At 43.2% G+C, this 72089-nt stretch overlaps 1 pseudogene; it reads right to left on the bottom strand.

Moving 5' to 3' along the window:
- Positions 1–50635: 50635 nt before the first annotated feature.
- On the bottom strand, positions 50636–69709 carry LOC129017575 (T-complex protein 1 subunit zeta-2-like; annotated as a pseudogene).
- Positions 69710–72089: the final 2380 nt, after the last annotated feature.

Raw genomic sequence — 72089 nt, 5'->3', positions numbered from 1 at the left:
TATTCTGGGGTGTTCAGATGGTCAAGGTCCTTTCAGAATTTATTTCTACAGAATGCAAGAGAGTTAACACAACCCCAGGGCAAGACTGTAAATCTACACTGTTGTCCATCCCACATGAATGTGAACTTCTTCCAGTTAGAAATGGATAAGAATGTGGCCGGGTGAGGTGGCTCATGCCTGTAATCCTAGCACTTTGCGAGGCTGAGGTGGGTGGATCGCCTGAGGTCAGGAGTTCAAGACCAGCCTGGCCAACATGACAAAACCCCATCTCTAGTAAAAATACAAAAATTAGTGGGGCATGGTAGCAGGCACTACAATCCTACTTACTCAGGAGGCTGAGGCAGGAGAATCACTTGAACCCGAGGGGTGGAGGTTGCAGTCAGCCGAGATCACACCACTTCACTCCAGCCTGGGCAAAAGAGCAAGAGCAAGACTCCATCTCAAAAAAAAAAAAAAAAAAAAGAATGCATTGGCCAGATTAATGGCTAATACCACACACCTAAAGCCATGTTAATCTGCTCTAACAAAAATACCATTTGTAACCCAGCAAGCACAACTGGGGATACTCCTTGGGTGAGTTTGTCACATGCTTCAGGAACTGAAGTTCCTACATTTCTAGCATTTCTACTTCACTTACAATGGACCATTGCATTCTGGTTAAGGTCAGAATTAAGTGGAGAAAACATTACTCCTGCATTCATGAAGTCTTCAAAGGTGGTTTTAATCTCTGCTGTTCCCTGGACTGTAATATTGTTTTTTATTTACTCTCTTGCATGGAACAGGAGGGAGTAGTTTCAGAGGTTTCTACTTGGCCTTCTCCACTATGATAGCCCTAACTTTACAGTCTAAAAAAGAACTTTTGGGAGAAGCAATCTGATCTGGATTCTGAGTATCCCTGAACATTCCTGCTAATATGCTGGGAAGACAAGATCTTGACTTCTCTCTACTTAGCAGATTTCTCAGGGTTGAACACACAGCAATGAACCTTGAGAGATGAGCTAACATCTCCTTCTAGGACAAAGAGTAGACTTGCATACTGCTTATAAAAATAGTGGATTCCTGGCCAGGCACGGTAGCTCACGCCTGTAATCTCAGCACTTTGGGAGGCCGAGGCAGGCAGATCACGAGGTTAGGAGTTTGAGACCAGCCTGACCAACATGGTGAAACTCCGTCTCTACTAAAAATACAAAAATTAGCTGGGCGTGGTGGTGGGTGCCTGTAATCCCAGCTACTCAGGAGGCTGAGGCAGGAGAATTGCTTGAACCTGGGAGGCGGAGGTTGCAGTGAGCCAAGACTGAGCCACTGCACTCCAGCCTGGGTGACAGAGGGAGACTCTGTCTCAAAAAAAAAAAAAAAAAGTGGATTCCCATAAAAAGGAATGCGATCATTTCCTTTGCAGGAACATGGATGGAGCTGGAAACCGTTATCTCAGCAAACTAACGCGGGAACAGAAAACCAAACATCGCATGCTCTCATTTCTAAGTGGGAGCTGAATAATGAGAACACATGGAAACATGGTGGGGAACAACACACACTGGGGCCTGTTGGAGGGGGTTTCAGGGAGGGAGAGCATCAGGAAAAACAGCTAATTAATGCTGGGCTTAATACCTGGGTGATAGGTTGATCTGGGCAACAAACCACCATGGCACACGTTTCCCTTTGTAACAAACCTGCACATCCTGTGCATGTACCCTGGAACTTAAAACAAAAGTTGGAGGAAAAAAATGGTGGATTCCCTAAACTCAGTGATTGTTCTCCTGTAACACAACCCACTTTATGTATAGGCATCAATCTGGATCCTCTGCATCACCTCTATGGGAACTGGGGGCAAGAGGAACGGATGCAGACATGATGCTGATACTGCTTGCTGTGGTCTGATAAAGTCCTTTGTCTCTGACCCAAGAGTCTCATATTCAACCAGCAAACATGAAACAATAACAGGCTAATGGCTTATATGGAGGGTAAAATCCTAGTCCCTGACAGCAATGATGGGGAGCAGAGGTGGTTCTTCCAACTCCCAAGTATTTCCATGTCATATTACATTGGCATTATACATCTGGAGACAGAAAATCAGGTGGGTCTTTGGACCCACTGTGAACTAGACCTGGGGCAAAGGCTCCATTTATTACCTAGCCCCAATATACTCCCACTTTAACAGGGAGACCACAGTAAAGCTTTGGGTCTCCAGGCATCAGTGTTAACTCAGGCCTTATATCCAACAGCCCTCAACATGGTTGGGAATTACCATTTCCTAAGGAAATGTTCATTGGTTTCCTTGGAGAAGGATTGGGGGAATCACGATCATATACATTTGCTGTGGCACTTCTTCCTGGAAACCTGCTCTCTCCTTCAGTCAAGTTCTGGGTTATGGGTTATTGGGGTGACTGCCCTCAAACTCCTACTTACCCATCTTTGATTTCTTCTGGTTGTACATATTAAACAATTGGCTTTTGGGCTGCTCCATCGATCTAGCCCCTGGGAATATAATGTTCTTTTTTGTTTCCATCTGGCACTTTTATTGTTTCACTTTTTCTGTTTGATTCATTTGAGTGATTTGGGGGTGTGATATGAACCATGGCTCCAGTTTATTCCTGATGGCTTTCCAATTGCTCCACCATCACCTGATTCCATCACTGGATTTATTCTTTTATTGAATAGTACATCCTTTCCCCACTGATTTGAAATGGCATTTTGGTTAAATGCTAAAATTTTTTTTTTTTTTGAGATGGAGTCTCACTCTATCACCAGGCTGGAGTGCAGTGACGTGATCTTGACTCACTGCAGCCTCCGCCTCCCGGGTTCAAGTGATTCTCCTACCTCAGCCTCCTGAGTAGCTGGGATTACAGGCATGTGCCACCACACCCAGCTAATTTTTGTATTTTTAATAGAGACAGGGTTTCACCACATTGGCCAGGATGGTCTTGATCTCTTGACCTCATGATCTGCCTGCCTTGGCCTCCCAAAGTGTTGGGATTACAGGTGTGAGCCACCACATCCGGCCAAAACTTCATATTCTTATTAATTTTCTCCATAGCTCTCCTTGGATCAGGTCCTCCCTGGTGTCACTCATTATGCTAATTGTGCCCAGCTTGCATCTGAGGGTTAAATGCTATCTCCTGGGATCCTACCCGTTACTCTCAGGGATCCCAGTTCTGTGGCAGCATTTGCTACCATGAACACCGACCCATATGTAACAGCCACAGTGAGTTTCCCAACATGCCAGTGCCCCTCAGTCAGCGCATTCCTTATTGCTTTGTAAATACAGTGCCCTTAGACCCTCACATGGTCCATGATAGTTCTAGCATTTCTACTTCACTTACAATGGACCATTGATTTTTCCAAACTTTGAGAGGCAACCAAGCAGCTTAATAGCACCATCTCCTGGGATCTTCAATAGTTGTTAAATCTTGTATCATGGGATATTGGCCCCACATCGATAGACTCTGTTATCCAACTTTATTCAGTGCTCCTTGATCCACCACCCTCAAGATATAGTGCCGGATGTACTTTCCTGGCTCTTGCTGAAATCTATGATCTAGGTCTTGCAGTTCCTTTGGCATACACTGGAGCTGAACGTGATAGAGAACCCAACCTTCTTTGGAACTTTGCTGCTCTTATAATGAAGGCCCGCTCCTGTTCCTCAGCCTTTTCTGCTCTCCCATTGCAGGTGATGAGTCTCTATATGCTGCCAAGGAGGGCCTCTGGTTTTCACACTTCAACTTACAGGCGATTAATGACCCTCAGCCTTTCATGTCTTTCTCCAATGCAGCAAGAGCCAGAAGAAACAGCCATCCAATTCTCAAGTCCTTATATTAATATAATTACTATTGCCCTTGAAACTCTCAAATTCCTCTCCGGTCTGTTCTCTTCCATCAGTTTCCCATTCCAGTTCCCTGCTGTTGGAGGTTTTTTGTTGTTGTTTTGGTTTGGTTTGGTTTTCTTGTCTCTTTGAGAGAGTCTTGTTCTGTTGTCCAGGCTGGAGTACAGTGGCAGCGTCTCAGCTCAATGTAACCTCTGCTTCCCAAGCTCAAGTGATCCACCTCAGCCTCCCGAGTAGCTGGGATTACAGGTACCCACCGCCATGCCGGGCTAATTTTTTGTGTTTTTACTAGAGACAGGGTTTCGCCATGTTGCCCAGGCTGGTCTCAAACTCCTGACCTTAGGCAATCCACTTGCCTCGGCCTCCCAAAGTGCTGGGATTACAGGCATGATCCACCATGCCCGGCTAACTTTTTGTGTTAAAAACACAAAAACTAGTAAAAGTAGAGACGGGGTTTCACCATGTTGGCCAGGCTGGTCTCTAACTCCTGACCTCAAATGAACCACCCGCCTTGGCCTCCCAAAGTGCTAGCATTACAGGCGTGAGCCACCATGCCTGGCCCACAATCTCTATTCTTGAGGGGTGATGGGAAAGACAGTAGGAAATACAGACGAATGTAACAAATGCCATGTTACAGAAGCACAAGGAAAGTTCTGTGGAAGGGTAGAGTTTTTGGTGGGGGGCCAGCTGGGAAGATTTCATAAGGAAGTGGTCTTTGAGTTCAGTCTTGCAGGATACATGGAATTTCGATAGGAGGAAAGGGCATTTTTCAGACTACTGAAATCTAGAGCCTGAAAATGCTCGGCACATTTGGTAAGTGGCCAAAAGTCTTCAGGAAGCAAACTCCTGCTACCATAGCATCTGCTTCCTGTACCTCCAATTCAATGCTAACATTATGCTGCCTTGATTTGCTCATTATATTTATTTTCCCATGTATAAGTCTTCATTCTCCATTCTTGAGAACAGGCATATTACACTTCTTTTTTATCTCTAATAGTTCCCAGATCATAGAAAATACTTAAAATTGTATCTAACTAAAGTATGTGGCTGAGGTGAACTTGCCTGTCCACAGTCCTGTCTTCTGATATAACTTTTCTTTGCACACTGCTGTTCTTCTGGATAAGTCTGTGTAGTTTAAGTCTACTTGAGCCCTATCATGGGATCAAGAGTGGGCACATGATACAGCTTTATCCAGTCGCTCTTAGAAATAGGGGCAGGCTCTGCTATACAGTCTAGGCTCCTTCTGTGGCAAACAGTAGCAACCAATTCACACAGACTTAAGAAATAAAGGGGATTACTGCACAAAGAAATCAGAAATGACACAAACAAATGGAAAAACACTCCATGCTTATGGATAAGAATAATCAATTTCGTGAAAATGGCCATACTGCCTAAAGCAATTTATAGATTCAATGCTATTCCCATTAAACTACCATTGATGTTCCTCACAGAATTAGAAAAAACTATTTTAAAATTCATATGGGGTCGGGCACGGTGGCTCACGCCTGTAATCCCAGCACTTCGAGAGGCCGAGGCAGGTGGATCATGAGGTTAGGAGATCGAGACCATCCTGGCTAACACGGTGAAACCCTGTCTCTACGAAAAATACAAAAAAATTAGTCTGGCGTGGTGGAGGGCATCTGTAGTCCCAGCTACTCGGGAGGCTGAGGCAGGAGAATGGTGTGAGCCCAGGAGGTGGAGCTTGCAGTGAGCCGAGATTGCGCCAGTGCACTCCAGCCTGGGCGACAGAGTGAGACTCCGTTTCAAAAAATAAAATAAAATAAAATGAAATAAAATAAAATAAAATAAAATTCATATGGAACCAAAACAGAGCCTGAATAGCCAAGACAATCCTAAGCAAAAAGAACAAAGCTGGAGGCATTACACTATCTGAGTTCAAATTATATTACAAGGCCACAGTAACCAAAACAGCCTGCTACTGGTACAAGAACAGACACATAGACTAATGGACTAGAACAGAGAACCCAGAAATAAGACCACATACCTACAATCATCTGATCTTTTTTTTTTTTTTTTTTTTTGAGATGGAGTGTCAGTCACCTGGGCTGGAGTGCAATGGCGCGATCTTGGCTCACTGCAACCTCTGCATCCCGGGTTCAAGTTATTCTCCTGTCTCAGCCTCCCAAATACCTGAGACTACAGGCACGTGCCACTATGCAGGGCTAATTTTTTGTATTTTTAGTAGAGATGGGCTTTCACCATGTTAGCTGGGAGGGTCTCTATCTCCTGATCTCGTGATCCACCCGCCTTGGCCTCCCAAAGTGCTGGGATTACAGGCATGAGCCACCATGCCTGGCCAACCATCTGATTTTTGACAAACCTGACCAAAACAAGCAATGAGGAAAGGATTCTCTATTTAATAAGTGGTGCTGGGAGAACTGGCTAGCCATATACAGAAAATTGAAACTGGAACCCTTCCTTACACCATATACAAAAATCAACTCAAGATATATTAGGTGGGGCATGGTGGCTGTAATCCCAGAAATTTGGGAGGCTGAGGCAGGTGGATCATTTGAGGTCAGGAGTTCGAGACCAGCCTGGCCAACATGGTAAAACCCTGTCTCTACTGAGAATATAGAAATTAGCTGGGTGTGGTGGCAGGTACCTGTAATCTCAGCTACTCAGGAGGCTAAGGCCGGAGAATCGCTTGAGCCTGTGAGGTAGAGGTTGTGGTAAACAGAGATTGCGCCACTGCACTCCAATCTGGGTGACAGAGTAAGACCCTGTCTCAAAAAAAAAAAAAAAAAAATATATATATATATATATATATATATATAGAGAGAGAGAGAGAGAGAGAGAGAGAGAGAGAGAGATTAAAGACTTAAATGTTAAACCCCAAACTATAAATACCCTACAAAAGGGCTGGGCACGATGGCTCACACCTGTAATCTCAGAAGCGGGCAGATCACCTGAGGTTGGGACTTCTAGACCACCCTGGCCAACATGGTGAAACCCCATCCCTACTAAAAATACAAAATGAGCTGGGCATAGTGGCGTGTGCCTGTAATCTCAGCTACTCAGGGGGCTGAGGCAGGAAAATTGCTTGAAACCGGGACGTGGAGGTTGCAGTAAGCCAAGATGGCACCATTGCACTCAAGGCTGGGTGACAAGAGTGAAACTCCGTCTCAAAAACAAACAGAAAAACCCTAGAAGAAAATCTAGACAATACTGCTCAGGACATAGGCACAAGCAAAGATTTCATCATGAAGACACCAAAGGCAATTGCAACAAAAGCAAAAATTAACAGATGGGCTCTAAAATTAAAGAACTTCTGCACAGCAAAAGAAACTATCATCAGAGTGAACAGACAACCTACAGAACGGGAGAAGATTTTTGCAATCTATCCTTCTGACAAAGGTCTAACATCAAGCATCTATAAGGTACTTACACAAATTTACAAGATAAAAACAAACAACCCCATTAAAAAGTGGGCAAAGGACATGAACAGACACTTCTTGAAAGAAGACATACATGTGGCCAACAAACATGAGAAAAAGCTCAACATCACTGATCATTAGAGAAATGCAAATCAAAACCACGATGAGATACCATCTCACACCAGTCAGAATGGCTATTATTTGTTCGGTTGCATGCTCACTTTTTTGAGACAGAGTTTCACTGTTATTGTCCAGGCTGGAGTGCAATGGTGTGATCTTGGCTCACCACAACCTCCGCCTCCTGGATTGAAGTGATTCTCCTGCCTCAGCCTCCTAAGTAGCTGGGATTACAGGCATGCACCACCACGCCCAGCTAATTTTGTATTTCTAGTAGAGACGGGGTTTCTCCATGTTGGTCAGGCTAGTCTCGAACTCCCAACCTCAGGTGGTCTGCCTGCCTCAGCTTCCCAAAGTGCTGGGATTACAGACGTGAGCCACCACACCCAGCCGCAGAATGGCTATTATTAAAAAGTCAAAAAATAATGGATGCTGGGGAGGTTGTGGAAAAAGAGGATCACTTGTACGATGTTGCTGGGAGTATAAATTAGTTCAAACATTGTGGAAGACAGTGTGGTAATTCCCCAAAACCCTAGAGGCAGAAATACCACTTGACCCAGTAATTTCATTCCTGGGTATATATCCAAAGGAATATAAATCATTCTATTTCAAAGACACATGCACGTGTATGTTTGTTGCAGCACTATTCACAATAGCAAAGACATGGAATCAACCCAAATGCCCATCAATGATAGACTGGATAAAGAAAATATGGTGGCCAGACACGGTGGCTCATGCCTGTAATCCCAACACTTTGGGAGGCTGAGGCGGGCGGATCACCTGAGGTCACGAGTTCGAGACCAGCCTGACCAACATGGAGAAACCCCGTCTCTACTAAAAATACAAAATTAGCCGGGTGTGGTGGCACTTGTCTGTAATCCCAGCTACTGGGGAGGCTGAGGCAGGGGAATCGCTTGAACCCAGGAGGTGGAGGTTGTGGTGAGCCAAGGTCATGTCATTGCATTCCAGCCTTGGCAACAAGAGTGAAACTCCGTCTCAAAAAAGAAAAAAAAGGTTATATACACACCATGGAATATTATGCACCATAAAAAGGAATGAGATCATGTCCTTTGCAGGGACGTGGATGGAACTGGAGACCATTATCCTCAGCAAAATAATGCAGGGACAGAAACCCAGACACCACATGTTCTCACTTATAAGTGGGAGCTGAACAATGAGAACACATGGACCCATGGGGGGGAACAAGACACACTGGGACCTGTTGGAGGGTGGAGGGTGGGAGGAGGGAGAGCATCAGGAAGAATAGCTAATGGATGCTGGGCTTAACGCCTAGGCGATGGGATGATCTGCAGTAAACCAACATGGCACACATTTACCTGTGTAACAAACCTGCATATCCTGCACATGTACCCCTGAACTTAAAAGTTGGAAAAAAAGAAAGAGGATTTATGGGCTCATCCAATGGCGGAGGATGCACAAAATTGTTGGGCTCATTCACACACACACACACACACACACACACACACACACACGCACACACAGTGAGGCATCTCTAGGCTAATATATGTCAGTTTCCAACACAGAAAAAAGACAGAATTTCTCTTTCCTCACTGCTATAAATGTAGATCCTAGGGAAAGACTCTGATTGGCCTGCATTGGTCATATGTCCCTGCCTCTCACCAATCATTGAGGCCAAAGTGGTAGGGCATTATATTTGGCGATGCTGGAAATATGTCACCCTTTGTCCACTGTGATGGGAGTCCTGTGATTGCTGTCCACCCCAGAATCACATGGCTGGAGTGGAGAGGAAAAGAGGTGGAAGTAGATACTGGAGATAGTGGAAAGGGATGCCAGGCAGACAAAACAAATGTCTGTTACAAGTGCCAGGGAAGGGACTTAAGGAGTTTAGAGCAGAGAGAGAGAGAGTTCACTCTGAGGGTGCTCTGTGAGCAATTACTGGAAGAGGGACTTTGGACCTGAACATTACAAGATACGATTTTAGGACACTGGGTGCAGTGGCTCATGTCTTCTAGTGCTTTGGGAGGCCAAGGCAGGAGGATTACTTGAGCTCAGGAGCTCAAGACTACATAGTGAGACCCGGTCTCTACAGAAAAAAAAAAAAAATTAGTCAGGCATGGTGGCATATGCCTGTATGCTACTACTAGCTACTAAGGAGGCTGAAGTGGGAGGATCACTTGAGCCCAGGAGGCTGAGGCTGCAGTGAGTCGAGATTGCACCACTGCACTCCTGTCTGGGCAATAGAGCAAGACCCTGTCTCAATAAACAAATAAATAAAAGCATGATGAGTATATACTAGACAATTTCGCTTATATAAAATCCTAGAAAGGGATTTTTTTTAAATGAGCAGTGTGATTGCCTCTGAAAAGTGAGAACAGTGATTAAAAGGGGCATGAACAGATTTACTGTGTGATAGTAACGTTCCACATCTTGAGAGAGATTTGGGTTACACATGTGTAAACATTTGTTAAATCTCAAAGGATACACTTATAATTTGTGCGTTACTGATGTCAATTTAACCTTAACACCTCACACATACAGAACTACAAGCAAATATTGAACTCTACTTAAGGGCAAAGTATAGCAAACATCTGCATCTTACTTTAAAAAATACCAAAAATAAGATTGAAGAATAGATATATACATAGGTATTTGATGAAAGACATAAGGCAAAATGTTGACAATTGCAGAATCCAGATACTGGGTATATGAGTATTTACAGTTCTTTCAATTGTTCTGTATGTTTTAAAATCTCATTTAAAAAGGCTTTGGGAAGAGGCAAGTCAGGAGAAGGGGTGCAGGCCTGGTCAAGAATGGAAAAAAAAAAAACAACTCAGAATAGCATTGATGTGAGGGCAGAAAGGAGTGGTCAGGATTTCCCAGGGGGAATGATGGCTCTTAGGGTTCTATTGCCCTTATGTGTAAGGAAGTCAGTCAGTATGTGTCCCAGAAGTTCTCCAGCCAACAATCACCCCCAGCCAGCTTGATCACCCCTATCGAATTGGACATCTAGGAAAGAATGGTTCTATCACATCTGCATCTCCTGATGGGGAGTGCCTCCTCCATCAGACCAGAGGTTCCTCCAGGGCAGGGACTTAGTCCCCCACATCACACTAGGAGTTTACTTTAAGCAGGACTGAGGTCTCCCCCATTACACTAGAAGCACCCTTAGGATAAAGACTATGTCTTTCCCGTCAACTTCGGAGCTTCCTCAGGACAGGACTAATTCCATCATCAGAAGGCTCCTCTGGATGTATCTGCCATCTGGTAGGGGCTTCTCAGAGGGCTGGCAATAGTTTATCTGTGAGTCCCCCATGACTCCCACATGGACTCTGCAGGCTGAATGCACTTAGAGAGAGTGAGGGAAAAGGGATTGACAGTACCCAAACAGGAGCACTCTATCTTCAATCATCCCAGGAGCTGACACTTATATGGGTTTCACATTTAGCCAGGAAAAAGCAGCATTAATTCACTGTGGTGACTGAGATTTTACACATCCTAACATGAAGAAATTCTAACATGAGGTTCTCCCAGCAACTGTAGCTGGGCAACATAACCCCCAGGCACTTGCAGGAGGTCGCAGCATTCAACAGCTCACTGGGCAGGGGAGAGCACAGCTGCCTTCACACACCTGGGTCCACTGGAAGTGAGGATGGGTGGCACCCAGAGATCAGGGAATGGGAGACAGTGCTGAGGACCCAGGAGAATATGCCTACCATCCCGGTTTTCCAGGTTTCTGTGTGAGGGATGGTTCAAGCAAAATAAAGTGAATCGTATGGAGACGTGTAAGCAGGAGATGAGAGAAGAAGAGCCAAAAGTGTGTTCTCTACTTTCCCACTTTAGAGCACACCATAGGATAAATAGTGCCTCTCTCCCATATCTTTCTTTCTCTCCCATCTCTCTCTCTCTCTCTCTTTCTCTCTCTCATATGCATACACAGATGCACAGCTTAAAGTATGACTCATGTTCACAAGAGTAAGTTCCTTAGCAACTGATGACACATTTCCAAGATTTTGGATGATTAAACACCTAGAGTTGACACCTGGCTGAGAAATGGAACAAACTTGGTTATTATATGGGATATGAGATATATTTATCTCCCACCCTTCAAGCCAGTTTCCCATGGGCCCCCCTTCTCACCAGACCCTTATAAGTTTGACTAACTTCCAGATTCTCTTTAAGACTCAAGTCCTATCATGATAACACAGCTTGTTTTTATTATTCTGGGTAAGGTGGAGAGGGGGCCATCAAGCCAGGCCATGAGGATTAATCACTCATCTTTTCTGTCAGATTTTTTCAAAGGGTCATCGTATGTTCCTTCCAATGACTGTAGACTAGATAACTTAAAGGCTTTTTTTTTTTTACCTAAAAACATCCAACTTCTGCTAAAAGAAACTTAAATACATCTCTTGGCTCAACCCAAGTAAGAGAAATATATAGTAATCCCACCTATCTCTCAAAATGTATTAAAACTAGGATGCGGAATAGTGGGCAGGAAGGCAATTCAACATGCAGGTGTTGGAGCAAGACAAGAACACCTACTTTCACCACTACTATTCATCATTGTACTACTAGAGCAATGAGACAAGAAAAATAGTCACCCAATTGGAAAGCATGAAGTAAAACAATCTCTATTCATAGAAGATATAATCCTATATATAAAAATCCCAAAGACTCTACAAGAGCATTATGAGAGCTAATAAAAGAATTAAAAATGTTGAAGGTATAAGATCAATATGCAAAAATCAGTTGTGTTTCTATACATCTGCAATGAAGACAGGGAAATTAAGAAGGCAATACCATTCACAATAGCATCTAAAACAATAACACTTCTAGGCATAAATTTAACCAAGGAGGTGAAAGACATCCACAGTGAACTCCAGAAAACATTGTTAAAAGAAATTAAAGAAGACCTAAATAAATAAATGGAAAAGCAACCCATGCTTATGGTTAGGAAGACAATATTGTGAAATGGCCTACACTACTTGAAATGATCTTCAGATTCAATATACCATCCCTATCAAAAACATCCAACAGACATCTTTTCTTTATTACTATTTTTTGCAGAAATGAAAAAGCCAATCCTCAAATTCACATGGAATTACAAGGGACCTTGAATAGATAAAATAATATTGATGGAAAACAAAATAGGAAGGGTTGCACTTTCCAATCTCAAAACTTACTGCAAAGCTACAGTAATCAAAGGAATATGGTACTGGTATAAGGATTGTCATATAGGCCCACGGAATAGAACTGAAAGTCCAGAAAATAAACTCATATTTCTATGGCCAATTGATTTTTTTACAGGGTGCCAAGTCTTTTCAATAAAGAAAAAAGAGTCTCTTTAACAAGTGGTGCTAGAACAACTGGATTTCCACATGCAAAAGAAAAGTTGGACCCCTATCTCATAGAACATACAAAAATTAACTCTAAGTAGATCAAGAACTTAAATACAATAAAAATATAAAATTCTTGGAAGAAAACATAAGGAAAAACCTTGGACTTGGCAATGGATTCACGGGTATGATACCAAAAGCATAAGCAATAGAAGAAAAAAAAATACATTGGACTTCATCAAAGTTAAAAATAGTTGTGCATTAAAAGACATTATCAAGAAAGTGAAGACAATCTACTAAATGTAAGAAAATATTTGCATATCATTTGATAAAGTCTTGCTATCCAGAATACATAAAGAATTCCTACACTCAATAATAAAAAGCCAAATGATCCAATTTAAAAACGGACAAAATATTTGAAGAGACTTTTCTCTAGAGAGCATATACAAATAACCAATAAGGACATGAAAATATGCTCAGTATCACTAGTCATCAGGCAAATGCAAATTGAAACCACAGTAATGTACCACTGTACAAATATCACGATGGCAATAATAAAAAATAGTAGTGGAAAATAGCAAGTGTGGTTGAAAGTGTGGAGCAATTGGAACCCTCATGCATTGCTGGAAAGAATGTAAAGTGGTGCAAACTTTGCAGCAAACACTATATTGGTTCCTCAGAAAAGCTAAACACAAAATAACCATACAATCCAACAACTTCACTACTAGGTATACACCCAAAAGATGGAAACAACCTAAGTCTATCAACAGATAAATAGATAAGCAAAATGTGGTATAAACAGGCAATGTTAATATGACTCATCCATAAAAGGAAATGAAGTTCTGGTATATACTACAACAAGGATCAACCGTGGAAAAATTACTCTAAGTGAAATAAGCCAGACACAAAAGAATAAATACTATATGGTTCCATTAATTTGAAATATCTATAATGGGTAAATTTGCAGGACAAAAAGTAGATCAGAGGTTGCCAAGGGCTGAGTGAAGGAGAAAATGAGAAGTCATTGCCTAATGGTAGAGAGTTTCTGTTGGGATGTTGGTTATAGATAGTGATACTTGCACAACACTGTGAATGTAATTGATGCCACTAAATCATACACTTAAAATGGTTAAAGTCACAAATTTTAAATTTTTGCCGCAGTTACTATATGTTGCCACACACAAAAAAATGTAGTGACAAGCATTCCCTATGGATAGTTGCTGATATCAGTGCTTCCACTGATAGGAATATTAAACCCAAGAGTGGTGGTAAGGTAAAGAAACTGAGCCAGGGCTCCCACCTTAATCTGGGTTCTCAAAAAGGTTAAATTGGTTCCAGAACAATAACATTCCCCTGGTTCCCGAAGAAGCAAATAAGTCTTCTCTGGAAAAAAGCATCTATAAGTTAGGTTCCTCACATTCCCACACATCACGTGCACCAAAACATGAATTCCCAATCTAAGATTACAACTGTATAGGGAAATAAACCACTATGAGTGAGAATCAGCAGAGGCAACCAACAATAAATTCAGGCTCTCAAGGGCTTCAAGTATTGGAGTTAATTATAGAATACAAGCTTCATAACAGCACACATTTTTATGTTTTGTTTACTGCTGATTATCAATCTCTATAACAGTAATTGGTATATAATAGGCACTAAACAAACATTTGATGAATAGTCAGACATAAAAATCAAATATGTATAAAATATTTAAAGAAATTTGAAAATCAGAATAATGAGCAAACAGTAATGGACCATAAAGATTACTGGAAATATTTATAAGAAGAACCAAATAGGAGCAAGGCATGGTGGCTTACACCTGTAATCCCAACACTCTGGGGGACAAAGGTGGGAAGATCTCTTGAGGCCAGCAGTTCAAGACCAGCCTGGGCAACAGAGCAAGACCCTGTCTCTAAAAAAGAACTAAATAGTACTTTTAGAAATGAAGGGGATATAATAAATTAGACACAGCTGAAGAGATAATTTAGTAGACTGGGCAATTAGTCTGAGGAAATTATTCAGAGAGATAAGATGCTGTAAAATAATGAAAGAGAGATTAAGAGATATGGAAGACAGAATCAAAAGAGATCTAGCATGCATTTATAGAGACCCAGATGGAAAGAATAGAGTATCAAAGAAAAGGCCCAGATGGAGAGAATAGAAAGAATCAAAGAAAGAAAATATATGAACAAAAATGACTGAAATTTTTCCACAAGTGATAGAAGAAATGTATCCAAAGTATAGGAAGCACCATATATATCATGTAGAATTTTTTTAAAAATTTGTATTTACACACATCATTGTGAAATTACAGGATACCAGAATGGTGTCCAGAGAGAAAAGAAATCAGATTCAAGAGCCAGAGAAACAAGACAAATCATATATAACAGAGCTAGAGTTAGGCTGACAGTGGACTTCTCATAAACAACAGAAACCAGATGACAGTGGAGTGTCTTTAAAATGTCAAAAAAAAAAAATCATCAATATAGAAATGTGTATCCTGCAAAACTGTCTTTCAAAAGCAAACGTGCAATAAATATATATGTAGATAAACAAAATCTGAGATAATTTACCACCAACAGAACTTCACCAAATGGACTTCTCAAAGATCTACTTCCGGAAAAAAGAAAATGATTCCAGAAGGAAAACCTCAAATGCATAGTAGAAAGGGGAGCAAAGAAATTGGCAAAGATAAACATTAGTAAATAAATCGGTAAATTAAAACATTGTCTGTTAGGAGTAATTACTATTATAATGTCCAATGTTGAGATTAAAACAAAAGACAGACCAAAAGGACTGAAAAAAATAGCAATTCCCTTCCGTCGGCTGTCTGAAGTGAAGAAGGTCAAAAACATTGCTGTGTATGTAGCTGAAACTTCAGAAGTTGAGAAAAACATCAGTTAGAGTGACTAACTCTGAGCCTGTTTCTCTGTGAGGGAGCCCATAATGGACATTATATTCATATCTCTTCACTGGACTGTGGTGAAGTTCGCCTTTAAAAATTTCAGCTTCCTAGATGGGCCTCTTGCTCCACTCAAAATTCCTGACTTAAGACATCATCTGAATATGTTTAATAATAAATCTAATTGTGTGTATTGGCCCTCTATACTGACCACTTTTGCATTGTGCTTTTTATTGATACATGTGTTTTACTTCCAAACCTTCCTTTTTGAAAATTAACAAAAATTTAACCTTTTAAAGTACTTTAAAAATAATAAAAGTATATATACTTCTATGAGGTGATATACATGCTATGTACTCCTAACCAAAGTGTGGTCTACTCACCACCCACATCACATTCACCTGGGTCACTTATTAAAAACACCACTACATCCTGATAAATCAGAATCTCTGCAGTTGGGAACCAGCAACAAGCATGTTAAAAAAAAAAACAAAAAAAAACCTCCTTCAATTATGCTTCCAGCTAAAAAATTTGAGACCCATAACCATAGGTGATAAAGGAGAGAATACCATTAGGAGTAGAGAAGAGACAGTAAAGAGGTGAAATTAGTCCTTGAGAGGCAGCTTTGGGTACACATCTGTCACCACCAGAGCTGTTAAAGACTTGGTGGAGATCTCACTACGAAATGAGCTCACCTGTTCTTAGTGCCACTTCTCTCCCTACCCATCTCAAACCCCTTTCCCCAACGCACACACACACACACAAATGTATAATTTATTCTGCAATGTTAAGAGAAGACCAAAACTATAAGAAAGCAAACAACTATTCATAGACAGCACCTGCAAAATGAATAACAACAATAGGCACATTGGGGGAAGGGGTATAGATTGTGTAAGTCCTTGGATTTTATTCTGAAGTAAGATAAAAGTTATTGGTTAGTTTTGAAGAGGTAAAATGTGAACCATCTTATGTATTTATAGAACCACTTTGGGGACAAGGAGAGAAGCAGAAATCAGTTAGGAGGCTAATGAAATCACCAGGTGAGAGGTGATGGTAGATGCACCCAGGATGCAGCAGTGGAAGTGGTAAGAAGTAGGCAGATTCTGAACATGTTTTGTAAATAAAGACAATACGATTTTTTAACAGAATAAAACTAGTGTGTGTGAGAAGGAGAGGAGTTGAGGATGACATCAAGAATTTTAGCCTGAGCAAAGGATGGATGGAATTGACACAGAGATGGGAAAGACTGTGGGAGAAGCGTGGTTAGAAGAGGGAATATCAAGAGTTTCTTTAGGGATGTGTTAAGTTCGATTTAAGATGTCTAAGAGGAGATGCTGGGTAGGCAGCATCTGGTATACAAGAGTAGGCAGCTGGGGATATGAGTGAGTCTGGAGTCAGGTATGTGTCAGAGATTATAGATAAAGGAATGTTAAGATACTTGTCCAAGGTCACACAGTGAGAAAGTGGCAGAACCCAGAACTCAGTCCTGCAGCATCTGACATCAAGGCCTGGGTTCTTAACCTCTATGTTATGCTGCTTCTCCAGGAACCCAAGGTGAACCAAGACCTTGTTTCTGAGAGAAGAGAACAGAGTTGAAGTTTTCAAACTGCAGACCTATGGCCTCGGTGACTATAATTCTTCCTGTCCCAACCTGAGAAGTTTCTAGGTTACGACTTTGTCTTTACTCCCTTTCAGCGTGTACTTGCCTTTTGAAGAAATCATTTCCCAGGAAATGGGCACCCCATGTATTTCTGTGCATGTGGATAGAGTGGGAGGAAGGGAGAATTGTTGACTTGTTGAGGGCTTTTTTCCCCTTTCTTTCTCTTCTCCTTTTTTTTTTTTTTGGAAGCTGTCCAGGGGCTGTGTTGTTGCTGCTGGTGGTGGCACAGCAACTGCCACAATCACAGCTTTTTTGAACCAAAGAACTAATTTACTGCATGAATGATTTAGCTCAAAAGAAGAAATAAGGATGATCAGGAGTCCTAAGGGAAACGAATAATAGGGTAATTTACACGGGGAGATGAGGGAGGTGGGAGGATCACACAGGGTAATTCTTTTGCTAATCTTTATTTTATATTTTTACCTTTCCTCCCTCTGCCTCTCTAGGGGCAGATCCTCAGCTCTGAGATGCTTCTGGCCATCCCCAGGATTGATACCTGAAAAGGATGAAAGGGCAAGGGAGATGGGGCTGCTTAGAATAGAGAAGAAAAGGTCAAAAGGCAGTTTCATGTCCATTTTCTAAAGCCAGCTTCTACCAGGGAGATGGTCTGTGAGAGGCCACCATTAAGCCTTGGGACAGGTGAGGGATTGCAAAGGACAGTATCATGTGCTCAACTGAGTGCCATATACACCTGTACCACCAGGTTGGGATGGCCCCAAACTAAGAGTTCACTATTACCCCCTTTCTTAATTTCCCAGCACAGAGAGAATCGAGAATAGCAGGACTCTTGGAGAGAATTTAGTCCAAGGCCTATATATTCCATGGCAAGGACACCCCAAAGGCCTGGATTCTAGATCTTACTCCAGCACATACTAGCTATTTGACCTTGGTCAGACCCTGAAACCCAGAGTTTCCTCATATATACAATCAAAATTGTCATTTTCTTCACTGAGTAATGAGGATCAAAAGGCCAGGCACTATGGCTCACGCCTGTAATCCCAGCACTTTCAGAGGCTGAAGCAGGTGAATTACTTGAGGTCAGGAGTTTGAGACCAGCCTGGCCAACATGGTGAAACCCTGTCTCTACTGAAAATACAAAAATTAGCTGGGCTTGGTGGTGGGCACCTGTAATCCCAGTTACTCAGGAGGCTGAGGCAGGAGAATCACTTGAACCCAGGAAGCGGAGGTTGCAGTGAGCTGAGATTGTGCCAGGACACCCCAGCCTGAGTGACAGAGTAAGACTCTGCCTCAAAACAAACAAAGAAAACAACAACAACAACAACAACAAAAATGTCTGACAAAGCACTTTGTAAACTGCAAAGCACCCGGTAAAGGTGAGTTATTGTCATTGGTACTTGTCAATGAAGGAAACTGAGTCCCAGAGGCATTATGTGACTCATCCAAAGTCACATTGCAAATAAATGCAGAATAAAGACTTGAACCTAAGCCTCCAGTGTTCCTTCCACAGGAGAAGTAGTGTGGCATTATGGTTAAGGGTATAGCCCTTAGAGCTGTGAAAGAAGAAATTAGTCATAACTGTTGTCATGAATCAAGGCAGGCTTGATTTGAGGCTATTGTAATTGGTATAGGGACGACTGCCATGGAGTTTTGCAGTAGAGGAGTGAGATAGGGCTCAACTTCCAATACAACATGAAAAAGTGGGAATTTATAGCCAAAGAGTGGGATGGAGAGGGGGTGATTGATGGGTGAAAAATCACTAAGAGACATTTCAAGGGGAAAGAGGGATTTCTGGCTAAAGCAACCTAACCAGATTTTTGCTTGAGGCAGGCCAGAATGACCAGATATCACCTGGGAAATGGTAGAGGATGAGGAATTTGCTCAGATATTGAAGGTGGAGGATCTTGCTAAACCAACTTAGCAGGATTCTTGCTAAAATCAGGCAATGCAAAGACAAAACCAAAGTCCAAAAGTCAAGGCCTGGTTGGGAAGAGGACACAGGGGAGCCTGACTTAAGTTTGTTCAAGGAGGGGATCTTCATCAGAGCCAGGCTACCTGGTTCACCATTTGCCAACCATGGGACTTTGGGTAAGTTGGTTAACAAAGCTGTCTTCAATCTACTTCATAGAGTTGTTGTGTGAGTTATATGCATACATGTAAAGTATACATGGCTACATATATACACAACTATAAGTATATATGCTCAGCATTTAGAATAATGCCTGCAAATGATGTCTAATAAATGCTAGATGTTGCTATTATTCAGGAAAATGGACTAAACCCAGGGAGCTTCAAAGCATGTGGAGATTCTCCCCTTATGGATTCTCTCAAAGACCAAGAAAAGAAATGAGAGTCAGATGCCACAGTAGGACTTGAGGTTCAGCTGACATGGAGCTTCACGTACGGTAAAGCCAAAGTATCTTGCCTTGTAGTCAGGAGTCCTAAGTTCTTGTCCCAGCTCTGCCACCTAAGGCAGACCCTGGACAAGAGTGTGTCTAAGGCTCAGGTGCCTTGTCTATAAAATCAATCTAACAATCATTTCTCAACCTGTCCATACTACAGGGCTTTGGTTAGATCCAAGTCAAAAACTCATGAACTGTAAGGTTCTGTGAACATATTATTTTTGGCAGTACAGCTCTCTGAAACACATTTTACAGGTGTGTGCATTGGGGATCAGGGGGTGACTAGGAAAAGTACAGCATTTTCTGCCTCTGGAAAGCATGAACAATAGCCAGCCTCCGGAGTGTGTCGGGTTGCCATTCCTTCTGACAGTGAAAGATGCTCAGGGTCTTTTGTGCACAATCCTAGCCAGGTACCACCCAAGAATAGACATGAGGGGGGTGGAACAGGACAAATTAGTTGCATACTTTACACCATCCCCTAGGCCCTACAGTGCTCCTACAGGTGAGACTAGGCTAATTGCATATATTTACATCTTTCAAAGCCCTCTGTCAGACACTCCCTTCAGAAAAACTGCCTAGAGTTTTCCAGCTGATGATCCTCTTATCCTTCCCAGGATGCTTTTGTTCCCTGCATAAATGGTTAACTCTCAATTAAATGGAGCAATGGAACATAGAGGAGTGGAGGGAAGCCACAGATAGCCCTGAGTCACAAATAAAACAAGACTGCAGTAACCTTTCATTATATGTTATCAGATTACTGTGGGGAAGAAGAGCTCTAGACCTGGGAGTGCTCACTTCTCAGAAGGAGTTTGGAAATTGGGCCAGGGATGATGGGCATAATTACAGAAAGGAATTAACCTTGGGGTCAGGAAGCTAGGGGTGGAGATAGAAAAGGGGAGAGAAGTTGTTCCAGTTGTGAAGCAAGTAGGAGTGTATCCGACCCTGTGACATGGAATCAAAGACATTTGCTCTTCACAAAGCAGGTTTCAATATACACTAATCACCTCTGCTAAGCCTCTTTGGGGGAGGTGAGCACATCTCAGCCTCTAAAATATTTTAGCCACAGGTAATGCGTTCATTAACCCTCATATAATGATAATACCAATGGTTTTGTTACTACATGTAGCACACTATATTGCAATTTGTTACCCTTACAGGTCCTGCACCAGATTAGAAACTCTTTGAGGGAAGGGATTGTGTCAAATTCACTTTACACCCCTTGTGTCCAGAGCCTCACATACCATAGCTGCTTACCAAAACTGTGTGGGGCAAATATTTGTTGAATTTAGAGAGTTGAATGTGTCATTAGAATGCAGCTTATTGCCTTTTCCAGAAGTAGGGAGTAGCAGGAGGTTTACCCCATAAATCAGTCTCTGTCTTATGTGCTGAATGGATCAGGGGAGACCCTAGAAGCCATCAGCAGATTGGAAGGAAGGAGCCTAAACTTCAAGACTGGACTCAGAGCTGAGTTCTGAATGCTAACAGTGACCATGACTTACTGAATCAAGATTTTTTGGGGGGATAGGAAAGGAAAACCCAAGGAATACTTCAAAACCACATGCTTCCTAAATCCCCATGTAAGCACCACCATCTGACTTGGATACTGGCACCATCATTCTTGGAGGCAGAAGCATGGACAAACTGACTTACTTCCTTGATCATGAAATTCAGCCTTGGCCACAGTTTTATGTACACTGACCTTCTCTGTCCCAGACCTCTTTGTTCATCCACCATAATTAAGCAGCCACAAATGCTGCATAAAGAGCCAGTTACTACCACAAACACAAGATCAGAAGTTATTCTCTGTTACCTGTACATAAATGTTCCTACTTAATGTGTAACAGTACCTATTCCATGATTGAATGGGCTATAGGTTTATGGCTGTAGCTGTTGCGTGCTGTAGCCTGTGGTTTTATGGCCCTAATTCCATAATAAGCCTTAGTTTTAATTTTTCTCCTTCTACCCTGTAGCCAGAGTCTCCTGGGTGTGGGGGAAGGGAGAGGACAATGGCTCTCTCTGCCCAATGGCTCTAGGCAACCTGCCACAGAAAAAAATCTTCACTAGAGCCAAATCAACCCACCTGCTCCTCCATCAAAGAAGAAGGTCACCTACCCCGTGGGGAGGAGGCCAGAACAGCCCAGATGCCCTCCACATTGGAGGTCTGAGCTTTGAAAGTGGCAAGTTTGTCCTGTAAATGTGCCAGGGCAGTGCCAGCTGTTCACGGCCCCAAGAAATGTCCTAGCTGGGGCAAAGGGAAGGAAGGGGTCAGGCAAACAGGCCAGGATTAGGAGGTCTGCCAGTTGGAGGACCTGACCCTAACCATAGGGCACAGCATCATTAAGCAGGAGCCAAGGGAAGGGGGTGTGTGACAAGCTCCATCGCTGTCCGTGGTGCTGACTCATGCTTGCAAACTAGGTCCTGATTGTTTCTCCGAACCCTAGGATTCTGGAGAATCTTGTCCAACCTTCTTTTGATTATATTTCCTTTTCTGATGACAGTTTAGCATTTTTACACTGCTGCAGAATAAACAGAATCATGACATGTGTTTTGCAATTGATGCAATGGGTTTCAAGTAATGTTTACAATTCTATCACATTTCCAACATTTACAAGAAAGTATTTTCCCTTGGGCATTTTAGGTGATCCTCTCCCTAAAACACCATTGCTATTCACATAATCTCAGCACACAGTGTAGAGGTGACAAGTGGAAAGAGGATAGCACCAGCAGGAGCTACTAGGTGAGTAAAGTTGGTCCCAGCAGGACGCCTCCCCACCTGCAGATTTACTATTCTAGGGAGCCACCAAACAACCTTTGTGGAGCAGAACATGTTGTTTGAACCTTTCTAATTTTGTAAAGTCACTTAGCATGACAAATACTCTCCCAAGAGACGTATTTAAGAAGTAGGTGGCAAGAATAAAAAGGGAGAAACTCCATCCCAGCTCCACTCTCCAGAGAAGAAAGAGTAATGGACATACTCTCAGACGAAATCTGGTATTTTACCTGCTATAACAAAGACATGGGCTGCAGATGAGGAAAGACAGGAAATTTGGAAGAACTCAATATGAGATTATTTTAGGCCCATTTTCTTCCTACTCCTTGACCTGTATGCATTTTGGAGTGGGAGAAGTACAGGTCACTTGCTACCTGGTGAGTTTGGGCCAAGCAGTTAATCTCTCTGTATCTCTGCTTCCGTATCTATCAAGCTGATAACAACAATAATCCTTTACTATGGTTTGAATGTTTTTGTTCCCTTCCAAAATTCGTGTGTTGGAAACTCAATCCCCAATGCAATAGTGTTGGGAGATGAAGCGTGTTGGGAGATGTTTAGGTTATGAGAGCTTCTGCCCTCATGAATGGATTAATGCCCTTAGAAAAGGGTTGACAAAGGAAATTATCTCACTCTCTTTTTCCCTCCAACCTTCTGTTATGTGGGCACACAGTATTCCTCCCCTCCAGATGATGCAGCATTCAAGATACCTTCTTGGAAGCAGGGAGCAGATACTCACTAAACAGTGAACCTGCCAATGCCTTGTTCTTGGACTTCCCAGCCTCCGGAACTGTAAGAAATATATTTATGTTCCATATAGATCACCCAATCCATGGTATTTTATTATGGCAGCACAAAGAAATTAAGACATCTTTCTTCACAGGGATCTTAGGAGGACTAAATGAAATAATAAATGTAAAACACCCAAAGCATGGTGAAGACTCAATAGATGATAGATTCTCCCCTATCTTATTTTTCTCAAATATTCAATGAGACGTTGAACACCACCTCAGAAATCCAAGAAGGCAAAAGCCACTTGAACTTCAGGTTACCGAAGCTCAACCCCCTTGCCTGCTTTAAATCCAGGAATAGAGGGGAAAGGGAAGACTTTTCAAGTCAATTCTCTTGTTAAGATATCTGGCCAGATATGGTGGCACATGCCTGTAATCCCAGAATTCTGGGAGGCTGAGGTGGGTGTATCACTCAAGCCCAGAAGTTAAAGGCCAGCCTGGGCAACATAGTGAACCTCTGTCTCTATGACAAATACAAAAAAATAGCCAGGTGTGGTGGCGTACGCCTGTGGTCCCAGATAAGGAGTCTGAGGTAGGAGTATCACCTAAGCCAGGGAAGTCAAGGCTGCAGTGAACTATGATTGCACCACTGCACTCCAGCCTGAGTGACAGAGTAAGACTCTGTATTTTTTAAAAAAAAGATATCTGAGGGAAACCTTGAGGTCATGGAAATCAGCTAGTGATAAGAGGGCCATTGCCAGCCCCATGGAATCACACTCACACTCATCCCATAAAGAAGAAAGAGGAGCATATGACTAAATAATTTTCTCCCTGTCTTTTCCAGTTCCCCACAATTCCTCTTCATGAACCCTCTGCCACAGACACAGGAAATTTTGGGAAAACAGGCATCAATGGCAGTCCTGATCAGTGCAACCAGGGGGTAAATATCACAATAAAGTGATAGGGCTGGACTAAATGTCCACTAATCTCCTTTACTCATGATCCTACTATATGTATATTCTGACTTGCACAAGCTGCTTGGAGGCAGAGTTTGCATCTTAGATTTTGGCCATGTCACCCACAGCTCTGATTATAGGCTTACCACATGAATGCACAAAACTTCAAAACATCATGTGGTTTACCATAAATATATGCAAATTTTACTTGTCAATTTAAAAATAAATAAAGTTTGGCACAAGACAGGGATGCTTTCTCTCACCACTCCTATTCAACATAGTGTTGGAAGTTCTGGCCAGGGCAATTAGGCAGGAGAAGGAAATAAAGGGTATTCAGTTAGGAAAAGAGGAAGTCAAATTGTCCCTGTTTGCAGACGATATGATTGTATATCTAGAAAACCCCATCGTCTCAGCCCAAAATCTCCTTAAGCTGATAAGCAACTTCAGCAAAGTCTCAGGATACAAAATCAATGTACAAAAATCAAAAGCATTCTTATACACCAACAACAGACAAACAGAGAGCCAAATCATGAGTGAACTCCCATTCACAATTGCTTCAAAGAGAATAAAATACCTAGGAATCCAACTTACAAGGGATGTGAAGGACCTCTTCAAGGAGAACTACAAACCACTGCTCAAGGAAATAAAAGAGGATACAAACAAATGGAAGAACATTCCATGCTCATGAGTAGGAAGAATCAATATCGTGAAAATGGCCATACTGCCCAAGTTAATTTACAGATTCAATGCCATCCCCATCAAGCTACCAATGACTTTCTTCACAGAATTGGAAAAAACTACTTCAAAGTTCATATGGAACCAAAAAAGAGCCCGCATTGCCAAGTCAATCCTAAGCCAAAAGAACAAAGCTGGAGGCATCACACTACCTGACTTCAAACTATACTACAAGGCTACAGTAACCAAAACAGCATGGTACTGGTACCAAAACAGAGATATAGATCAATGGAACAGAACAGAGCCGTCAGAAATAATGCCACATATCTACAACTATCTGATCTTTGACAAACCTGACAAAAACAAGAAATGAGGAAAGGATTCCCTATTTAATAAATGGTGCTGGGAAAACTGGCTAGCCATATGTAGAAAGCTGAAACTGGATCCCTTCCTTACACCGTATACAAAAATCAATTCAAGATGGATTAAAGACTTAAATGTTAGACCTAAAACCATAAAAACCCTAGAAGAAAACCTAGGCATTACCATTCAGGACATAGGCATGGGCAAGGACTTCATGTCTAAAACACCAAAAGCAATGGCAACAAAAGCCAAAATTGACAAATGGGATCTAATTAAACTCAAGAGCTTCTGCACAGCAAAAGAAACTACCATCAGAGTGAACAGGCAACCTACAAAATGGGAGAAAATTTTCGCAACCTACTCATCTGACAAAGGGCTAATATCCAGAATCTACAATGAACTCCAACAAATTTACAAGAAAAAAACAAACAACCCCATCAAAAAGTGGGCGAAGGACATGAACAGACACTTCTCAAAAGAAGACATTTATGCAGCCAAAAAACACATGAAAAAATGCTCACCATCACTGGCCATCAGAGAAATGCAAATCAAAACCACAATGAGATACCATCTCACACCAGTTAGAATGGCAATCATTAACAAGTCAGGAAACAACAGGTGCTGGAGAGGATGTGGAGAAATAGGAACACTTTTACAATGTCGGTGGGACTGTAAACTAGTCCAACCCTTGTGGAAGTCAGTGTGGCGATTCGTCAGGGATCTAGAACTAGAAATTCCATTCGACCCAGCCATCCCATTACTGGGTATATACCCAAAGGACTATAAATCATGCTGCTATAAAGACACATGCACACGTATGTTTATTGTGGCATTATTCACAATAGCCAAGACTTGGAACCAACCCAAATGTCCAAAAATGATAGACTGGATTAAGAAAATGTGGCACATATACACCATGGAATACTATGCAGCCATAAAAAATGATGAGTTCACGTCCTTTGTAGGGACATGGATGAAACTGGAAATCATCATTCTCAGTAAACTATCGCAAGAACAAAAAACCAAACACCGCATATTCTCACTCATAGGTGGGAATTGAACAATGAGAACACATGGACACAGGAAGGGGAACATCACACTTCAGGGACTGTTGTAGGGTGGGGGGAGGGGGGAGGGATAGCATTGGGAGATATACCTAATGCTAGATGACGAGTTGGTGGGTGCAGCACACCAGCATGGCACATGTATACATATGTAACTTACCTGCACACTGCGCACATGTACCATAAAACCTAAAGTATAATAATAATAATAATAATAAAAAAGTTGAAAAAATAAATAAATAAAAAATAAAAAAATAAAAAAATAAAAAGTCAGGAAACAACAGGTGCTGGAGAGGATGTGGAGAAATAGGAACACTTTTACACTGTTGGTGGGACTGTAAACTAGTTCAACCCTTGTGGAAGTCAGTGTGGCAATTCCTCAGGGATCTAGAACTAGAAATTCCATTTGACCCAGCCATCCCATTACTGGGTATATACCCAAAGGACTATAAATCATGCTGCTGTAAAGACACATGCACACGTATGTTTATTGTGGCATTATTCACAATAGCCAAGACTTGGAACCAACCCAAATGTCCAACAATGATAGACTGGATTAAGAAAATGTGGCACATATACACCACGGAATACTATGCAGCCATAAAAAATGATGAGTTCATGTCCTTTGTAGGGACATGGATGAAATTGGAAATCATCATTGTCAGTAAACTATCACAAGAACAAAAAACCAAACACCGCATATTCTCACTCATAGGTGGGAATTGAACAATGAGAACACATGGACGCAGGAAGGGGAACATCATACTCTGGGGACTGTTGTGGGGTAGGGGGAGGGGGGAGGGATAGCATTGGGAGATATACCTAATGCTGGATGATGAGTTAGTGGGTGCAGCACACCAGCATGGCACATGTATACATATGTAACTAACCTGCACGTTGTGCACATGTACCCTAAAACCTAAAGTATAATAATAATAAATTAATTATTTAATTAAAAAAAACCATACAAAAATAAATAAATAAATAAATAAAGTTAAAACTTTAAAAACCATGACAACTGACAAATGGGGGAAAAAAAATGTAGCCGTAATTGGGCCAGATCTAATATGGTTGATTCTCTCTGGGCCCAAGCTCTTCAGAACCGTGGACAGTTCCTGACAGCCGGGAGAAGGGGGAAGTGGTTGAGCGGAATGGTAGAAAAACAAAAACTGGAATGTCAGAAAATGGAAAAGACCTGAGAGGTTCTCTAAATCCAATCATTTATTCTGAAGATAGAAAACTGGGGTTCAGAGAAGGGGAAAGAATTATTCTGGAGTCATGCAGTGACCAGGTGGGTTCACTCATTTTCTCATAACTCAAGAAAGTGCAAAAACAACTTCAACTCTGTAGAGTGAGACATAATATTTATATGTTTGTTCCCAATTTGAGCGTTTCTGTCCCAAATGACAAAGAACAGAACAAGAGAATCTTTTTCTCAAGGTTTCCTTGTTACATTCTCTGTTGAACAAATTTAGAATAAGAGCTCCTTTCCTAGGCATGGAATCACACACACACACAGACACACACACACACAGACACATACAGGCGCACACACACACACACACACACACACATACACACCACACTTTTCCCAACTATGATCTTATTTATTACTGTGCTCCTGGAGAGTGAGGGGCTTGACTCACCTCTCTCCAAGACAAAGGCCACCTGAGTTTAGGGACCACCCTCTTCCCTCTAGGATCCAGTTGAATACTCTTTTTAGTCATCTTTCTGCATCTGAACTTTATGTTCAGCTCCCCTAACTCCTTTGGACCAGCACCCCACCAACAGAAACCAGGATAATATCTGCCCTACCAGCCCAAGAATTCCATAAGGGAGATGGCCACAATATCTTGCCAGGTTGGTGCTCCCTCTTACTGGGAGTCATACTTCCCTCATCAGGTTCACACTTCCCATAAGATGAGAATGCGGTCTCCTCCAGCAGGCAGAGCCCTGTCTTCCTCTCACTCCACAATGCTTGGGATGATAGCTCAGAAAAATGGAGCAATTATTAGAAAATTATACTGAGGCCAGGAGTCCTTTCAGCAACCAGACACCTTCCTTAAAGTGTGAAGAAAGTGCAGCATCTAGGAATCTGAAATCTCTCTCACTACATTTTTACAAGTTCACATCCTACCTCCCACCCTCCTCATCTCAGCTCCAGAAATATCTCCATTATTCAGTGTCTCCAAAAGCAGGAACATGTCTGAGAACTTTGGTGCTAAGCTGCTAATTGGAGTCTGTGGTTTGAAGGGAGGGGGCAAGGAAACAGAAGTTATTGTGTCCCAGAGACACAATTATTCAGATTTCCTTGCTTGCTGGAATCCTGAGGCTGGACTGTCCCTTTACTCCCCTCCTGAAGGCAGTCACTTGTCTGCAGAGCCAGAACTAATAGCCAAAGTATGCAAGGTGCCTGGAGGTGGCAATGGCACAGCCTTGAGAGGCAGAAAGTCTCCTCCCTAGTTCACTGATAACAAAGATCAGGCTGAATGCCTTGATGTCTTTCCAAGCCATTCAGGCTTCTCGACTTTGGGTTTGGGAAAGTCTCCAAACTCTCAACTCTTTTTTTTTCTTCAACTTTAAAGTTCTGAAGTACATGTGCAGGTTGTGCGGGTTTGTTACATAGGTAAATGTGTGCCGTGGTTTGCTGCACAGATCATCCCATCACCTAGGTATTAAGCCCAGCATCCATTAGCTATTCTTCCTGATGATCTTCCTCCCCTCGACCCTCTGACAGGCCCCACTGTGTGTTGTATTCCCCCATGTATCCATGTGTTCTCATTGTTCAGCTCCCACTTATGAGAACATGTGGTGTTTGGTTTTCTGTTCCAGTGTTAGTTTGCTGAGGATAATGGCTTCCAGCTGTATCCATGTCCCTGCAAAGGACATAATAATCTCATTCCTTTTTATGACTGCATAGTATTCCATGGTGTGTGTGTACCACATTTTCTTTATCCAGTCTACCATTGATGGGCACTTGGGTTGATTCCATGTCTTTACTATTGTGAACAGTGCCACAACGAATATGTGTGTGCATGTATCTTTACAATATAGTGATTTATATTCCTTTGGGTATATATCCAGTAATGGGATTGCTGGGTCTAGTGGGATTTCTGCTTCTAGATCTTTGAGAAATCACCACACTGTCTTCTGCAATGGTTGAAATAATTTACACTCCCACTAACAGTGTAAAAACATTCCTTTTGCTTGGCAACTTCACCAGTATCTGTTGTTTCTTGACTTTTTAAGAATAGCTATTCTGACTGGTATGAGATGGCATCTCATTGTGGTTTTGATTTGCATTTCTCTGATGATCAGTGATATTGAGCTTTTTTTTTCATATGTTTGTTGGCCGCATGAAAGTCTTCTTTTCAGAAGTCTGTTCATATCCTTTGCTCACTTTTTAATGGGGTTGAACACTCACGTCTTAAGCATGGAAAGCCAGTACTAAAAGGGACTTTAGAAATCATCTCGTTTCATCTTCTCATTTTACAGATGGGTAAATATAGGCTCAGAGAGATTCACAAAGCAATTTAGCATTGATGTTCATCTCTGAAACTCAGAACTCCCAACCCTGGTCAGGAAAGTGGCACCGTGGTAAAGTAGAAAGGGCTCTGAAGTCAGACAGGACTGGCGTCCAAATCTTGACCCTGCCACCTGAAATGCTCTGTGTTCTTGGCAAAGTCACTTAACCTCTCTGGACCTGTTTCCTCAGTGTTTAAAATGGGGGTGAGGATAGGCTATTGTGAGGATTTAATGAGATAACGTGTGTAGAAGTGCATCATATGTAACAGATGGTCAAAGGAGTGAATTCTTTCTCCCCACTCTAATTCCTCTCAACAGCAGTCTATCTGCAGCTCCTTCTTGACCTTCCCCAGCTCTTTTGTTTTCCCCCAAAGCCTGTGCTCCTCAGCACTCTCTTTTCCTGCCCCATCTATATGCCCAACTCCCCTCCAGAGTGGGTGAGGAAGGAGGGGTTAATAAGAGTTCTTGGGTCCCCTCCAGGTCTCTGAAGGGTAGCAAAATTCCCATGCAACCAAGCAGAGGCAGGGAACAGAGCAAGAGTGGGAGGAGACAGGCAAGGTCGGCAAGCTGTCCTCTTTGTTCCTGGAAAATGAGTGCAATTTCCATCCCTTTCCACGGAAGCTGAGTCCAGCACCAGTGTGTGGCAACAGGCAGCAGAGGTGTTGCCGTGGTGAGTAATGGTCCTGGCTATGGCTCTGCCCTCAGCTTGTACCTCATGCCCTGAGGACGAACTTAGGGCTAATGAGTCAGGGTGAGTGATAGCTTTGACTTGGCCCTGGCTGGCACACCAGTCCCTCAAAACCCCTGCACTATTTCTTTTCCCCAGGGAGCCCTCCAAATCCCATCTCAGGAGATGTTGCTGGTGCTCATTTGATTCACTGCACTGGGGGAGATGGAGGCCCAGAGAGGGGAAGCTGCTCTCTCCTGCAGAGGCTGTGAGCTTTCTGACACTCTCCAGGGCCCTGTCAACAGCCCACACAATTACCTGCAGAAGACAGAATTAAACATCAGACACAGCTGACTTAAGCATCAGCTTGCTAGCTATGTGGCCTTAGGTAAATTACCTAACCTCAATGTTCCTGCCTGTGAAAGTGTTAATGATAGTATCTCTGGGTCATTAAAGGATGAAGTGGGTCAGGGCATTTAAAGCACTGTGCGCACAGTGCCTAGAACAGAGTAGGCACTTTTCATGCATGATTCTCCCTCTTGTACTCATTCACAGACCCTTTCCATCTTTCTCCTCTCCACCTGCTTCTCCAAACATTGCCGGGGAGGCAAAAATATCCAAGATGAGACTCACAGTAAATGTGTTCTCCAGGCTCTAAAGGAAATTAAAAGCCAGAAATCATGTTTTTAGGAGAGGCCCAGGGGTCCCTCAAGCCTGGGTTCCCATGACAGGGTAAGAGAAGCTCCTGCTGGATCACGTCCTGATCTTTACCCTGAGCATCATTCGATGGGAGCAGAGACAGAGGACAAGATGTTAAATCTTATATCTGTCACTTTCTCTGACCGCCAGGCCCTTGGAAGGGCCACTGAGCTCTGTGGTCTACAAGAGTGGCCTGCAGGGGCCTGGGGTAAATAATGTCCACTTGCAGGCCAGGGAAAATTTGATTGAGAGGAGCATAGAGGAGGGCCCTGTGGGACATAGAGGAAGCCTCTTTCAGATCCTCTCCCTGACTACATTCACACACACAGGTGCATGCGCCTGCCTGCTTGGAGGCACATCATAAGCTGCAAGCCTGACATGCATGTTTTTTCCCAGGTAAGTAGGTGGGTATGCACAGGCGGGCCTCCTCACCTGTGTCCAGTGCTTGCAGGAGGGGCTGCATGTCCCATCTGAGTCTTAGTCCCACCCAGAGAGGACCTTCAGAAGCCTGGGTCTCATCATCAAGCCCACTGGCAGATGGCAGATCTAAAAAGGCCCAGAGGAGTAAGGTGGCCTGTCAATGTCACCGAGGCTGGAAGTGGCAGAGGTGTGGCTCAAATCCAGGTTATCTGACTCCAAATCTAGTGTTCTTTCCACCGAAGCATGCCCACAGTGCACACACGCAAGCCCACACACACTCTCACTGGCAAGTGGACACACATGCAGCTAGCAGAGGGCTCACTTTCACCAGCCCTGTTATATAGGGCTGTATTCATCAGGTTGAACCCTTCTGACACCTGTAGGAGGTAAGTATGTATTATCCCTATTTTTTCAGGTAAGGAAACCAAGGCACAGAGAAGTTAAGTCACTAGTCCAAGGACACATAATTAGAGCCCAAATGTGAATTTTGAGCAGTCTGGCATCAGAACTTGTTAACTTCCATTATCTCTGCTATAGTGCTATATCTGTGCACAGGTGCTCACACACTCACATTCATATACACACTCACATACTCACACATTGGTCTTGAGTGATCTGGGCGCTCACCCCTAGATGCAGCAATGATGCCAAGAACAGAGAGAGGAAGCTGGCTCCGGCCCTAGGGTGGACCTCCTTCCTGGAGAAAACAGGAACATCTCTCCCAACTCTCTCTCCCCTTGCCCTGCCCCAGCACCTGCACGAGAAGAAAAAAAATCCACCATTCCCTTCCTCATTCCAACCCCATCTCTCTAAGCCCCCATCTGCTTGGTTCCCCAGGGGCTTCTGGTTGCATTGCAAAGATGTCCTGGCAGTAGGGAGGCAAGAACAGAATGAAATATATGTAACATCTTATTAGTAAAGGACATCTGAGCCTCTAATTAAAATTTGCCTAATGACCCAACTTCTCTGTCATTTTTGCTCTTAGATTAATTTAAGGTGACAAGTACTTAGGCAAAGGAAAATTAATTTTTCCTTTAAAAAATTAAAGAGGAAAAGAGTGGCTTGCTCCCTTATTTATTTGTCTTTAAATTTTTTATTTATTTGTCAAATTCCCTCCCACTCTTTTCCAATAAAACCTAATGATGGAGAATAATTTGGTGAAGGGAAGGAGACTGAAAGAAAAGTGTCATGGGGTAGCCTGGTGGCACCCACTTGCCCTGAGGAGGGCTGTTTGTGGTTCCCCTGCTTAGGAGCCCCTGACTGCTCATTGACAAGCCTGCCGGCAAGCTGGCTGATGCTGCTGAGGTTCTGGGGGGGAACCTGTTTCCATTTAGCTTGTTTGACTTGGCTGTGCCAGTGGTATCTGTTTCTCTATGGAACAGATGGTGGGTAACTCTCCCCCAACACCGGGCTGCAGCCCAGCTTTCCGCCTCAGCATATTTCCCCAAGCAACAGGCTGCAGCCTTGAACACACTCTGCTTTCAGGAACCAGGTGGGAAATTCAAGGGATGCAGCTGTGGTCTTTCTGTGTGACTCCTCTTCCTGTCCTTTGTCCTCCCGACTCCTCTGGTCTCTGAGTACAGAGGAGAGGGCCATCCTGACAAGGAGACAGGGGCATGGACTTCAAGATATTCCAATCTCAGAGTTCAGATCCTGCAAAAACCTATTGGGATGGGTCTAGAGATTACAGAAACATGTCCTTAGCATTCCCCCTTACCACCTTTTTCAAAAGTAGTATTCCTGGCCAGGGTCGGTGGCCCATGCCTGTAATCCCAGCACTCTGGGAGGCTGAAGCAGGGGAATCGCTTGAGCCTAGGAGTTCCAGATCAGCCTGGGCAACATGGCGAAACCCTGCCCCTACAAAAATACAAAGATTAGCCAGGCATGGTGGCCTATTCCTGTAGTTCCAGCTACTCAGGAGGCTGAGGTGGGAAGATTGCTTGAACCCAGGAGGTGGAGGTTGCAGTGAGCAGAGATTGTTCCACTGCACTCCAGCCTGGGTGACAGAGTGAGACTCTGTCTCAATAATAACAATAATATTCCTTTTTTGTCCCATAGGCTCCTCTTCAGACTCTCTGATGCTCTGTCTCTTCTCACTCTTCCCAGGGCATCCTACTCCATCCTCACCCACATTTTCATCCCCACCCCACCCCACCCAGCTCTCAGATCTCACCCCCACCCAACCTGCTCCACTCCACTTCCTAAGGCCTTTCTGCTGCTCTTTCCTCATTCTTCAGGATATTAGCTTTGAATCAGGTGTTCCCAGTAGACTAAGAGATGGAGAAGATGGGCAAGAAGAAGGGAGAGAGGTGAAGAAGGAGAGGAATCCTTTTTTCTAGACACCTAAGTCCCGCTCCTAACCCCTCTCTCTCTTTATCTCCATTTCCCTCTCCAGCAGCATGACTGATGCTGGGATATCTGTCAGGTTTTACTTCCTAGGGAGCCAAGGGAGGCTTTTCTAGCAATTAGGCCAAGGCCTCTAATCCAAGAGAGCTCTAAACACTAGGCAAACAATAACTCGGTCCACTGGGCCCTGTAGAGAGGACAGGAGGAGCAAGAGAGGTGTACTCAGGGTTCCTCTCCATCACCTGGCCACAGGGCTGGGGCCAACCCACAGGAAGGGGCTGCTGAGAAGGTGAGGGTGGATGGAGACCAGTGTGGGGATAGATAACTCAAAAGCCCATCCATCCATAGGCTCAGTTCAGCCCCTGCCAGGCCACCTACACTGCAGTTCCCCCATTGCACAAGAGCCAGAGAGGGAAATCAGTGGTGAGGCTGTGGGCAGGAAGAAGGCATGTATGCAGGGCAGGGTGAGGAAAGCGGGATTTGGAGTGAAAAGGACCCGTGTCTGAGCTCCACTTTCACCTTCCCATGTGATCTTGAGCATGTCACTCCACTCATCTGAGCTTCACTGGCCTAGTAAGTAAAATGGAGATGATAGTAACACCATCCACTCCAGAGGATCCCTGGGAGGGACGGAAGAGCTGGTGGATGGAAGGTGACAAAGGACCCCTCCCCTACATCTGCCCACACCCGCACCCTCCACCCACTGGCCAGGGAGAGCTGCAATTTCTCTAATGCACGGAGGGAAAAGACGGGCCAAGGTTTTAAAGATGCCTTTTCATCTCACTTTGCATATATTTGCATATCGAGTTCAAGAGCCTCATCCTAATTCTGAGGATGGAAAATAAAACAAATTAACAAATACGAGATTAACAAATGCAACTCCTGCAGCAATTGTCTCCTTGGCTGTTCTGGGCTTGACACCCTGGAGACAAAGAATGCTCTCAAGGCAATCAACTTTTAATCATCTCTGGACAGAAACCCCAGACGAGGGACCCTGTTCCTCCCACCCCCACTCAGAGGTCAGTGCTGGAGGATCTAGAGGAGAGGGGCCTTGGAGAGTGGAGGGCTAGGGCCAGACTCTGTGGCAGGCAGTGACCCTTGATTTACTCCTTTATGAACTTGCAGTGCAAGGTGTGGTGGAAAAGAGCATGGCCTCGGGGCCACACTGCCCAGGTCTGAATCCTGGCTGTGCCATGTCCAGCTCTGTGCCCTTGGGCAAGTCACCTAACCTCTCTGTTCTTGGGTGGCCTCCTGTGTTAGATGAGAATAATAGTAACACCTACCCCATAGGGTTAGTGTGAGGATTGAGTGAGTTGTGTTACAGCTGTGTTCGGCATATTGTAAATGCCTGGTAAGTACTGACTAGTATTACTATTTTTATCATCACTATCACCATTGTCGTCATCATCATGGTTATTATTATTATTATGTGACAGAAAATGCCTATAGGACCAGGAACCAGAAACGCAATTTTTATTTTCATCCCACTCTTCATCCACTGGGTGGCTTTGGGGAAAATTCCCCCACCCCTTTGGCCTTTGTACTCCAACAGGGCTGGCCCAGGCACCCTTCAAGCCGTGACAAACAGATCAGGCAGAGTGAGATTTCTGCTTGTTTCAAGGCTGCCTGAAAACAGACTTTGAGGCTGATTGTCATATGCAAAACATATGTAAAACATATGCAAATCACCCTCTCTGTGGCATTCCTGAGCTCCTACACATGGGTAAGGCCCTTGGAGCCATCCCTGTGTAGCCCCTGAGAGCAGAGACACTGCCCAGCCACAGAGGCAACTGCACCCCTCAGCTCCCCTCACCCAGCTTTCTTTGGGATCCTGAGAAAACTCAGTCTCCTTGCTTCCACCCCTTTTTCATCCTGCCCCCACCCAGGCACCTGCCCACTCTGCCTTGGCTGCTCTGAGACTCCGTCATCATCTCTGGAGGACTGAGGGTCAGGGTCCACTTCCATGTACACCTGCCTTGCACTGGGCCTGCCACCCATTGAATCACATGTCTCCCTCACTGCTGTGAAGGTGTCAGGATCCCCATTTTACAGACGGGGAGGTTGAGGCTTAGAATGAAGCAACTTGTGAGATGTCAACTGCTGGAAGAGTGAATCGGCCCCAGGAGACCCACTCCGCCAGGCTACCTTCCCATGAGCTCCTGAGTCAGTCCAGGGCAGAGAAAGGAGAATGGGTAGGGGGAACTGGGTCGGCCACTTTTCAACTTTTGCACCCCTGAGGCAGAAGGCTTCCCCACTCATGGAGCTGGCACTGATACTCCAGGCAGAGAATCAAAGCTGCCACCTGCCAGATTTCCAGAGCCCCATCAGTTGATGGCATCTGAAAGAGAGCCACCACAGGGTGCCACCACTGTGGACATGATCCCTGACCTGCCCCAGAGGCTGGGCTCCTCCCCTTTCCCTCCTGCCCAGCCCCAGCACTGCCCAAGCTCCCACTGCCTCCCTAAGGAAGATTTGGGAGAAATCAGAAGTCAGGGGCCAGATGCTCCAGTTCCCCACAGGAATTCTTCTTTCCCCGGCCAAATCCAGGAGAGGCCATGTCTTTGGCCAGGTAGATGTTTAGGAGGGAAAAGGGTGAAGGTCCCAACCACCAACACAGCCTCCAGGCTTCCACTAGCACCCTCAGCCAGCTGAGCCCAGCCCAGCCCACCTCCTACCCACACCCCAGCAACAGCAACCTCAGCTTCCACCTCCATTTCTCCTACCTTCCTAGGACGCTGCTCCGTCAGAGGCCCATTAAGTTGATTAAGAGGCACATTCCGGAAAGAAGGAGCCATATTTCAGCTCCTAGAAAACCCTCTGCCTTCCTCCACCTCCAACCCTTCCCTCTCTAATGTTCCTCCCCTTCTCCCCTCTGCCAAGGCCCTCCCCAGCCTGCCCTGGCCCCATCACTCACCGTCTGATCCCCCAGATTCTAGGGTGCAGAAACGTTGGTCAGACTCCATCAGGACTTTAGGGTGGGGCTGGACCAAGACTGGGCCCACCTGACATTTGAGACACGTGGTTGGAGAGGGAAACCAGAATTTATTGTATCGATCATGGAATTTAATCCTCTCAACAGCCCTTTCAAGGAATTATTACCCCCACTTTTTATAGATGAGGAAACAAAAACTGAGAGGTTAAGTAACTTGTCCAAGGTCACCTCGTTAAGAGACAACACCCCAGCCTTTCTTAAAGGCAAGGACTGTGCTTCCTCTGCTCCCCTGCAAAACCTCCCCCACATCCCACCACCACCAAGTCTGGCTTCTCCCACCCACCTCCTTTCTGACCACCCAGCCCAGCCTGCCCAGATATCAACTCAGAGATTAAATGCATCTGAATCACCTGGGAAGCTGGTTAAACACAGATTCCTGAACCCTCTTCCAGAGATTCCAGGCCTCCCGTGGGCCCAGAGAGCTGTATTTTAACAGCCTCCCTTAGTGGTTCAGATTTGCTGATAGGTTTGGAAACCACTTTATTAATCCAAATCTTTCATTATACAGATAGAAAAACCAAGGCCCAGAGGGGATATGTCATAAGTCCAAGGTCACACAGGAACAGCCCAAAGTAGGACCTAAGCCCCAATTCACTTTTTGCCCGGAGGTCCATCAGCAGAGAGCAGCCAGGCCCCAGAGCTTTTCTGGCACTACCCCTACCCTCACCCCCAGCCCCCACTTCCCTCCAAGTAACCAAACATGGAAAGCTCAGGCAGGGCATCCTGTGGGAAAGAAGTGATCTGATGACCCCACACCACTTCCCTTCTGGGCCTGGCCTGGATGTGCCTTGTGGAAAGGTCTTTGCCTTGTCTAAGTCTCCTTTCTTCCATCTGTTACTTGGGTCTCTGAGATGTGCCCTTTCTGCCTTCTGTAGGGGAGCCAAGAACCAACTGAGAATGAAAACACAACAGGGACCGGGCGCGGTGGCTCATGCCTGTCATCCCAGCACTTTGGGAGGCTGAGGCGGGTGGATCACTTCAGGTCAGGAGTTTGAGACCAGCCTGGCTAACATGGCAAAACCCCATCTCTACTAAAAAATACAAAAATTAGCTGGGCATGGTGGCACACACTTGTAATCCCAGCTACTTGGGAGGCTGAGGCATGAGAATTGCTTGAACCCAGGAGGTGGAGGTTGCAGTGAGCCAAGATCATGCCACTGCACTCCAGCCTGGGCAACAGAGCAAGACTCCATCAAAAAAGAAAGGAAAGGAAGGAAAGGAAGGAAGGAAGAAAAGAAAGAAAGAACGAGAAAGAAAGAAAGAGCAAGAAAGCAAGAAAGAAAGAGAGAGAAAGAAAAGAAAAGAAAGAGAATACAACAAATGCTAGGAGTGACTCTAGCCAGTTCCTGCGACAGTGTTGGGAATGAGTCACGAGGTAAGATGTCGATCCACCCCCAAAACTTTGGGGTTTGTGCTCAGAGGCACAAGCACTTGGCTTGCTCAGGATAAGAGCTCATGGCTGTGCCAGAAGGATCCTCCTCAGAGGGGCCCTTGACTGCAGGGAAGCCACTCGTTTTTGACAAATCCAATACACCTTTTTTGCAGCTGTTATCCCCACTGGATGGAGGAAACAAATCAGGACTCAGAGACAACAGTCGGATGGCCAACCTGCTCTTAGAGTCACCTGGGACTTTTCTGTTTTTACCACTGAAGTTCCTGAGTCCCTGAAAATCATCAGTTTCAGACAAACCAGACTGGAGGCCACTCAGGACAATGAGAAGCATGATCAGGGTCACACCGCATGCGTCCTGTGGGCCTCCTGTCCCCTCCCACCCCAGGGGGGGATTTTTTTCTTTTTATGGTAAGGAATAGGTAGTGATGTCCAGGCCTGCAAAATACAAATGATAATAAACAGCAACAATACTAACATAATGCTTCTTCAATTCAAAGATGCCATTGATTTTAAGTTAAAGTCAAGTTAACAGCTTATCAGGGGCAAAAAGGGAGCTATATTACATTACATGTAAGATGCATCATGATCCCAGAATTTAAATGTTGGAGAGAAAAATAATGGGGGTCTTCAAATTGAGGAAATAGTGCAGTGATCATAACACTAACAGATGCACAGCCCAACACATGTAGGGGACCTGTCCATTGACAAAGCCCACAGAGTGTGCAGGTGTTGCTATGACCTCCGCTGCAGCAAGGGGAAACCTCCCACGGTTTCCCATCTAAACTCAGGTGTAGGTCTGTCTGTCCTAGTCGACCCACCGACCTCCCCGTCCCTGAAATTCTCCCTCAGGCTCCCAGGAGCAAGTGTCTTGGCCAAAAAGGGTGGTGTCGAGGGAGGCTCTCTGTACCCTTCTGGGGACTAACAGCATTAGCTCCAGCTGTATAATACCAATGGCCTCATAATTTACATAGCGGTTTTCATTACCTCCCTTCTCCAAAGGCTTGTTCAATAAATTTCCATTTTATGAATTCCAAAGTGCTCTGTGGAATACAGAGCTCCACCTAGCTCCAATTGCAGTGGAGAATGGAGGGGGCTAGAAAGACAGTAGGGGGCTCCCCCCAGATCCCCACAGGCCAGGGGCTAGACAGCTCACCTGTGCAGGGTGGGGTAAGACCCACAAGAATGGAGGGCACCAGGCTGGGAACAAGTCCTGGTCTCTCCCCGCTTCCTGGCTTGGTGAGCTTGAGCCTCACCTTCCACATCTGTAAACATGGGAGGGGTCAGACCTCCTTTGTGGATTGTTTTGAGAAGTAAATGAGATAATGGGAGTGTAATACTGTACCTGGCACACTGCAGTTATATGGCAAGTGCTATTTTTCTTCCTTGCTTGTAATCATCTCCCTGCTCCACTCAGGTAGTCAGTTGCCCGTCCTCTCGGGAGCCCCCAGGGTTGGCCACACTGAGGCCTCCTCTTCCTCTGCTCTTAATACCTTCCTCAGCAATAGAAGGTATATTAGTACTTACCGATGTGGAAAAGCTCCAAGACATATTGTAAAGTTAAAAATAAAAAGCAAGATGCATTTCAAAATAACCAAGACGGTAGATTTTAAATGTCTCACCAAGAAAAATGATAAGTGAAGTGATGGATATGTTAGCATAATCTAATAAATTGTGCCAATTTATCATTAATTGGCATAATTTAATCCTTCCATGTTGTATACATATATCAAAGCATCACATTTTACCCCATAATTGTATATAATTATGATTTGTCAATTAAAAATAACATTACATTAAAGAAAGGAAAGAAAAGATGCAGACCAATTTGTAGAATATGATTCCAATTCAATACAATATAGTTTTACATGGATGTATGTGCATATACATATATATGTATATATAAAGAGAAATCGGAATAATCATAGAAAAACCAGCAAGTAGATTTCACAAACTATTAACAGTTTTTAACCTCTGAAAATAGGACTTAGTGGTGAGGAGGGAAATTTTAATTTATTTTTGTGTAACTTAGTTTAGTGGGATTGGGGGTGATTTTTACTTTGCAGTAGGTATTTTTAATATAGTTTTCTAATTTAAAAGGAAAATAAAAAGATGACTTCTCCCCTGAAGAATATGAAATATCCTCCCCTTTTACTGCTCCAAGGAAGTTGCTGCCAGAGGTTAGATGTCCATTTTTAGGTGCCACGGACACTTTGAAGCCAGAAATTTTGAGGGGATTTTTTTGCCCTCACGTGAACCAGGCTCTGGGCCCTGTTCCCTCCCTCATATCCACTCCAGTCTCTGACCCCTGTCCCATCCAAGCTCCCAGAGGTCTAACCCTGTTCTCCCCCGGCATGAGCCTGGTGAGTTTGGGTACCCTGAGTCTCTCTTGGAGGGGGACTAAGGGCCAATTAGGAACTGGAGCTGCATCTCTTACCATCTTGGAGATGCACCTGTACCCACTGCAGCCGCCAAGGCAACACAGCTGTACCAGGGGGTGCTGCCCAGGAAACAGGTTGCCGGGAAACAGGGCTGAGGATGAGCAGGGTCTGACCAGAGAGAAGCCCTCTCCCCTGTTTTTGAGGAGGAGGCAAACAGAGGGGAAACCAGGCAAAGATACCACCCATCATCGGTGGAGGCAGAGAGGCCTAACAAGTCTCTCCCCAGCCCTGGCCTCAGTTTCCGCACTCTGTGAAGAGGCAACAGCAGGTGACTGATTCCTTAGGACCCTTTCTGGGCCTAGCAGTTGGTGCACTGGCTGGAGAAGGATAGGCCCAGAGCTAGGGTAGGAGTCTGGGCTCTGGAGCAGAAAGCCTCTGTCTACAAATCAGTCCTGTTACGAGTGCTGGACTTCCCCTGTGCCTTAGTTCCCTAGACTGTGTGAACAGGAATAATAGAAGTGCCTACCTCTCCTGGTGATTTTATAAAATAAATATAATTCGACTTGCAGGGTGTAAACTCTCAGATATTTCAGCTATTGTGACTAAAATGCCTGGCACATAGCAAACACTCAATAAGCATGTGTGATCATTAGTTATTCTTCCTCATCCTAGGAGGTCCCAGACAGCCTGCACCCTCAACTGATCCATCAGAAATTATTTGGTAAGCACTGACACTCCGCCAAGCTTTGTTCTAGGCCCTGAGGATACAAAGATGGAATAAAACGAATAAGTCTTCCCTTGTGGGACTCGCAGTCTAGCGGGGTTCTATGGCCTTCAGCCCATGGAGGGATGATAGTGACACTGTGTGACCCGTGCTGGGATGGCCAAAGAACAGAGTGACGGGCAAGGGGGCAGGGAAGGTTGTCCTGAGGCAGCAACAGCTGAGCTCAAGTTTGAGTAAGAACCTGGCCTGGGAGAGAAAGGCACTCCTGGCAGGGAACAGCATATGCGAAGGCACCAAGGTCAGCATGACCAGTGAGATTGTCTGGGGGAACGGCAAGGAGCATGGTCAGCTACAGTGGAGATTGGGAAATGGAAAGTGGAGAGTGCTAGGCTGGAGAGGCAGGCACCGGACAGACTGTGAATGGCCATGAAATGAATGCCATCAGCCTGAAGATGCAGAGAGCTCTAAGGAGTCTTAAGCAGGGGAGGGACAGGAGGACATCCAGAGGGGGCAAAGGCAGAGGCAAGTAGAGCAGCAGGAGAGCACTGGGCCAGGCAGAGGCCAAAGGGAAACCTTGTGCTCATGGCCCTGCTGACTCACCCCCCACTCATCCCATGGGTGCCGGGCATGATTTGAAGAAACAGCCAAGTCCAGAGGCTGAAGCAACACCTTTGTTATTTCCTCTTGAGTCTCCCAGTGACTCTAATGGCCAGGCCCAAAGGAGACCTCCCAGACAGTCTGAGCAACTACAGGATCACTGGAATCAGTGCTGTGTCTCCCAAGAGAATGTAGGTGCAGTGGGAACGCTCAGTGAGATGTGCCGCATCCAATCTATTTGTTCCGTAGAAAATCCAGGCACAGGGCTGCATAGTTACACCTTGGATTTGGTGTCAGAGGCTCAGAGGTGGAAGAGGACTTGGAGATCTCACCATCTGGCCCTTAAAGATGCTGCAACCCCCCTAGGAGGGAGTCACCTCATTTTCCTCAGGCCCTTTCTTTGGAGGCCAAGAGTGCTCTAAGCTCCTTGGCATACCGGAGCTGCTGTGAGCAGGAAACGGGGGTGGCAAACTTTCTGCAGGTGGGAGCCCAGTGACACCGCCCACCCCTAGTTCTACAGACAAGGAAACAGAGGATCAGCGAGGAGTGACTGGCACAATGAGTCATAAGCAAGTGGAGGTTTGCAGCTCCTGGACCAAGTCACCTGCCAGCCTCCTCCTCTATCCTTCTAAAGAACAAAGCAGGCTGTGTCTGAGGCCCATGCCACCACGGAATCTCAGCTCCAGCCTGAACCTGAGGCAGCCTGAAGAGACAGACCTGCTCCTGTTCTTTCCTTTTCTTTTTTGTTGTCATCTTTTTTTATTTTAACCTGACCTTGAGCTCAGCTTGGTTTGAGGAAATAAAGTGAGGGTTCTGAATGGCAGGATGGATGGGGAGGAAACTCAGGGCTCAAAGCAAGACTCAGCCCTTTCTGGTTCCCCACGGGCCCCAGGATTTTTACATTTTCAGCTGGACTCAAAATAGAAGGGGTTTGGAACAAAGCCCTAGAAAGGGTCATCACTCAACTGGGAGCCTAAGAGAAGACAAACACTGGGGATTAGGAACATAGGGAGCACCCACTTATAACCCCTTGGCCTGTGAACATCCTCCTTTAAGCACCAGCCAGCTGGAGCCCTCCTGAGCCTCCATGAGTCTTCCCCTGTCCCACCTGCAACTGAGAATAAAGCAGAAGGGGAGGGAGGAAAATGAGGGAGGGCTCCTCCCACTAGACCATGAGGTCCTGAAGGGTAGGAATTGGGGCTTATTCATGGGTGCGTCCTCAACATCAAACACAATGAACTGCATTCTCTCTAAGTTCAATAAATACGTCATATTGGAAGAAAGAAATATTAATTAAGCACATATTATGAACCAAGCTTTCTTCTAGGAGAATTCTCTTACTTTGCCTCATTTAATCTACACTTCAACATGCTCAGAGAATTGTGGTTGTCCCCATCTGGCAGAAGAGTGTCTGAAGTTCAGAGAGGTTAACTTCACTTCCCAAAGTCACATAGCTCATGAGCGGCAGGGTCGAGATTCATACTCACGGCAGCCTGGCCCTGAAGCCTGTACTTATTCCTCCTCACCTTGCCACCCTCTGATGCAGGGGAGCTTCAGGGGAGAGAACACCTGGCTCTGGCAACCAGACCCCCATGGAAAAGCTCCTGGGTATGGAATCCTTTCTCAGCTCTGCAGTTCAAGCTTTCATTTCAGCCTGGTTCCGGGAACGGGGCCCTGAGTCAGTGCCTCATTTGGTGTTTGAGAATAAATGTCTACAAGGAAATAGGAATTCTTCAAGTGACTTTTTCTCCAAATCTGACCTTTAGGGCTTGCTTCTAAAAGGCACAGTGTCTGGGTGTCTACAAGAGGCTGGGGCACTACATTAGAAAGACAGGCTGGGAAGGTCCAGGGAGAAGGGGACAGTGTGACTCCCAAGTAGCCGCCTCATCCTCCTGCCACCCTGAGATTAGGACGCAGGTCCCTCAGTGAGGCCAGCCAGTGGGAGGAGAGGAACTTCATGCCTTCTGAGAAATAAGGAGGTACCAAGCCCCTCATGTGTCACAGCCAGGGCTGCATTTAATCCTCAAACAGTCCTGCGAGGAGAGCACTTTTGTCCCCATTTTATAGAATGCAAACTAAGCCTGTAAGTAGCAGAATCAGGCTTGCAACCCAGGGCGTCTGGCCCCAAGCCTGCATTTTTTCTGCAGCATCACACTGCCTGAGGGCAAATGTCCCTTTGTTGGCTGTGCCAGCAGCCAATGTGTCTCTCTGCCTCTCTGGGGAGGGGGACATAGCCTCCTGGCAAATTATCAGCAAAATGGGCCCATGGAAGTGGCCCCCAGCAACAGTCAAACCCCTGCCACTTTCTGAACCCCTCCTTGCTCAGGGGTCTGACAGATTCTGAGTCCTGGGGATCATTCTCCCTGTCACTCCAGGGACCACAGAGCCCTGGAAAACCCAAAGAACCTGGAAATCTGCACCCAGAAGACCATGAAAGATGCTCTCAACCAATCCTCTCTGTGTTTGGCAGTTGGGGAAACTGAGGTGCAGAGAAGAGCAGGGACCTAGCCAAGTCCAGGGGCCCATGGGAGGCAAAGACACACTGGCAGGCACTCACTCCCTGCAACCTTTCTTGTGGGAGCTCCTGGCCCACACAAGCCCAGGTCCATTGAACAGGCTTGGGCACTTGAGCTAGTGCCAACTGGTGGCTCTATGGGTGAAGGAATAACTGAATTAATGCTTCCTTGGTCCAGTGGGCACTTGTGTCTCAAGGTTTGAGCAGGAGTTAGATGGCACAGCATCTAGAAAGGATGTAGTTCTAGGGACATTGTAGTTCGATCACTGTGATAAAGAGCTTAGTGTGTCCCAGGTATTCCAACACCATCTCAGGCAATCCTCTATTAAATGAGAGATCAGTGTGGTCACACTGTCATCGTATCAATGATGACACTGAGTGGCACAGCCAGGATCCAGGTTTCCCGTGTCAGTGAGCCGGTAGAGCTCCCTCCTCTTCTGCCTGTCTGCCAGAGTTGGTGAGGACTGAGTGCAACACCCCCACTCCCACCCCAGCATACCAGGTGCCTCTGAGATGGGAAACAGGCTGAGCTGGAGCAGGCTGGGAGATGGAGCTGTCAGCTTCCCATCTGCGTGGGTGTGATGCCTGCTTCAGGTTTCCGCTCCCATTCAGGGATGGTGATTGAAGGCACCTGAGGGGAACCGTGCGTCTTCCAGGATAATGATGGTGATTTACTGGATAATGACTCTATGTCTATTCTTAAGCCGAAGGCTGGTGCCAGGTGCTCCCTCCTACAGTGACCTGGGTTCTTCTGAGAGGCCTGCTTCCCACAAGCACCATGCCAAGTTGCAGGGAACTTTTGCTCAGGCCCAGGGAGTACACTTGTGGGCCATCAAGGTCTCAGCCTCTCTGAATCACCCCTGGGACTCCCAGGCTGCCCTTGGCTGGGGAGCTCCCTGGAGAACTCTCAGACCACTCAGACTCCACCGTGTCTGTGTCAACTGTCAGAGGCAGGGAGTTCTTTCTTAAGTTTCACCTAGAATAGAAAGGGCACACACACTAGGCTAAGAGTCAAGGGACCCAAGGTCCAGTCCCAGCTCTGGGTAATCATTGCCCAACCCTGGGCCAGAGGAAGAAAGCTCTGTCAGTTTACAGTTCAAAGAGGAGAAACTCTGCAAATCACTCTCATTTTGTTGATCAAACCCCAGGAGAGCCACGCAGCCCCTTGGTCACTTCAGTCACACCGTGAAACATGAAGAGGGGGAATAATTTCATCTGCTCTGCTTACTGCTCTCAGGACCAAGGTCTATAGCTGTTCATTCCTGTGACGCTGTGCTGTGGTAAAGAATGTCCCCCTCCTCCTCCATTAAGAGCTGTGCCTTCCCCATCAGAATGGCTGGGTCTCCAAACACACATAAGGGCCCCGTTTCCCACAGCAATGCTGCTTCTCCTCTATTCTCAGACCCCCTAAAACTCCTTATTCACTAGGCCTCCTCCATAGATCTCAGAGCACCAGGCTGGGGTGAAGCCTCTTAGAGCCAAACCCCTCACCTACCCCTCATGGAGGTGTTTGAGCTGGGCACATGAAGAGTGGGGAGGGGGCATAGAGATGCCCCAACCTGCCCAAGCTCTGAAAGCCATCCAGTCCTCAGAAGAGCCAGCTGGAACCCAGGGTCCTTAGGCCAGGCTGGGTGAGCAGAGAAGGAGGCCTGCGACTGCCCCTCCCGCCCAGCCATGAATCTCTCCAGTCAGAGGAGTGATGCACCTGCTGGCTCTCAGCTCCCCCACAGCCTGCCTTCCTGCAGTCAGGACCAAAAGCGGGACTTCTCCCTCTGAAGGCCCAAGAGGAGTAGGGAAGGGTACGGGATCAGATTGGGGTTGTGGGGCAGGACAAAGTCAGTGAACTGGAAAGAAGGGGCCAAGGTGTCTTCCCGTGTGTTTTGTAAGAGTTCTCTAAGGAGAGGTGTTGAGGTACCAGTCTGTTCCAACAGGAGGCTGGGTAGCACAGCCTGCCTTTGCACACAATGCTGTCATTGTATAGACTACTTCAGATCAATAAAAACAGCCACACTTTCTCAAGTGCTTTATTCACACTTCATATGACATTGAGAAATCATCAATTTGCCCACATTACAAATAAGAACAACAAGGGATGACTTTAGAGGTGGCTGGGAAGGAAGGGAGGCTGATGCAATGGGGGAGCTAAAGTCACTCTAGAAAATATCGGTGGGACATAGACTCCCTTCCCTTGCTTCTTAGACAAATGAGCTTGGTGAGTTTGATTGTGAAGTCTGCCAGAGTTTCTCTCTATACCCTTCCTATGGAAGGCAGTTTTGGGGAAGCTTTTGCACAGTAAGTCTTGAATAAGTGTTTGTAGGCTTAACAAATGAAGAAGTGGGGCCTCCAGCCCCCAGGGACTTTGGGAGCCAGGTCTCCAAAGACAAAGTTGCTGGAGGTTGTACAAGTCTGTTTACTCCTTGGCAGAAACACAAGTCTCCCTGGCTTCAAAGAAAAGAGGCTTAAAAAGGCTTGGGCACCGAGACACAGACACTGCCAGCCTGCCCACTGCCAGCCAGATATGTTAAGTGCAAATGAAGCTGAAATGTGCAGATTCAATTTCCCTTGAGATGTACCTGTCAGCCTGGAAGGAAAAGATTGGAAAGTAGAGGCTCTTTTTGGCCTACTGCATCTTCCCCTCCACCCAGCACCCAATCCCACAGCTCCCTCATCCCTCTTCATCTTTAGGTTGACTGCTCATTCTACGGGTGTTTTGGAAAGGGAAAGGTGTTCAGGTTGAAGGCAGAGAGATGGATGGAATGTCTATATAAGGATGTCAACTATTAAAGGTGAAGGGGGGATGCTTTTGTCTTTTTTTTTTTTTGGAGAACAATGGGGCATCTGTCTAAGGATTTATCTGTCAGCCCCTGCCCCATCCCAGGGATGCCCAAGTCTTAGGGGAAGAACTCAATTCCCACACAGTGGAAGACAGCTCAACTGCAGAAGGGGGGCTCCCATTGTTTGAGGGGACAGAAACAATTCATGCTGCCCAGGAGCGTCCACTCTGATAGAGATTTCCCTTGAAATGGAAATCTGAGCCCTGCCTCAGATGAGATCCTAGTCTGATGGGGGAGGTAGCTCTGCCCAAGACCACCCTGTCTGATGGTCAGTTAGCTTTCCCAATATCTAACAAACAAGCAGAGCTCCCCCAGCCCTGCTGTGTCTCTGGATGAGCCTTTACCACATTTGCCATAAACAAGGACAGCTGCCAGGCATCTGGGCACCAGATGCTCTCCTCATCTGTTTCCTGGCCATACCCAAAGATTCAGAACGTTTTCCCCATTCACGCTTACAGTCGAAGCAGGGCCCAGCCTGAGCTGCCCTGATCACCTCACCCATTATTCCCCCTCCATCAATATTCCCAACTGCACATCCTGGGAAGCCTGGTTCTCGGGGCAGAAATAATAATGCACCCTCACCCTAGCAACAGCACCTGAAAGTCAGCAACAAAATCAGGGAACAGCTATTGAGCGTTTACCATGTGGCAGGCATAGGTGATATGCTGGGGATGGAATAGCCAATAAGACACAGTCTTGACTGTGGAGGAGTCCCTGTCCCGAGCCCAAAGTTGACATACCCTCTGGGTCCTGCTGTATTCCCTGTACCTGTTGGAGTCCCATGAGAGCACAAAGGAGGGAGTGATTCATTCTCTTTGAGCTAGGGGTGGGGTGCAGAGGTTTCTATCTCAGAGGAGGGGACATTTGATCCAAGCCTTGAAAACTGAACAGGAAGTTGCCAGGCTGGGGAGGAATGAGCATTCTGGCAGGGAGAAAGAACGGCTCGGGAAGTGACATATTTCCACTGTAGCCAGAACGAGTGAGACTCGGGGGTCAGGAAAGGGGCAGCCAGGTTGCCCAGCAGTGGTTCTCAAACTCTAGCCTGCATCACCTGAAGGACTTAGAACAAACACTGCCAGACCCCACCGTCAGAGCTTCTCATTCAGTTGGCCTGGGGTAGGGCCAAGATGATGTTGGTGCTACTTAGCAGTTCACAGACAACACCTTTGAGAATCATGGTTGTAAAGGGTCATGGAAAATTGTGTTAGTATTCCCAATTATTCTATTCCTCCTTGTAATAGTATTACACATCTGCTCCTTTTGCCATGTGACTTGTCTCTTGCTATTGGAGGAGGTGAAGTATAATTTCCTGCCCCATTGAGCTCAGCCACGTGGCTTGCTTTGGCTAGTGAAGGATTGGCGGACTCAACGTGAGCAGAGACTTTGAAAGTGCTTGCATAGTTTAGCTAGGCCTCTTGTGATCTGCCATTCTGCCTTGGGAAGTGCATGCTTTGGCGAGATGCTGGTCCCAGAATGAAAGCCACGTGGCACAGCCCTGAACCCAGCCTACCACTTGAAACAGAGCTGCCCCAGCCCACCTGAAGGCCCATGCATGAGAAACATTAGTATTTGTAGTCATTAGCCATTGAGATTTAGGGAGTGTTTGTTGTACAGCACCATAGCAGAAGCCTGATGGATTCAAGAGCTTTGAATGACATGCTAAGAAATTGAGGAGTATAATTGCTAAATGCAGAGTAGATCTTTTTTCTTTTTCTTTCTTTCTTTCTTTTTTTGTTTATTTGTTTGTTTGTTTTTTGAGACAGAGTCTCGCTCTTTCACCCAGGCTGGAGTTCAGTGGCTCAATCTCAGCTCACTGCAACCTCCGCCTTCCAGCTTCAAGCAATTCTTGTGCCTCAGACTACCAAGTAGCTGGGATTACAGATGCGTGCCAACACGCTTGGCTAATTTTTGTATTTTTAGTTGGGACAGGGTTTTGCCATGTTGGCCAGGCTGATCTCAAACTCCTAGCCTCAAGTGACCCACCCGCCTCAGCCTCCCAAAGTGCTGGGATTACAGGCGTGAGCCACCGCGCCCATCCTGAATGTTGAGTGTAGCTAACTGGGTAAAACTGGAGGCAGGGAAGAGGCTATCACCACTTTTCAGATGAAACACAGAATGAGCATTCCAACGATCAGAGAGGAGGGGAGAGAGGAGGGAAGGAGCCAGACAGGTACAAAAATGCTAGGCCCCCCAGGACCTGATGACTAAGCGGCTGAGGAGAGGAGGGAGGCAGAAGAAGTTCACATCATGGCCACACTTCTGGCCTGGACAGCGGAGAGGAATGAAACCATCCATGGAGATCAGGAAGGCTTTCTGTTCTGTGACACCCCAGGAAGGCCCGTCGTGGCACAAAAGCCAATAAACACCAGAGCTATGTCCCAGCCCCTCATCACTCCATCCTACGCAGGTCCTGGGCAGGGTGCACACCTGGGCAAGCTGAGGTCAGCCCCAGAGCAGCATCTAAGGGCTGCAGCGGGGGGACTTGCCAGCTGAGCAGCTGAAGCCACAGCAATTTATGCTGTTTTTCTCAGATCCATTTGGTTCTAAGTCAGCTGTAGACGAGCTTCACCCACAACTGTTGCTCTTTTAATTTAATTGTGTGGTGCTGGGGTGTTTTTTCCCCCTAGCAAATACATCAAAATTGTCATCTTGTAAATAAACAGCCCTCTTCCCCCACTCAGTACCCACCATGCACCAGCACTACCCTGACATGCACGCACAGCTGCAACAGCTGGGAGGGAGGGTGGCCTGCAAGAGCTGTGGATCCCCAAGGAAAGCAAGGTAGGCACCCCTGGAGGAAAGTGAGCAACAGACGTGCCCTAGACCGCCTTCAGAGCCAGAGAGAGCTCAGGGATAGAGCACTTCCATGGGCCTCTGCTGACGGGAGACTACACGGAGCTGTGAACCGGCCAGCAGTAAACTGGACCATTGGGGCAGAGACTTAGCCTCTCTAAGCCTCAGTCTTCCTATCTGAAAAATGAGCCTTATTGTGAATCAAAACAAACACAGCTGCACTGAGGCCTGTAAAATGTAGAGCATTTGACTATCTAATAAGTGTGTTGTTATACAGCTGTAGAGTAGCATTTATAGGTGCAGCCTTGAGCTTTATCCTGGCTTCCTTCCTGGCAGTGTGAGCTTGGACAAGTTACTTAACCTCTCTGTGCCTCCTCCATTTCTTGATCTGTAAAAGAGGACTATGAAGGGTACCCAACTCATAGCATTAATAAATTAATAAAATTTAATTAATAAATTAATAAAATCTAGCAATAATGTGTTTTTAGAAACACACTTAACACCTGAAAACAAAGAAATTTCATAAAAGGATGGGAAAACATACTAGAAAAATAGTATCCTTTCCCCATCCCCGGCACCAAAATAGAGCTGGCATTGCTAGATGAATATAAAACAAAATAAGACTTTAAGGGAAAAAGTATGATTTTATAAAGCATTTCTATAAAAATATAAATTATCAAAACAGCCTCAAAAGGAAAGAGAAAACATGAGACCTAAAATAATAAAGAAAACTGAATCAGTAGTCAAAAATCTATCCCTCCCATCTAAAAAACTACTAGGCTCAGACCAAACTGTCAGGAAATAGATAACCCTCCATTTTACCAACTCAAACTTCCACAGAAAACAAAGAGTAATAATTCCTCAACTCATTTTATGAGGCTAATATGTCACTGATGTAAAAATTAGAAAAGGAAAGTAGAACAAGTAAAATTATAGGCCAACAGTGCTTATGAACACATGTAAAAACCTAAATAAATATTAGCATTGAGTCCAGCAGTGTATAAATAGTACCATATTTCATTGAATCTAAAATGTCACTCATTATAAGATGCACCCATTACTTCATAGACTAAAAGAAAATGCTATCACTTCAACCATGACATAATACTTTATCATTCATACTTTTTTATATTTACTGTAAGAGCTTTTTAAACTTACACATACAATTTTTTATCATATATCATTCCTATGCATTAATAACATAGGCAAAATAAATAAGGTACGCTACTCTTAAGACTTCATAATCAAGAGTCCAACTCTTCTAAATCACTTTTCAACTTAGAGTCTCTGACACTCATTCTCACCATCAAGAAGTGGTAATGCAACATGAAATGTTTTTCATGAAAAAGTCTCTACTACTATCTCTGGTATTTTCTTCTAAGCCATTGACACATATTCTGAAGGTTTTGACGTTGAAGTTTTTTTCTTTAACTTACTGGAACATGACATTGTAGTACAGAAACATACTGAAAGCCAGGGGGGGTGGCCCCCACCTGTAATCCCAACACTTGGGGAGGCTGAGGTGGGAGGATCACTTGAGGCCAGGTGTTCAAGACCAGCCTGGGCAACACAGCGAGGCCCTGTCTCTACATACATACATATATACATACATACATACATATATATACATACATACATACATATATACATACATACATACATACATACATACATACAAGAAATATACTGGAATATGCCCTGCTTAGATTTTAAAAGTATAAGCATAGATTGCAAATCCCACTTGATGTTAACAAAACTTTTAAAATACATTATATATCTATAACTTATTATATCAGTCCAGATTCAGACACTTGTGGTAAGGCAGTTCCAGATAGTTTCATTTCACCTGTAAACTGTGTTACTTTGACTGATATTGTAATTTGTAAATGTATAATATGTTTACAGATGTGCCCTGCATTAATGTTCCTATTTTGGTTTTTGTTGAATCTCCTGTCTGCTTGCCAAAACCTAGGATGCTTCAGGCCTATGTACAACCGAAAGCAGAGGCATCCTTGAGCATCAAAGCATTGAACTAACTGGAAAATGCAATATGCCACATAACTGAAGTGAAAAAAGGCTGTATTTTTGTGCTTTTTTAAAATGAAAGTTTGTGTAACTTTTTTATTTAAAAAAAGAAATACACTGGAATACTCCAAAACTGCTAAAATGAATGAATGGATAAGTCTCAAAACCATTAAGTGGGAAATAAAAGCACAAAAGTATATCTACAGAGTGATACAATTTATACATTTTAAAAAACCAAGAAAAGGCTGGGTACTCACACCTGTAATCCCACCACTTTGAGAGGCCGAGGCAGGGGGACTGCTTGAGGCCAGGAGTTCAAGAACAGCCTGAGCAACATAACAAGACCCCATCTCCACAAAAAAAATAAAAAAGAAAGAAAGAATGGAAAAAAAGAAAAATTCACCAGTTAGCTAGGTGTGATGTCATGTGCCTATAGTCCTAGCTACTCAGGAGGCTGAGGTGAGAGGATTGCTTGAGCCCAGAAGTTTGAGGCTGCAGTGAGCTGATTGTGCCACTGTACTCCAGCCTGGGTGACACAGTGACACCCTGTCTCTAAATAAATTAAATAAATAAATACCCCAAACAAAATCTTTATGTTGTCACAGGTATGCAAAAGAATAAAGAGTGGCCGGGCGCAGTGGCTCACGCCTGTAATCCCAGCACTTTGGGAGGCCGAGGTGGGTGGATCATCTGAGGTCAGGAGTTCAAGACCAGTCTGGCCAACATGGTGAAACTCTGTCTCTACTAAAAATACAAAAGATCAGCTGAGTGTGGTGGTGGGTGCCTGTAATCCCAGCTACTCGGGAGGCTGAAGCAGGAGAATCGCTTGAACCTGGGAGGTGGAGGTTGCAATGAGCCGTGATCGTACCACTGTACTCCAGTCTGAGCAGCGATACTATCTCAAAAAAAAAAAGAATAAAAAGTGGGAAAAATAAAAGTGAATAGGCAATAAAGATCACCTCTAGGGAGGAAGGGTGGAAAAAGCATGATGGGGAGTGGGTGGGGGAAGTGGCATCTTAACATTTTGTACTTTGGTATTTCTTTAAAGAAAATCTGGCTGGGTACAGTGGCTCATGCCTGTAATCCCAAAACTTTGGGAGGCCGAGGCAGGCAGATCACTTGAGGTCACGAGTTTGAAACCACCCTCGCCAACATGGCGAAACCCCATCTCTGCCAAAAATACAAAATTAGCCAGGCGTGGTGGCAGGCTCCTGTAATCCCAGCTACTCGGGAAGCTGAGGTAGGAGAATCACTTGAATCCAGAAGGTGGAGGTTGCAGTGAGCTGAGATGGTGCCACTGCACTCCAGACTGGGTGACAGGAGGGAGACTCTGCCAAAAAAAAAAAAAAAAAAAGAAAGGAAAAGAAAAGAAAATCTGAAACAAATATGACAAAATGTTACTATTTGTTAAAACTAGGTGGAGGGTACAAATGTGTTTATTATATTACTTTCTGTCTTTTTGGTATATTTTAAATATTTCAAAATTTAAACAATGTTACACAGAAAAGATCTGGCCATATGCGTGGTATGCCCATTTTAAAAGGCCTATCCTATAGAATAAAGACAAGTTTAAGAAGGAGATCTTTCTTTATAACAGCAGAAAACAATTGAAAACAGAATTAGTAAAATAAATTGTGGTATAATCATACAATGCAATGCCAAGTAACCATAAATAAGTGATGGTTCAGAAGTCTGAATACTGGGCCAGGTGTGCTGGCTCATGCCTGTAATCCGAGTACTTTGGGAGGCCAAGGCAGGCAGATCACCGAAGGTCAGGAGTTCGAGACCTGCCTAGTCAACATGGTGAAACCCCTTCTCTACTAAAAATACAAAAATTAGTCAGGCGTGGTGGTGTGCACCTGTAATCTCAGCTACTAAAGAGGCTAAGGCAGGAGAGTCACTTGAGCCTGGGAGGCAAAGGTGGCAATGAGCCGAGATCATGGCACTGCACTCCAGCCTGGGTGACAGAGTGAGACTCCATCTCAAAAAAAAAAAAAAAGAAGAAGAAGAAGAAGTCTGAATACTGCCTTAGAAAGATGCTGACAGCATATTAAGTGGAAAAAACAAGCTATAAAATCATAGGTTCTCAACTAAGGCATTAAATGGTTAAAGGAACCTTCCATATGCACCAACAGGCCAAAGTTCCATTAATGCACTTGCCACATTTTAGTCCCTTTTCAACTACCATCCATGGAAAGAAGTTAACCACAAGAACTCTAATAACAATAAAAAGCATAATAGATTAATTCTAGTTTCAAGCAAGAAAGATATTGCTATAATATCCATACCAAACAGTTGTATTATAAGCCAAACACAATTATTTCCCACCGTTGGTGTCAACAATTCTCATCTTTCCGGATGAGACCTGTTCTATCTCACCATCTAGTCAGACAGCTACCAGAGCTAGCACAGTAGCATAAATTGTTGATCACATATACAAAAAAAAAGCCAGGTAAAATATAATAAATGATATACAAAATAAATTGAGTCAGATACTATAAACAATGCAACCCAAAGCTACATGCCATATTTATAAGAGGAAAGAGTGGCAGCAAGAAGTCACTGAAAGAATTTTGAGGGAAAATGAAACATTTTGTCCTACTACATTTATACCTCTGATAAATTAGAAATTTACTTGGGTGCACTAAAACCTCTATTTTGTTAATTAAAACTTGCCAAAGGTCTAAGAATCATAAAGATCCTATGCTATAAAAACTGCAATAGCATATAACAAAGGGTGGAGAGTTAGGACTCTTGGGGAAATATTTCAATTATTATTCCTTTACTGTAAAAGTATTCTTGTGTTCTTTATACCTTGATGAAATATTTTTGAGACTGTTAAGACCCAAAAGACATTAAACTGCATTTATTGTGTAGAAATTCAGAATGGCTCAGGCTACAAAATAGTAGTCAGACGTAAAGTGTACTAAATTTCATCTTCTAGAAGGGTTGATTTTGAATTCAATCATCCCTTGAGAGAAGACATCCCAGCTCGCATAATTTCATCAACCAGGAGAATGTTGGTGGCAATCACTGTGCTAAGGAAAAAGATGAGAGGGTGAGTAAAGCCTACTAACCCACTCTTAGCTTTTTTCCCCAGCAATCTTTACCTGTGTAGGGTATTTTGTTCTTTAATGATGTTGGTATGATATTTTATGAGACAAGGCCATTATAAATACAAATACAAATGTCATCCTTTTTTTTTTTTTTCCCAAGATGGAGTTTCACTCTTGTTGCCCAGGCTGGAGTGCAATGGCAAGACCTCAGCTCATTGCAACTTCTGCCTCCCAGGTTCAAGCAATTCTCCCGCCTCAGCCTCCCGAGTAGCTGGGATAACAGGCATCCACCACCAGGCCTGGCTAATTTTTGTATTTTTAGTAGAGACAGGGTTTCACCATGTTTGCCAGGCTGGTCTCAAACTCCTGACCTCAGGTGATTCACCCGCCTCGGCCTCCCAAAGCGCTGGGATTACGGGCGTGAGCCACCGCACCAGCCCAAATATCACCCTTTGTATTATAATTTAAACTCCTTTGCTGATAAGGGGCATTCCTGATTTATATTCCAGCAAAATTGAGCTTATTTTTACAATATCATTTGATTTTCTCCATCATGCATGTGCTATTTCAGTAAATTTCCCCTTTTCTTTCCCCCTCAAATAGTAAGATTAATTTTTCTTATAACTTAACACTGCTAGGCCTAAAATATAAAAGGGACTATGGACTCTAAAATGACAGAAGCTATTTCTAATAACTGAATGCCACACCTTTTATACACTTGACAATTTTTCCACTGTACAGGGACAAAAATAATAGAAAAAATTTCATCTTAATATTATCAATTATAACTCTACAGGTCTTTCACTTTATGTTCATACGAACTTACCAAGAGTGAAGAAGTTGTTTTTTTACACAATAATTATCCCAAACTCCTGCATCTGCTGCTACCATTGGCTCACCTGAAAAGTAAAAACAATTTTCATACCAAAATCTTAGTATTTGCTATTAATATTAATTGATATCCTCTAAAAATATTTAATACACTACCAAAACTACTTTTGTCAAGGTCATCAATGACCTCCATATTGTTAAATCCAATGGTTGATTCTCAGGCCTCATCTACCAGTATTTAACACAGTTGATCACATTCTCCCCGCCTACTCTGTGTTATCTTCCAGGATACCACACTCCTCCGGTTTTCTTTCTTTTGCACTAGGGGCTCCTTTTCTGATTACTTTGCTGCTTCTTCCTCTTCCTCCCTGACCTCTTAACGTTGGAGTACCCAAAAGTTCAGTCCTAGCCTCTTTTCTCTCTACCCTTAATCCCTAGGTGATCTCATCCAGACTTTTAGATTTAAACCATACATATCTGATGACTCTCAAGGTTTTTTGGGTGTTTTTGTTTTTTTGTTTTTTGTTTTCTTTCTTTTTTTGGGGGGGTGTTTTTGTTTTTGAGACAGAGATCTTGCTCTATCATTCAGGCTGGAGTGCAGTGGCACAGTATCGGCTCCCTGCAACCTCCACCTCCTGGGTTCAAGCAATTCTCCCAAGTAGCTGGGATTATAGGTGCCTGTCACAATCCCCGGCTAATTTTTGCATTTTTAGTAGAGATGGAGTTTCACCATGTTGGCCAGGGTGGTCTTGAACTCCTGACCTTAAGTGATTCACCCACCTTGGCCTCCCAGAGTGCTGGAATTACAGGCGTGAGCCACTGCACCTGGCCTGACTCTCAGGTTTTAATCTCCAACCCAGATCTCTTCCTTGAACTCCAGACCCACATATCCAACTTTTTTAATTAAAAGATTACAGATGCTTCAACCCTGACTCTGCCAAAACTGAATGCTGATGTCCTCTCACCCACAGCCTGCTCCAGCTAGTCTTCTCCACCACAGTTGATTGCAACTCCAACCTTCTACTTGTTCAGTTGACTTCTCTACAGAGTGGAGAGTGGCGAGAGTGATTCTCTTAAACATAATTAGGCCACGTGCCTGGCCAACATGGTGAAACCCTGTCTCTACTAAAAATACAAAAATTAGCTGGGCGTGGCAGCAGACACCTATATTCCCAGCTACTCTGGAGGCTGAGGCAGGAGAATTGCTTGAACCTGGGAGGCAGAGGTTGCAGTGAGCCGAGATCGTGCCACTGCACTCCACAGCATGGGTGACAGAACGAGACTGTCTCATAAATTAATTAATTAGGCCATGTCACACCTCTGCTCAAAATTGCTCCCTGCCCCTCTAAAGTAAAAGCCAAAGTCCTGAGACTGGTCCAAATGCCCCTGCATGATCTGACCTTCTGTCACGTCTCTCACCTCCTTCCTCAAAAACATCAGACACCGACTTTTCCACTGGCTGTTCTCTTTCCCTAGAACACTTAACCCCAGTTGCCTACATGGCTAATTTCCTCACTTCCTTCCACTTTTTTTCAACAGACATCTTGATGATGCCTACCCTGACCAACCCTTTAAGCTGTCATTCTCTCTCCACCCTCCTGTACTAGCATTCATGATCATTATTATACCACTTTTTTTCATATAATTCATTACTTTTTCTAAAATGCTGAAGGAGTTTATTTATTAAAGTTATTATTTACTGCCTACCTTCTCCCACTACAACATAAGCTTCCAGGGGCAGATATTTTTGTCTGTTTTGTTCTGTGTGAAGCCCAAGAGAAAAACAAGCACTCAATAACTATTTCTTAAATGAATGAACACTTTTTAAGAAGCTCAAAAATAAACTAAAGGCATCCAAAATTTAAATATTAAAGTTACCCAAACCTCTACTCCTTTACCATAAGATCTGGGTAACAAAGAATAGCCTCTTTCTTTATTAAGCAGCTAATTTTCCTTCAGTTTCTTACCTGTATTCAAATCTATGCCCACAAGTTGTTTTGACTCGACACGCTCAGCCTGAACTTTTACTAGTGTTTCCTGTGGGTCATAACCAGCATTCTGAGCAAGAACCTTTAGGAATAAAAATAATAATAAATATATATGCATAATACCTTCACATATATCAAATATAAAAATACTCTTTACTCTTGTAAAGACACATCCATAACATGGCAATCATCTCCTTTTGAAGAATTCCACTTTTAATCTAAATCAAATTATTATTTCATCTATCTAGTAGTTTTTATATTTACTTAAACATTTCCCCTATGCACATCACACTAAATTCTGAGGACATCAGAGTTCCCCCATTTCTACCCTACTACATTAATTTCCCTCCTTGCAAAAGGTTTTTTTTTTTTTTTTTTTTTTTTAGTATGGAAGGAAGTAGAATGATATTCTTGTTTCCTCTAGTGCCGCTAGCCACTTGCCCTCCAGTTCTTCATAGGCACTTGCTAAGGAAACCAGAATATTTGCAGCACCTTTGTGCCCCTCATCTTGGTGAGGAGAGTCATGACCTGTGGTAACAGGGCTGGAGATACCCTCACTCCAAACCAGGCTCATTTCCAAGTGGCCCCAAATCACCAGCTGATGAGGAAAAAGGTACCACCAATGTGTACTGGGGTTACCAATTTCTGTCAACAACAGGACCATACTGATTTTGCTGCTCTGGGGAAAGAAAAAATAGGAAATCTAATTCGCAAAGATTTCACAAAGTATGAAAAATTTTAATAAAAATTAGTAAAGAGATTTTGCTAACATTGTTAATAATGTTTTAATTCATGGTAATAGCATCTTTGAAGTAGTTTTACTATATTTCTAAGGTGGTTTGAAACCAATTAAGGCAAAGAGAAAGGAATGGTCGCTTTCTGTCCTTAGGTTGCCACATGCAAAAATTCTGTTTTCTCTTTTTCTAGGAATTATAATGATGATGACAAATGTAAGGTTGTATCTAGGAATGCTAAAGAGCCTCAAGCCCTCCCTCTCCACAATTTAAATTGATTACATTTGGATACCACTAACAAAACAAAGATGTACCATAAAATCTAACTAAATTTTAAATTCTAAACTTTTTCATTATGATTAGTTAATCATGAATCATTTCTGAAGGAAATTTTTGGAGCTGCTTTAATTTTTGGAACTCAGAGAAAGAAGCAAGGAGGTAAGTTGGCTATTTCATGAGATCGTGCAAGGATTCTGGGCTGTTATCCCAAAAGCTTCCCTGCTTTAGTTGTAAAATATCTAAGATAAAATTGTGTAAGGAAATGTGTATAAACACCTGTCTACTCCATTAACTATCAGATAATAGGGGCAATTTGTAATTAAACACCTTTATGTCTAACCAGTTGTTATTTGGCTGAAAGGGTAGTTGTACCTTGGGAGTAATGAGTAAGGCATCAGCAAAAGCTTGGACTCCAAGATGAGCTCTTCCTTTTATACTGTTCTTATATGAAACAAGAGCTTCAGCCATTGCCACTTCAATTGCACCAGCTCCAGGAACCATACAACCTACTGGAGAGAAAAAATATGATTGGCAAGACATGCCATAAAGACCAAAGGAGAGACACAGAGAGAGAGAAAAGCAATTCACTATTTAAGTATGTTCTATTATCTACAGAAGCCAAATAAATTGCACAGCTTAGTAATTACTCAGTTGTCTTATGAAACACCCTGAAGTTATATGTCATTAAATAAATAGGCATAGTACAGATAACTGGCTGCAAACAGCTTATTTTTCTGCTTATCCTCTGGTAAACAAGATTAATTTATTTTTACCTTCATCTTACTCTTCTATAACTACTTTTTTTTTTTTCTGAGATGGAGTTTTACTCCATCACCCAGGCTGGAGTGTAGTGGCATGATCTCGGCTCACTCCAACCTCTGTCTCCCAGGTTCAAGGGATCCTCCTACTTCAGCCTTCTAAGTAGCTGGAATTACAGGTGTGCACCACCACACCCACCTATTTTTTGTATTTTTAATAGAGACAGGGTTTCACCATGTTGGCCAGGCAGGTCTCGAACTCCTGACTTCAAGTGATCCACCCACCTCCGTCTCCCAAAATGCTGGGATTACAGGTGTGAGCCACTACACCCGGCCTTATGACTACTTTTAAGAGGTATTTATAATTTATATTGACAGGTAACTGATTACAATATCTGACATGAAAATTTTTTAAACCAAGATAATTTGTCCCTAGTTTTTGATAGGGAATTCTTGGAACTCAATGAAGTATTTATTTTTTGTACTGGAGCAGAACTCAAACTGCTATCTAAGAAAAAAATTAAGTGGTATTATTATTCCAAAGCAAGAGTTTTGGTTAAACACATCAAATTTCACATCAGGATATGACTTTTATATCTGCTACTTGTATGGTTTCATAAAGTTTATGACTCTTATTTAGATCAGCAAACTTGCTTTAAAACAAAACAATATGAAAACAATCTCCCCTTTTATCTCACATCATTTTAAAATTACTACCCACTTTCTCTGCTTCACTTCACAACATAACTGCTCAAGGAGTTGTTTACCCACCAGATGATTATATCATTACCTCCCATTCACATTTTTTAAAAGTTCCTTGTTAAATACAGAATATACTCAAAAGAATATTTATATGTGTAAGCTACAAAGAATAAATGTACAAATAAACAAATGTATCCATGTACCTACCACCCAGCTTACGAAAGAGATTACTAGAACCTTTGAAAACTTCCCTGATCCCATTCCCTATGAAAACACAATGTATCAAAATTTTAGCATCCCTACAGCAGTACTTAAAGAGAAATTTGTATCATGAAACACCTATATAAGGAATGAAGAAAGTTCTCAAACTAATGACCCCAGCTTCCACCTTAAGAAACTAGAAAAGGGCAGGGTCTGGTGGCTCACTCCTATAATCCCAGCACTTTGTGAGGCCAAGGCAGGTAGATCACTTGAGCCCAGAAACTCAAGACCAGCCTCGGCAACACAGTGAGACCCCATCTCTACAAAAAACACAACAATTAGCCAGGTGTGGTGGCACACACCTGTAATCCCAACTACTTAGGAGGCTAAGGTGGGAGGACTACCTGAGCCTGGGAAGTCAAGGCTGCAGTGAGCCGTGACCATGCCACTGCACTCCAGCCTAGGCGACAGATCAAGACTCTGTTTCAAAAAGAAACAAACAAACAAAAAACTAGAAAAGGAAGCACAAATGAAACCTAATATAAGCAAAAGAAAGGAAATAATTAGGATGAAAGTGGAAATTAATCAAATGACAAATGTCAGAAATGAGAAAATTTATATCACTACAGATTCTACAGATATTAAAAAGAATAACAAATGAATATTATGATTGACTTCATGACAATAAAGTTGAAACTGTAGATCAGAAGTTAGTACACTTTCTGCAAAAGGCCAGTTAATATTTTTCAGGTCATACCATTTCTTTTGCAACTATTCAACTCTGCCACTGTAACACAAAAATAGCCACAGACAATATATAGACAAATGAGTATGACCACATTCCAACAAAACTTTATTTACCAAAACAGGCAGCAAGCCAGATTTAGCTCATAGATAGTAGTTGATGATCCTAACTTAGATGAAGTGGACAAATTCTTGAAAGACGACAAATCACTAAAGCTCACTCAAAAAAAACAAAACATTTATAGCCCTATGTCTATTTAAAACATTGAATGTGTCATTAAAAGCTTTCCCACAAAGAAAACTCCAGGCTCAGATGGCTTTATTGACAGTCTACCAAACACTTAAGAAAGAAATAATACAATAATACCAATTCTCCACAACAACTTAACACTTTCAGAAATTTGAACAAGAAGAAAAACTTTCCAATTCATCCTGAGTACAGCATTGTTCTAACACCAAAAAAGATAAAAGCATTACAAGAAAAAATATACACAGACCAATACCCCTTATGAATACAGATGTAAAAATTCTTAACAAAATTTTAGCCAATTAAATCAAATAATACATAAAAAGGAGAATACACATAGTAGCATTATTCACAATAGCCAAAAGGTAAATGCAACACGTTTCCAATAATAGACAAATAAAATGTGGCATACACATACAATAGAATATTATTCTATTATATAGAATAATATATCTAATTATTATATATATAATTATATATATTACAAATGGTAAAAAGGAAGGAAATTCTGGCACATGCTACAACATGAATGAACCTTGATGACACTATGTAAAGTGAAATAAGCCAGACAAAGGACAAAAACTGTATGATTCCAATGATATGAGATACATAGAGTAAACTCATAGAGACAGAAAGTAGAATGGTGGTTACCCAGGGCTGGGGAGGTGGGTAGAGAATGGAGAGTTATTGTTTAATGGGTTCGGAGTTTCAGTTTTGCAAGGAAAGAAAGTTCTGGAGATGGGTGGTGATAATAGTTACACAACAATGTGAATGCACTTACTAACACTGAACTGTACACTTAAAAATTGTTAAACTGTAAATTTTATGTTATGTATATTTATCACAATTTAAAAAATAATTTTTTAAAAATGTAATCCATTAATTTTTTAAAAAGTAAAACGCATTATAACTAAGTATGGTTTATCCCAAGAATGTAAGGTTTGACATTTGAATCAATCAATGTAATTTACTGTACAAAAAACTAAATGAGGGCTGGGTGCAGTGGCGCACGCTTGTAATCCCAGAACGTTGGGAGGCCAAGGCAAGCAGATCACCTGAGGTCAGGAGTTTGAGACCAGCCAGGCCAACATGGTGAAACTCCATCTCTACTAAAACATACAAAAATTACCCTGGCATGGTGGTGCGTGCCTGTAATCCCACCTACTCAGGAGGCTGACGCAGGAGAATCGCTTGAACCTGGGAAGCAGAGGTTGCAGTGAGCCAGGATTGTGCCATGGCACTCCAGCCTGGGCAACAAAGCGAGACTCCATCTCAAAAAAAAAAAAAACTGAGAAAAATAATATGATCACCTCAATAGATGCACAAAAAGCATTTGGCATTTATTCTCATGTGTGTGTGTGTGTGTGTGTGTTTTGACAAACAACAACAACAACAAGAAGTTTCACTCTTGTCTCCCAGGCTGAAGTCCAGTGGCACAATCTCGGCTCACTACAACCTCTGCCTCCCAGGTTCAAGCAATTCTCCTGCCTCGGCCTCATGAGAAGCTGAGATTGCAGGTGCCTGCCACCATGCCTAGCTAATTTTTGTATTTTTAGTAGAGACAGAATTTCACCATGTTGGCCAAGCTGGTCTCGAATTCCTGACCTCAGGTGATCCACCCGCGTCAGCCTCCCAAAATGCTAGAATTACAGGTGTAAGCCACCGCGACCAGCCTGGCATTTATTCTTGATTAAAAACTGTCAGCAAACTAGGCGCAGAAGGGAAAACTTCCTCAACCTGATAAAAACCTATAGCTAACATCATATGTAATGGGGAAAGATTGAATGCTTTCCCCCTAAGGTCAGCGATGAGGAAAGGATGTCCATTCTCATTATTTCTAGTCAACATTATACTGGAGGTTCTGGCCCATGAAATAAGGGAGAAAATTTTAAAATATCCATATTGGAAAGAAAAAAGTATAACTGTATTAACAGACAATGTAATCACTTATATAGACAATTCAGTGAAGCCTATAAGAAAGCTAATTGTGATTTAGCGAGGTTGCAGAATTCAAGATCAATGTACAAAAATAAAATATATTTCTATATATTAGCAACTAACAATCAGAAATGGAAATTTTAAAAATAACATATACAATAGCAACAAAATAAATGAAATATATAGAGATAAACATGGAAAAAAGTGTGTGAGGCTCATATACTAAGAACTATGAAATATTGCTGAGATAAATTCAAGAAGACTCAAGTAGATAAGATGATATTCATGAGTTAGAAGGCTCATTATTAAAATATCAACTATCTCCAAATTGATCTACAGATTTAATAAAATTCCAATCAAACGGGGTGCAGGGGCTCACACCTGTAATCCAAGCACTTTGGGAGGCCAAGGTGGGAGGATCGCTTGAGCCCAGGAGTTTGAGACCAGCCTGGGTAACAACATAATGAGACATTGTCTCTATAGAAAATAAAAGAAAGTTAACCAGGCATGGTAGTGGATGCTTGTGGTTCCAGCTATTTGGGAAGCTAAGGTGGGAGAGTCATTTGAGCTCAGCAGGTCGAATCTGCAGTGGGCCATGATCACGCCACTGCACTCCAGCCTGAGTGACAGAGTAAGATCCTTTCTAAAAAAAAAGTTCTGATCAAAATCCCAGCAGCAGTCTTTTTGGTAGAAATTGACAAGCTGATTCTAAAATTCATATGGAAGTCATAAGGAAATGCCAAAGACTTAGAATGACCAAAATAACTTAAAAAAAAATGAGAGTTAACAATACTGATTTCAAGATTTATCATAAAGCTACAGTCATCAGGACCATATGATATTAACATTAAAATAGACAAATGCATCAGTAGAACAGAAAAAAGAGCACAGAAATAGAACCACACAAATATGAAAAACTGATTTTTTATACATTAGAAAAGGCAATTCGGTGGTGAAAGTAAAGTCTTTTCAGCAAGTAAGACTAAAACAATCTGACAGCTTTATATGAAAAAAATGAACTTATATCCATATTTGCACCATACACAAAAATTAACTTAAAATGAATCACAGACCCAAATGTAAAATATAAGACTATAACACTTTTAGAGGAAAATCTTTGTGACCCTAGGTTAGGTAAACATTTTTTAGATACCACACCAAAGGCATAATCCATGAGAGAATAAAAATAATAAATTAGACTTCATCAAAATTAAGAACTTCTCTTTGAAAGGCACTGTTAATAATAAAATAAGCCATTGAGGAGAAAAATTTGCCAATCATTATCTGAAAAAGCACTGGTACCCAACATATATACAAAGAGCTCTCAAACTCAACAATAGAAAACTAACACAATTTTTTTCTTTTCTTTTCTTTTCTTTTCTTTTTTTCTTTCTGGAAACAGGGTCTCGCTCTGTCGCCCAGGCTGGAGTGCAGTGGTGTGATCATAGCTCACTGTAACCTCAAACTCTTGGGGCTCAAGTGATATTCCTGCCTCAGCCTCCTAAGTAGCTGGAACTACAGGTACAGGCCACCACGCCCGGCTATTTGTGTGTGTGTATAGAGTCATGGTCTTGCTATGTTGCCCAGGCTGGTTTCCAACTCCTGGGCTCAAGCAATCCTCCCACCTTGGCCTCCCAAAGAGCTGGAATTAAAGGTGAGAGCCACTGTGCATGGCCAACAATCCAATTTTTTAAAAGTGCAAAAGATTTAAACAGAAAATTCACCAAAGATACATGGATAGCAAATAAGCACATTAAAAGATGCTCAACATGGGCTGAATATGGTGGCTCATGCCTACAAATCCCAGCACTCCGGGAGGCTGAGGGGAGAAAACTGCTTGAGGCCAGGAGTTCAAGACCAGCCTGGGCAACACAGAGAGACCTCATCTCTACAAAAAAAAAAAAATTTAAAAATTAGCCAGATGTGGTGGCATGCACCTATTGTCCAGCTGAGGTGGGAGGATCACTTGAGCACAGGAGTTTGAGGCTGCAGTGAGCCATGACTGCACCACTGCACTCTAGCCTGGGTGACAGAGCAAGACCCTGTCTTGAGAAAAATATATATATGTGAGGTTTGTGAGGTTTGCAGCCAGGCGCAGTGGCTCATGCCAGTAATCCCAGCACTTTGGGAGGCCAAGGCAAGTGGATCCCTTGAGGCCCAGGAGTTCAGGACCAACCTTGGCAACACAGTGAAACCTCATCTCTACCAAAAATACAAAAATTAGCCAGTTTCAAAACCTGGTCTCAAAATAAATAGATAAATTAAACAGATTAAAATTTAAAAATAAAATTAAAAAAAACTTAAAGGCCAGGCATGGTGGCTCACACCAGTAATTTCAGCACTTTGGGAGGCCAAGGAGGGCAGATCGCTTGAGCCCAGGAGTTCGAGACCAGCCTGGCCCACATGGCAAAACCCCATCTCTACTAAAAATACAAAAAATTAGCTGGGTGTTGTGGTGCACGCCTGTAATCCCAGCTACTTGGGAGGCTGAGGGAGAAGAATCGCTTGAACCTGGGAGGCAGAGGTTGCAGTGGGCTGAGATCGCACTACTGCACTAAAGCCTGGGCAACAGAGGGAGACTCTGTCTAAAAAAAATATATATATATATATATACACACACATACATAGGTGTTTGTGTATGTGTATATATACATATATACACACATATATGTGAGGTTCATATCAATCACAAGAGCTTACCATCTTCAACGGCATTTTTGATAGCACGAAGTCCATCTCTCATGGCGTCCTTGACTTGTGTGAGAGTATGCTTATTTGGTCCTTTAACCAACAAGGTAACAGAGTGAGGGTTAACACACTCCTCGATAATAAAAGTGAACTTTTCTTCACCCTAAAGGGTGGCACAAAAATATATAATTGTAATATTTAATGTCATTATAAAATCAACAATTTATACTAGAATGCAATCTTCATTTGAATTTTTCTTATCAAGCATAACTAAAGATATGTTTAAAAGGAGTTAAGTTATATCTGAACTCTTAACAAACATTTAGGTAAATAAACTGTAAAATCTGTTCCATGAATTAGATCTCAAAACACAAAACATGAAATAGAAGATCAAGTAGTATTTTTCTTTAAAAAAAAGGAGCTTAGTATTCACTTTATAACCACTATTCACAGAAATACTAATGTATACTCATACACAAGACCAGCATGTCCCAAGCAATCTACAGTGAGATCTTCAAAAGAATTCACAGCCATTCCACCACAAGCAAGAGAGAGTCTGAAATTACATATATGTCACCATAGCTTGATTATGGAAAACATAAATACTAACTTCTTAGAAAAGATCTCTAATGCAGAAGACTGTATTGTTACTGTATTGTATTGTTTTGGGTTTTTAATTGACTAATAAAATTGTCTATATTTATCGAGTACAACATGATGACGTTTTTAAATATGTATACACTGTGGAATGGCTAAATCAAGCAAATTAACATACACATTGCCTATGTGAGGCTTGATTTAGCCATTTTTGTGATAAGAACACTTAAAATCTACTCTCAGCAATTTTCAAGAATCCAACACATTGTGTATTCTTGGGTGGGTTTGCAAAAGATTTTTTAAAAGAACAATATATTGTTATTAACTACAGTTGCCATGTTGAACAATAGATCTCTTGAATTTATTCCTCCTAACTGAAATTTTGTATCCTTTGACCCACATATCCCCAGTGCTCCTTCCCTCCCACTGCCTCAGCCCCTGGTAACCACCATTTTACTATCTACTTCTATGAGTTCAACTTTTTTAGATTCCATATATAAAAGTGAGATCATGCTGTATTATGTTGTATTGTTTTATTTTTAAGATCTGTTTTAAAAAGATAAAAACTTTTCGTATACTTCAGCAAAGTTCTGCAGTAGGTTAACAACCTTGCTTTTTGACAGTTCAATTATTTACTGAAACTAAAAACAAAATTTGGATTTTTTTATGCCACTGTTTTGTTCAACAGCATTTACACATAAGCCAAAAGGAAAACACATGGAATAGTTTCCATTTACTCTGTTAAAAACTTAGGATATATAATTATCTGCAAGCTTACCTTTCCATATTTCTTCTTTTTGCTCTGCGAAGAGCTACTATTCCATGTTTTGCAAGAGTATTTAAGGAAAATGGATCAATCCCCTATAATCAAATTAACATAAAAATTATAAACATGTTTTAAACCAGTATTTCTCAAACCTTTTGGTCTCAGCACCACTTTACTCTCTTAAAAATTATTAAGTACCCAAAGAGCTTTTGTTTATGTAAGCTCTATCTATAATATTTATATTATAAAAACTGAGAAATTTTTAAACTATTAATTCATTTAAATAATAAGGCCATTTTATGTTAATATACATTTTAAATGAAACTTTACTATACTTTTGAAAACAAAATTATATATAGTGAGCTAGCAGTGGCATTACTTCACATTTTTGCTCATCTCTTCAATGTTTATCTTCATAGAAAACAAGTGGATTCTCATATCTGATTCAGTATTCAATTCGGAATGATATGTTATTTTCGTTCAAGTTTATGAAGAAAATCTGGCCCCACACAGATAAATGTTGTAAAGGGAGTAACATTTTAATAGCATTCTCAGATAACTATGGAAATTCTTCTTTGATACTATACCGAAACTCAACAAGTAATAGTTTCTCAAAGGTTAGTTTCACTATGGAACCATAGCAATGAACTTTTCATACTATCTCACATTAAAACACGTTGGTGTAACTTGCACACTGAATGGATTATTTATCCATTGACTAAAAATCATGCATTTTTAGTCATGTAGACAGCATCAGTTCACTGAGTTAGGCAAAGTTTCCACATGTTGACACATTTCATGTATAACATGTTGTTATACATGTGGAAACTGTCATGTTATACATGTGGAAACTTTGCCTATCTCAGTGAACAAAAACTCACATTTGTTAATATCACTACTATTATCAGGAAAGTCTTTTAAGTATTGGAAAGCTGTCAAGTTCACATGGCAGATACAAGTTTTCTGAAATTCTAATTTTTGTTTAAAAGTTCAAATGTTATTGACAACAAATACTGGGCCCTCCGGGAGCGTCTGAGGAGGCGCCGGCCGCTGCGGGCTCGGGAGCCGCACCGCGCCGGCCCGAGCCTCTGGACTAGGCCCACGGAGCCGCTCGCCCCGACCCAACCGCCCGATGTCCTCAAGATGGAGGCAGCGGGGGCGGTGGCGTAAAGAAAGCGGCGCTGTGGGCGCCGGAGTGGGGGCCCGGGCGGAGGCGGTGGCGGGATGGGGCTGTTGCTCACGATCCTGGCGTCGGCCGTGCTGAGTTCCTTCCTCACGCTCCTCGCCCAGTTCCTCCTGCTGTGCCGCAGACAGCCCGAGCCGCCGGCGGACGAGGCCGCCCGCTTGGGCGAGGGCTTCCGCTACATCAAGCCAGTGCCGGGCCTGCTCCTAAGGGAGTACCTTTACGGCGGCGGCCGGGATGAGGAGCCCTGCGGGGCGGCCTCTGAGGGCGGCGCGACCCCCACCGCCGCCCCCGAGACCCCCGCCCCGCCGACGTGGGAGACTTGCTACTTCCTCAACGCCACCATCCTATTCCTGTTCCGGGAGTTGCGGGACACCGCGGTGACCCGCCGCTGGGTCACCAAGAAGGGTTCGAAAAGCTGCTGCAGACCAAGACGGCCGGGCGCCTGCTGGAGGGGCTGAGCCTGCGGGACGTGTTCCTGGGCGAGACGGTGCCCTTCATCGAGACCATCCGGCTCGTCCGGACCCTCGTGCCCTCGGCCACCGGGGAGCCCGACGGCCCCGAAGGGGAGGCGCTGCCCGCCGCCTGCCCCGAGGAGCTGGCCTTCGAGGCGGAGGTGGAGTACAACGGGGGCTTCCACCTGGCCATCCACGTGGACCTGGTCTTAGGCAAGTCCGCCTACTTGTTTGTCAAGCTGTCCCGCGTGGTGGGGAGGCTGCGCTTGGTCTTCACGCGCGTGCCCTTCACCCACTGGTTCTTCTCCTTCGTGGAGGACCCGCTGATGGACTTCAAAGTGCGCTCCCAGTTTGAAGGGCGGCCCATGCCCCAGCTCACCTCCATCATCTTCAACCAGCTCAAGAAGATCATCAAGCGCAAGCACATCCTGCCGAATTACAAGATCAGGTTTAAGCCGTTTTTTCCATACCAGACCTTGCAAGGATTTGAAGAAGGTGAAGAGCATATCCATATACAACAACGGGCACTTACTGAAGGCCGTCTTAAAGTTACATTGTTAGAATGTAGCAGGTTACTCATTTTTGGATCCTATGACAGAGAGGCAAATGTTCATTGCACACTTGAATTAAGCATTAGTGTTTGGGACTTAAAAATTAGCCAGGCATGGTGATGCACACCTGTAGTCCTGGCTACTTAGGAAGCTGAGGTGGAAAGATCACTTGAGCCCAGGAGGTCAAGGCTGTAGTGATCTATAAGTGTGCCACTGAACTCCAGCTTGGGTGACAGAAAAAGACCCTGTCTCAAAAGAAGAAAAAAAAGAGTGCTTTGTGCATACTTCATATTTTGTCACACATGATAATAAAAGGATGCATGTTTAAGAATCAAAATTTAATAAAATTAATAAGTTTTACCATTTCATCAAGACATTCTTAAATGATACTGCCTTTTTCTTTCACTGCAAGTGTGCAGTGGTATAGCAATAAAGAATGCGATGACTACTAGTATAGTTTGGTGCTACCTCTTTGATTTGTACTAAGGTGCCAGCAGTTTTACAGATTGCTTTTGCAGCATCATTGCAAGTGTGAACACAATGTAAAAGGTGTAATTATTATTATGAAAATAGTTTTTGACCTCACAGGCTCTCTGAAAAAGTCTTAGGGATTCTTAGGGGTCCACAGACCACACATGTTTAAGAACATTTACAAATAACTAAAATCTAAACTTTCTTTCTCACCTTTTGATTAATGACGACAAATCCTTTATTGGACTAAGCACAGACTTTGTCCTTCAGGTCTATTATTTTTTGTACTCTATTTTCAATAAATTTTGTTTCAGCTTTTACCAATTTATCTTTCTCTTCTGTAGTCTTATAAAAGAAACCAGAGTTCACCTCTCTAAAACATTAATAAAAACCAGCTAGTAAAGGCAGGAGGAAAAAGGAAAAAAGATAGAAGTAGTCTACACCAAACATCTGGAAGGAAAGAGAGATTTTAAAACACCTTTAGGAAAAAAAAATTCAAAAGTTATAAAGAGAAAGTAACACGTACGTTTTTTCATACTGTAGTGAAACCTCGCAAATAAGGATAAATGCATCTTCTACTCGCTTCTTCATATCTGGATGACAGGCACCATGAGCCAAAACTAATCCTTGGATCAACCTATTAAAAATATTAATGTTTCTTACTTTGAATATATACTCTAAAATTTGGTATAAAATTATCACTATACTATTAAAGTTATATCAATGCTTCCAGGACACACATTGTTTCCTTGTACCAATTTTAACAGTTTTTGGTGCTTTTGTGTTTTGTTTTCAGAGATGGGGGTCTTGCTATGATGTCCAGGCTGGTCTCGAACTCCTGGGCTCAAGCAATCCTCCTGCCTCAGCCTCCCAAGTAGCTGGGACTAAAGGAGTGCACCACCTCACCCACCTCCTGGCATTGACTTTAAACCTAACATATAATTAGTAAAATTAGGAAAGAGAATCTACTTTAACACAGTGTGACTATGAAGTCACAATAAAAAGTCAGGCCAGAATTATTTTCTAAGTTATGTGATTCAAAAATATGACACAGCTTATCAAGTAATGAAAGGTATGTATACAATGAGTTTCTTAGGAACATTTATTCAAAATGATTATATGGAACAACTAAAAATTGTTAACCGAAATGTCCAACAATAAGGTATTATTCAGCAAATAATGACCCAACTATTTGATGGTTATAGAAAGTATGCAATAACATGGAAAAATATTTTTAGGGCTAGCTGATAAGCATAGAATGACTAATTGCTTATGAAGCATGACTGTAAGTGTTCTTTTTAAAAACAAACAACTTGGCATTAAAAAGAAAAAAATGGGAGGGACCTAAGGGTAGGGGTTATGCATGGGTAGTAGGAATATAGATGATTTGGAAAGGAGGTGTTTCTTCCTGTTTTCCAAATAATCTTTCAAGAGTCAATATTTTTATAACTTTATAAAATTCATTTACAAAACATTTAGGGGATGGAATTTCTACTTATGAATCCTTTATAACTAATTTTTATTATATATATTTAAAATATTTTAGTTCAACATAATTATAAAGAAGTTTTCAAAATTTTACTTCAACTAGATTACTCCATCTCTTAACAGAATGTAAACATATCTGGAAAGAAACAAAAACACTATGTTCAACATTCCTCACTTTTCAAGCCTCCTTCACTTTCCTCCCTCCCTACTGTCAGCAAATGACATTGTTTCTTTGAGAAAATAGAAACATTGTCCCATGACTACCTCTACCAATCCACTTGCACCTGAACCCGAAGCTCCTACTGCTATGAATGAGCTGTCCATGTTCCTCTCTATGGGTAGCCTCTCTACTTGTGTACTGGATTCCATTTCCCTC

Source organism: Pongo pygmaeus, chromosome 19, assembly GCF_028885625.2.
Source record: "Pongo pygmaeus isolate AG05252 chromosome 19, NHGRI_mPonPyg2-v2.0_pri, whole genome shotgun sequence".
Taxonomy (NCBI): domain Eukaryota; kingdom Metazoa; phylum Chordata; class Mammalia; order Primates; family Hominidae; genus Pongo; species Pongo pygmaeus.
Note: the sequence above shows the minus strand (reverse complement) of the source record. Positions and strands in the feature narration are given on the sequence as shown.